We start from the raw sequence: 71,487 nt of genomic DNA on the forward strand, positions 1-71,487 counted from the left end.
ATCCAATACAGCCCATTTTGCACACGCACCCCTACTAGCCATTGAGCACCTCTGCCTATTTTTTATTTTATTTGTGGGGGGACGGGACAGAGGATTACAACCCATTATTCCTATTATATTTTTCTCTCCCTGCCCATCCCTGTGCTGCGTGGAAGCCTCACACAAGCAGAGCAGTACACTCTACTCAACTATGCTTTTTCCTACAAACTGCTGCATGCAGGGCTAATGGGGCTGTACAGCAGTGATTCTCAATCTTGTTAAACTCAAGACACTCCTTGGAAAAATGCCAGCTTAGTTTTCATGTATAGTTTGACTAGAGAAAAATACTAGAGCCATTCTTCTGTTGTAAAGAACCAGAAAGACCACAGCAGAGCAGAACTGTTACAACACTATCAACTCCTATTCGAAAGCCCCAGGTTTATCTTATGACTCATGTTCTCACACTTAGCAGTGCTAATATTGTGTGGCAGGCTGTGTCACCCCTGAAAGGATCTCAAGGCACCCTATGGCATTGCATCACCCTGGCTGAGAATCACTGGTTTAGGATCTGCCTGCAGGAAGCAGTTTCTAGAATCAGAGCCAAGATGGGAGACAGCACTGTCCAGGGCATAGCCCACAGTGCCTGAAGGCTTTTCTTTTCTTTATTTTGTCGCTATCTTGCTGGGTGGCCTCTGCTTTAGATTGTTCTTTTCCTTTCATTATCACTTCTTTGTCTAAATGGGTATTTGTACACACATTATTTGCCCTTTCTTGCGCTGCAACAGCATGACTCTTTGCATGAGCAGGTTTTCCCAATGCTTTAAACACCTTTCTGGTGCATTAAACTAAACCTCCTCAGACGTGGTTTAGTTTGGCTCACTGCAAAATCAAGTGCTGTGTCCATGGATTTGTTGTGTGCAAATATAAAGGCACTCAAAAAGGTGTAGTGAGCCTCTTTGCCCACCAGATGGTGCTGCACTTTTTTGTAGGTCATCACTTAGAATTGCTTCCGTTTTCAAATTGCTTCCACTTTTTTTTTTCTTCTTTGTGCTGTGTGCCAGCTCCCTGTTCCCACAGCTGCAAGTCAGGGCATGGGGTGGGGGGCCCTGGGCCGGGGTGGGGTAGCAGGGAGCATGGAACCGTCCCACTCTCCTGCAATGCCGCCTTGGGACCAGGCTTAATTTGTTCAAAAACCTAGTGCGTGCAAACCCTGATGCAACATTCCAAAATAAACAAGTTTAAATTTCATAAACCTATTTAATTTAAGGAGCATTAAACCCTGTGACATGTACAGGTGCCCCATAGCATCTTGTGGCAGAGACTAACCCATTACATGCTTGTACAGAAGCTAGTGCAATGGGACTCAGATCTCAGCTAGATCTTCTGTACAGTACCACAGCACAAATAATAAAGTGGTATACATGTCTCATACGGATTAACTAGACAGCTTGGGCACTTCTGCACATACTGCAGGGGTCGGGGGGAGGTGGCTCTAAGAGCCACTCTAATTAAAGTGCCACAGCATCTTATGCATCAGTGCCCCTGTGCTTCAAAATGGTGGCAGGGGCACTTGAATTAAAGCTCATTCAACAAGCTTTAGTAGTTCAAGTGCTCCCACTGCCATTTTGAAGCATGGGGACACTGATACACAAAATGTGGGAGGTTGCTGGAATGTGGTAATTGCCACCCTCCACACTCAATTAACCAAGTCTGCTTCAATGTGATAATTACAGCGCATCACAGCAGACTCCTCACTACTGTATAGGCACTCCTTATGTAGAAGTCCCAGAACTACAAACGTGGGATTTCAGATGCCACCTCCCCCCACCATGGTATCTCCTGATCATGGCATTTTAGAGAAGTGTCAAACTGACTAGACTACGGCAACAAAACTCTTTTGAATACTAAGAACCTAGGTGCTATATGTGATAAGAGAAAAAAAAGTGTTCAGTCTGAAAGAGCTTGATTTTTGTTATATATGCAAATTAAATAAGAGTGATTTTATGGAACAATCACAGGAGGGCAGCATAGGGTAAAATAATATATTTTCCCTTTGCTAATTATATTTTTGATATATTTGGTAAAGACTTCCAAGTGGTCAGTGTTTTCATGCTGATACTTCATTTGGCTTGATACAAAAGTCAGAAGACAGAAATATACAAATGCTTGAGTATTTTATAAAAACTAGAGTTCGTATGGTTTTGTAACAGCAGCCAGTCATATTAATGTAAAATAGTCACAATATTTTTTTTTTTTAAGTAAAAAAGTGCAAGGCACTTCAAGAACATGAAGTATCACCTACCACTGTGACAGCAGGAAAGTCACACAACCACTGTAGGTTTTGACATTGTGCATTGTTTGCTTAAATAAAAATTCATAAGGGCCCAGACTGCACATAGCACATGAGCAGTCTCATTGATTTCAGGGGGAAGAGGCTGCAGAGATGCAGCAGTTGGCCCACATTATTACAGGCAGCACAATCAGGCCTAAAAACAGGTATTCTTCCACACCACAAGTGAAGCAGACAGGGACACAGCATTCATTTTTTTTGCTTTGCTTTTTGAAAAAACTCTCTTAGGTCATGATCCTACAATGTGCCATCCATGCTGAACTGAATGAGAGCACAGAGTTTTTTGGCACTGCAAAAGATCAGGTCCTTGTCCATTATGCAATATTATTAAAGTTGTGTCATGCGGTGTATTTCTCCTCGCCTTGTTTTTCAGTTTTGTGGTAGTGAGTATAATCATTATACAGTTCCTTAAAGACTTCCCTTACGCCAGGCTGTAGGGATGCACTTAAGAACTTGATATCACTTTCAATGCAAAGGTCTAGGATGTGATACAATCCCTCTGTTAGATGTTTCTTTACTTCTGGGTGCAAGGTAACCTATGAAAAGAACAAAAAAAAACTATTAATTTTTTCCTACTCTCCATAGTGAGTATACCTCATTATAGTAAAATCCTGACATGACAGAATCCTACTCTATCAGCCCATCCAGAATGGTTCATTAAACACAGCATGAAGTATAAGCCAACAAAAATTCTTTTCTCAGACTGATTTACAACATAGAAGCCATGTGTAATCACACATGTTAAAATGCAGATACATGCTGTTTCACTTGCAGTGAAGTACAGGTAAAGACACACCCGTCAGAAAACTTAGCAACCTAAAAGCTATGATAAGCATACCCTAAGATATTCCCTGGAACATATTTCCCAGAAGAATTTGTACTCATCTTTCATGATCAGGAATCTGTACAACATATATCAGATGCAGGCTGCACAAACTCGGGGACCAGCCCATCTGTTAGATCGTTTCAGCATTTAAAAGGAGGTGGCATGCTTTGCCTTTTCCAGTTTAATAACATGCTAGTTATCCAGGCAGTTTTATCAAAGGATTTTAAGTGTGCTTCATTCCATTCTGAGATTCAACCTAAGGAGCGGCCCACAGAGATTAAATGGCTTGTTCAAGGTCATGTAGCAAATAAAGGCAGAACTGGGAATTCAGCTGAAAGCTCTTGACTCAGTCCCTTGCTCTAGTCACATGCATGCTGTCTTCTCCCAACTGGCATAACCCCTACAGCGAGGAGTGTCAGTGCCGACTTTAGGCAAACCAGAGCACACCCTATGCTCACAACCCACTCACTACAATATAACTGCCTGAGGCAGAGCTAACCTCTTGGATTATTTTTGCCACATGTCCCATCTCTGCTAAACACCAAGATTAGCTCCATGGCCCTGTACCTGTGCCTGCATGCACCAAGTTATGGAAACTGCATTAAAAACCTGTCTTTAAAAATATTCCTGTTCCTGAGGCAACTAATAAACCTGTCACTGGTGAAAAGAACTCCTCAGAGTGACAAGTTGATTTTTCTACCCTAAAGTCACAGGGCACTGGAGGGGAGGGGGCTGATTTCCCCTGCCAGGGATAAGGAGCCAAATGATTGCTGCAGAGGGAGTGGTACAAAACTCCTGTGTTACTACAAACATGGGTAAGATCAGTCTTGCTAAAAGCACATGGATCTGTATTTGACTTAATGGCTTGTACCCTCTCGCATCACATATGAAAATGGGCTCCAGCCCTATATAGCTCCATCCCTGCTCTCTGATGTAGCTTCCCCTTAGCACTTTGGCCCTCTCTACATATTGCAGGAATTTTGCAATTAACTGGCTAATTGTGCAAGTATGTCAAGACCAGCTACACATGCAACGTACTGACCACACAATAAAAAGCTTCAATGAGCTATAAAGTTAGACTTCAGAAATGTGTACTAACTTTATAGCTGGTTGCTACTGAGCTTTAGTTTGCATGTGTAGTAGGGTTTTCCCTGTGGCTGGGGAGGGACACGTGTGCCTTCTATAATGTGGAGCCCATTCCCCTCCCCTTCTGATATGCATCAGTCCTCACCAATTTAATAGTCAAATAGGAACTGATCCTTTTGTAACATTCTGATCTCTCTGTTCCACAGGAGATTAAAGACTTACTTGTCTCATGCTTAGTTATCCTGTCCATATGTTAATCCCCAAACCACCCATTAGTGTAATCAGTAAACTTATTAGACATAGCACCAGGAAGTAAAAGCCTCAAGAGACTGTACACAGTAGTACGCCACCAAACAAGAACCTTTATCATTTAACATTAGTGCCTGTTTTACTTTTTCAGATACCTAATTTCTGAAATATTCAATGGTTTTGTAACAAGTGACCATAATTGCTGAGAGCAGATTTTAAAGAGGCAGGTCTAAAGATGGTTAAAGAGCCCATACCATGGGAGTGGGTGGGGGCTATTCTTTGCTGAATAAAGTTACATTCTATATATGAAAAACTACTTAAAAACACATAATGCAGCCATGCCCACCTAATACACCTATTCTTTCTGTTGCTATTTCAATACTTATCTTTCTGCTTTCCATCTACACCCTCACCTTTGCAAGTGGAAAAGTAGTTGGAGTCTTTTAAATCCCACCTCCCTGGTAGTGGATTGTATTAAGTATACGGTTACACTTAAAATACAACCTAATACAGAGGCAATGTGTAGGGGAGCCACAGCAGGGGCACATACCCCTCCTCCCCCCCAACAAGGCCACTGCCCACACCTGAGAGAGCTTGCTAGCTCCAGCCCTACCACCAATGCCAGTGCCTGCAGGTGCCCGCCCCAGACTTGGGAGGCACCAGTTGCCCATGACCTAATAATACCTTAAGTGGTGTCAAAGATGGCAAGATCCAATGACCAGAATCCTTTTTAATATTTCTATACATGTAAATAAATATTTTACCATTAAGATGATTCCAAAATATTTGGATTCTCTGCACTGTAGTTAGGTTTCTAAAATATAATTCATATAATCCTTTTAAATGTTCAACATATTTACATATCATTGCAGTCATCCTAATAAGATGAAATTCAGTAAGATACTTTATGTCCCTGTCCATCCAGAGATCCCAACGCACTTTATTAACAGGAATTAAGTCTCACTGCTCCCCCAAGAGGTAGGCAAGAAGTACAAAAGAAAAAATATCCCAATCAGTGTCAGTCGAACAGCTATTTAGCAGCAACAATTTCAGAGAACACGAAGTGTCACTTTACTCTTGGACGCAGTAGACATGGTTCCTTATCTGTTGAGGATAATAGAATAAATCATAGAGAAGTGGGGCTAGAAGGGAATTCCAAAGGGCATCTAGTCCAAACCCCTGCCTGAGGCAGGGTCATCCCTATTCAAACTATCCCATGCAAACCATCATCTAAATGATGCATAAGACTACTGTGAGCCCTGATACAACACAGACCTAACACCTGCTACAGGCAAAGAATGGGAACCACAGCAGCGAATGTCCTGCTTCTATGAAATGCTGCCAGTATATGTTCAAGAGATCCCAGGTAGAGGGCCACACCCCTTGCTCCAAAGGAAGGCAAAACCCCCCACAGTCCATATCAACCTGACCATGAAGTCAAATTCCTTCCTGATCCCAAATATGGTAACCAGTCTGACCCTGAGTAGAGGGGCAAGACCTTCTAGCCAGGAAACTGGCTTTGGTCCCAGCAGAAGTATTGGCACACCCCAGTCAAAGTCCCCAGCCTTGGCTGCTGCCAATACCCAGAGTCTCTGGGAAGGCTTGGAAACATCTTAACACATATCAGAATGGGAGGTGGGAACAGGAGCAACCAGCAAAGCCCAGAAGCATGGGAAATACCCATAGTATAACATGGGTATAGCTATGCCTAAATCATCCCCAACCAGTGCCTGTCCAACCTAGTCTTGAGCACCTCCAGGGACAGAGAGTCTACAACTTCCCTAGCCAGTCTATTCCACTGTCTCACTATTCTAGTAGTGAAGAAGTTTTTTTTTTCCAGATATCCAACTTTTGTTGCAACTTCAAGTCTTCTGTCCACATCCTCCTCTCTGCAGTAAAAGAGAAAACATGCTTTCCATCTTATTTATGGCAGCCCTTCAAGTATTTGAAGACTGCTATCATGTCTCCTCTTAAGCATCTTTTCTGCAAGTTGAAGAAGCCTAGCTTCTTCAGTCTTGCCTCATATGACTTCCTTTCCAAGCCCTTAATCATCTTTGTTGCCTGCCTCTGGACCCTCTCTAACTTCTCCACATCCTTTTTAAAATATGGGATGAGGCCTAACCAGTGTTGAATATAAAGGCGGTATCACCTCCCATGTCTTGCATCTAATGCTTCTATTGATGCATTTCTAGCATAAACACGCTCATCAATTTTCTGGTGTGTACAAGATTATATAAGACTGTCTCAGACTGATCCTTATCTAGCACCTGTCCTCCCAAAGCTAGGAGGGCCTATTCTTTCAAAATGAAATGGATTTTGCTGGGGCAAAGAGGAGAATCAGTTTGTACCTTAGGGAAGATCAAGGCATCAGCTGACAGAGACAAAGCTATAAAAAAGGGTCACAGGAAACTGGTTTGGAATGAAGCTTAGAATATGGAGACAGAGCCCTGCCCCAACCCCCAAAAAGGCAGACTATGCATCTAAAAGTTACCTGCTGCAGTGCCAAGCATATAGTTGCCTGAATCTCAGAATAGAATTTAGAGCTCTGAGGCACTGAGGCTCCCTATAAGATGCAGAGTTAAGTGCTGCGCAACGGGGTCTGTGACATCTGGTAGGGGTGTACAAAACGGGCCGTATTTAATTCGGATTTGGCCCGAATCAAGGACAGCAATTCGATTCATTGACTTGGATCACTGTCCTGATTTGATTCAGCCAAACCTGAATCTGAAGATTCAATCTAGATTCAGAGAATCAGCAATTCGGCCATAGACACAGCTTTAAATGTTTTTTCTACATACCTCAAGGTACCAGGCATGGCTCGTGAATGCTGATGGAGCATGCCACAGGAGCGTGGGGGGGACCTCCTGCATGCTCGGCAGCGAACCCGGAAGTGCAGTGGAAGTGGACAACCACCCTGCATCCCCCCAGCTCAGCAGATGGCCACAGGGGTACCCTGGGGGACCCCCCCACACCCAGGAGGCACCAGTCGCTAAGCAGGGGGGAGGGGAGGAGGGTGGTCCCCTGCATGCTCTCCAGTGGACCCAGAAGTGGACTGGAAGTGCTTCTGGTCCACCTTCAGGTCTGCTGCTGAGTGTGCTGGGGACCCTACCACACTCCCATGGGACGCTCCATCTGCCCCACCATCTCAGCATTGGCAAGCTACCTGGTACCTTGAGGTATGTAAAAAAAATTTAAAGTTGTATCTATGTCCGAATCATTGAATATTTCCAAATCTCTCCAAATTGATTCGGAGAGATTAAAGGTTCTCCTGATTCGATTTGGATTCAGCCGCCAAATCGGGCCACATCTTGGCCAGATCGAATCAGCGAACAAAGCTCTGCACAGCCCTAACAGCCAGCACATTAAGCAGGCAGCTGCCTGAAGTCAGTTCAGCCAGTGGGCAGCTGCCTAGTACTGGAGCTATACTTTAATGCACAGACTGCTTCAATTGTAAAACAAATAGCCCTAGATGCCCAGCATCTTTTCCTCCAAAGACCTTGAAGCTCTTCAACAATAACAAAAGCACAGCTGGTAGTTCCTGACTGGGTTTAGCCATAAGCTAGGCACTGAACTGCTCAGTCAGGTCAGGAACAGCTGTAGGAAGGTGCAGCAGTGCATCTCAAGATGCTCAGAGAGCTTCCATTGGAAAACTGAAGTGCTTGTACTGTTCAGGATAAAACAGGATGAGACAGCAGCTGAGCAGGGGTTGTCAGGATTGTACTTTTGGACTCTGGCACCACAATTCCACTTAAGCTCCCTGTTGGATGCCTCAAGCCTTCCTTGGACCTGGACTAAGATCTTCAAAGGGGCTATAGAACCTTGTGCCTACTTGCAACAATCTTGGTCATGGTTACTACTAGACAAGAGGAAGACGCTACTATTATTCACAGGCTGCATCTCCAGTGGGTTTCTCTTCATCTTCGGGCTGACCACCCAGACATACCACTAACATGTGAGCAATGCTTGTTCCAGCCCTGCTTTTCTTTCTTTTGATACAAGTAACAGCCCCTGGCATTTCTGCTGTCAATTAATCCTTCCCTTTTTGTTCTTCCTCATACATAGATCTACCAGGTCTGACTGGAAGGGATAGGAGACAGTAGGAAAAAAATCAGGGGAAAGAGGGGAAGGGGCGAGGAAGGAACATGATTACAAAAAGCAAGGACTCAGCAAGCTATTAAGTCCCAACAAAGATTTGGAAATGGGCAGAGCTGCTGCCAGACAGAAGGCTACTGCAGTTACTGGAGATACAGGCAGGGCAGGCATGCTGCAGAGGTATGCAGGCAGAATTCTGAGTAGCAGCCTGGTCACTGCAATTCAAGTGGCAGCAAGCACTCAGCTTACCCTAGTTAGTCCTACTGGGGGAAAGGATGCACAGGACAGGAGCAGCTGGATTTATCACCCTACTTACAGTCCTTAATGTCACCATCTCCAGTCACTCCAAACCTATCTTTACATCAAGGTTATTGCTGGGAAAGATTCAGGCTGCACACCTCGAGGAAACTATGATGAACATTTTAACATAACTTTTGTGGGGGGTTGACAAAACTACAGTGGGCTGTTCAGTTAACTAAAGGCTTGGCACACTCTGTAGCTGATGCTTAAAACTATCCTAGTGTTAAAAAACACAGCAACACTTTGCAACATGACACTGGTGTTGGGACTTGCTTTAAGTGGCAGGCATATGAAATGGCACCTGCTGAACTGAGCTGGACAGGAAGTGGATTTGGCCATGGAACAACTGTGGAGATCGCTGACCTTCAAGCAGCTGCTCCAGACAGTGGGGTGCCTGCTGCAGAAACAGGAACTGAAATCTCTGAACAGAAACCAAGCCCAACAGGACAAACTTCACCTCCTCTGCCCCAGCCCCTCTTGCTATTTCTAGGCAGGAGAGGAGATCAGAACCATAGAGGAGCATGGAGAGGACAGAAGTAGGCCAAAACTATCTAGCTAAAGGGCTTGAGCTTGGCCTCCTGATTCTGTCCACAGCACAAGAAAAGAATTAGGAACCAGCACAAGACACAAAAACTACTAAGGGCACGTCTCAAACTTGGGCCATGAACACAAGAGTGAATCAGCTTTTATGGCGAGTCAAGCTGCCCCATTTTAAAAAGGGATGAATAAGCAACAAAAACCTTGGGGGGCTGGGACTCCACCACTTTCAAGAGTGACTAATTTGCCCCTGCACAAACTAGGAGCAATTTTCTCATGCTTCCCCATGCCTGTTTCCAAACACCCAGTTTGTTCAGTCCTCACACATATAAGTGCACAGCCTACTCATTTGCACACAGCTGCCATGTGTATTTTATGCTTGGTTTATGCCTCAGTCTTTGCCTCTGCAGTTACAGGCTCACAGCCTCACAACACATCAGTGCAGCTCAGGAACAACCACTATAGCATGCGACTTTGGCCTATAGCATGTGACATATATGTGACTATAACACAAATGTCACTATAGCATGTGACAGCTTCTGTGATAACAGGCTGCTGCAAACCCTCTGGCTTCAGCAGAGTCCTAGTCTTGCCTATGAGTATCTCTCTTTGATTTATAGCAGAGGTATCAAACTCCTCCAGCCCAGCGGCCAGGTGAGTGGGGCAGAGCCAGTTCATGGGCTGGACTGGACCCAGACCAAGCCTACAATTTGGATCCAGAGGCGGCGCTGCATGCGCTTGTGTCCCTGAGCAGTCATGCTGCACAGCCCTGGAACTGCCATTGTGGGCTGTGCTGTACAGCTCTGGTGCCCTAGAGCAGCTGCAGCATGCAATGCGGACACTATGGGGCTGTATTGCATGCGGTGGCTACTCTGGGATGACAGCTGGGACAGTCGTTGCATGTGGGGCCGACTGACACACCCCACATGTGGGTCACTTTGAGACTGGGCACCGAATGATACAGCTCTGTGGGCTGTATCTTTGACATGTGTGATTTATAGAATCACAGGATTGGAAGGAAAGCCCCAGGTCATTTAGTGCAACCGACTGCCCAGATGTAGGATGTGGTGGGTACTCCCATACTGTTTCAGCCAGACACCTATCCAATCTTCTCTCAAAAACTTTGAGTGAAGATGATTTCATGAAGCTTGTTAGACAGTTCTACTGTTCTAACAATCAGAAACATTTATCCTCAGATTTAATCTAAATCTGTTTTGCTGCAGTTTAAACCCACTGTTTCATGTCCTATCTCCTGTGGCAAATGGGAATAGTATTTGAAATACATCCCCCACCAAGTTCCTTTTCTCTCAACTAAACACACGCAGTTTTTTCAACCTTTTTCTGTATGGGCTGCATTCTAATCACTTCCTCATCTCCTCCTCAATATTGTAGCTTGCCTCTGAATCCTCTCCAATTTCTCTGCATCTTTGTAAAAACATGCACAAATTAGCCAGCACCAACTGAAATGCCAGTATCACTTCCAAGTCCTTCATATATTACGTTGGTTAATGCAACCTAAAATTACATTTTGCAACTGCATCCCATTGCTGACTCATGCTGAGCTTGCAATCACCAAAACCTCTAGCCCCTTTTTGGCAGTGCTATTGCCTACACCAACTGTCCCTCACTGTGTATTCGGTTGTGCCTTCCTAGGGGTAGCATCTTGCATTTTTCATTGTCAAATCTGTTGTCTGTATCTCACTACTCTCTAATTTATCCCTACAGCCAAGTTAACAATAAAAAAGTTAAATGGCACCAGACCGAGAACACAGTCCCCTGAGCTCACCACTTAACATTCCCAGCTATTCTGACATCTATCCAAGTGCACTTACTCTTTGTTTGTGGTTATTCAGCCCATTATGTACCCACCTAACAGTAATTCCATCTTTCCCCACATTTATTGGTTATGCCTGAGCCAACATGGAAGAGTGAGTTTTTTCCTCAATAACTTTTTCGGGTTTGCTTTATCAAAGGAACAAAGGCGCTGTGCACTCGCAGAGAGAATCGCTGAGTAAGCAACATCAGTTTGGGAAGATTAGAGCCACAGTTTGGATCCCAAGTGCATGAAAAAGTATATTAGAAGAACAAAGTAATTTTGTAAACATAGGTTGTTTTTCAAGGAGATATTATTTCAAGAACTGTGTTTAAATTACCCCTAATTTAGAGCACTGAGCAGCCCTGTGTGCCCAGGAGGGGCGATACTCTGGATCTGAAAGAACTAGAACTTTACTAAGTCCTCAAAACAGATGAATGTATATTACCTTCTGCAGTTCAGTCACATATTTGGCTACTATGAAGGGAGAAAACACTGTGAACTGCTCTGTTTTTGCAGCAATATAGTCATACATCCTTTCCACCAAGCGTGCACATTTCAACACAACTCCAAATTCATCCATGCTCCCTGAAAAAGAAATCAAATTGTGGTTCAAAGTTTGAGTCAAAAACAAAACAAAACTCATTCAATGAATCTTTTTAAACAAACAAAACTCATTCATTACATGCAACAACACAAGCCAGCCATGGGATCTTATTTGGACTTGCCAATTTTTAGCATATTTTTAAGAGAGAAGAGAAAGATGAACTAGATAAATTAGCCCACAACCAGCTCCCTGCTTCTACCGCTAACACCACTACCAAAAATCTAGCCAGTTTAAAGCTACCTCAGGTATTTCTGCACTATACTTCAGCCACCCTGTAATGCAGGGGAGACATACCTATCATGATGAATGGAAGCACTGCATGAGGCCTAGTTTACACTAGAGACTTTGCGAGCAGAACTAAAGTTGAGTGTATTCATAACCAATGGTTCTCTGCAAAGGCAGAGCCCTTTTTTCTTCTGACAGTTATACTACCTCTGCTGAGCAGAGTAAGGCTTGTGTTGCCACACAGCAGCTAGCATGTACATGTAAACACTGCCATGCCTTCCACCAGCTGCCATGGTTCTCTTTAACTGCTGCTCCACTTTGGACGTGGACAGCTGCCAGAAGTACATGGGCATGTACATGCTCTGGTGGCTTAGAAGCAAGGTCTAGTGGGGCAGGGTAAAGTAAACACAGGAAAAGTTTAGTTCTGTCCTGGGCAATTATAAGCCAGCATAGGAGGGAGTGAGGAGATGCATTGTGTACCCTTTCAAAGGGTCTCAGTTACTCCTAGGAGCACAAGCTATGACATAGCTTGTGCTTACCTCTGCACATGTGGCTAGTGGCTTTGAAGACACATTATGGTACTAGGTCTTTATTTCAATGTCTACAGTTACAGTCTGCCTTGTTTTGCATTTTCTTCTCTGTGTTGCACAGGATCAGAGAAGGATAGGCCCATAAAAACAGTGAAACAGCACCTCGTTCTCCTTTCTGTCGTCCCTCATGCATGACAGAAACCACCAGCCTACTGAAACTGTTCAGGAAAGATGGAGCCGCTTTTAACATCACCTGCAAGAACATCAAATGAAACAGTATCAAGCAAAACTGGATGCAGCAGAGCAAAACAAAAAAGACAGAAAGCATGATTCTGAGGTTTCCATGGTAGTTTATCTGACACCCCACAATTACAGAGAATGTATGCACTGCAAGGGAAGCTGCAGAGATTGCAAGTGCTTTGGGTCTGAGAATAATCTTTTCTGTATTCTGTGTTTCACTAGCTCCACAGCTCAATGGAGTCCTGGCCCATACTGCTACAAATGATTTGTAGTCATCATCATCCTTAAGGAATCACCCTACAGACTCAAAGCAGAGGTTGAAATTCACACTGAATTAATGCTTGCAGGAAGTAATGGATAGTGTCTGTTCTGAAACTACTGCTAGCCCAAGAAATTTACAGTCCAACAATACTTACACATCAGCAGAAGGCAGCTTGTACAAGTAGCTTCCCACTAACTTAAACCTTTAAGTGTAACATTCCCTAAGGTGCCCAATCCCCATTTTCAGAAGTGACTTTCACAGGTAGGAACCTAAATCCTACTGATCTCTACAAAGACTTCTGTTCCAAAATGTCATTTTTTAAAAATGGATCTTGACACTTTAGAAAAGATTACCCTAATCTGATTCCAGAGGTTTGTGACAAATCTACAGTCAAACGATTCTTTAAAGTGTAAGCAGAAAACAAAAGCAAGACAGTGACTGAAGCAAGTGTCTTTTAGGATCTGGTATCTCACAAGCTTCCAGGGCTACAACCCTTCGACGAGACTGGTGCAAATACTTTTAGAACCACAAGTTTTGGGGGGGGTTTTCTTCAAGATATAGCTCAGAATTCAGGGATTTACATCTTATTTTTAAAAACATTTCTGATCACTGGCATACCCATCTTGCTTCCTCCCATCCCCACAGACCTTAGGGTGACACTGCAGGATAGAGAACAGCACTTCGTGCATTCCCAGGAATATGCTGCCATAATCCTCTGTCTTCAGATGATCCAGAGGGACTGTTAGAAGAATGTTAAACACCAGCGACACATGATGTGGGTTTGTGAGAATCTCTTCTCCTTGCCTCAGCAGAGCTGCTACTGCCTCCAGTATAGGCACAACAATGGTGGGAATCAGCAGCTGGTCCTGGCAGGCTTCTCTGCATTGCATCTACATGTGAAATTGAAGAAGAAAAAAAAAATAGGCTGCCCCAACACACCCTTGTACTTGAACCTGAAGGATTAATATTGATATAACTATGTGAATAAAGAGCCCCACTCACACTAGCCATTCTAAGTGCATGAATGATATTGTGTCCACACATGTCATTTCCTGCAAGCACTGCTGAGTCTGTGGACTGCTGCTGCAATCCCACAATTCCCTAGAGCAGTGGTTCTCAACTTTTTTTATACCAGGACCCATTTGTAAACATTGATGGCCAGTTCCAACCCAGTGACCCTCATTCTCGACCAACTGCCCCCTGCCCCAATGCTCCAACCCCACCAAGTGTGTGGGGGCAGTGGGGATGTGTTTGTGTATTTCTCAACTCATGGGTTGCAACCAGAAAGTGGGTCACAAGAACATGAAAGGGCCACAGACAAACTTTAAAAATGGATTCTCCTTTAAAGGAAAAAATTTGGGAAAGGTTGCTTTTCCCTTGCAGGCTGGCAGATTTCCAGCCTGCAAGGGGCTGGAACCTCCCCCTCCCTTGCCCCACACAACCACCCCCTGCCCCACACACTGGGGGACTGGGGCTAGCAGGTTGGGAGTGAAGGGGACAAGTGGGACCTGGTACAAAAAAAGGTTGAGAACCACTGCCCTAGAGAAGATTCACAACGACCATGATAAATGGTTCCTATTTGCACTCACTCATTGTGTCTATATTATTTCAAATATGTGTCCAATGGTTCTGTCCTTCATGAGCATCCACACACGTGCCATTAAGGATGGGAAAGTGGCATCATCAATAACAGCATGAGGGCATGATAGAGCTTTGCTAATCAGGCCCAAACCACTGCCAGACAAACTCAAGACCAGAGGGTCAGTTAACCCCAACGTGAGCACCAGTCTCATTGCATTAGGGTGCTGGGTAAAAAGGGCTAAGAAACTTGAACTCAGTGTGCCCTAGTTGCAAAGAAGGCTAATGGTATCCTGGGCTGTATTGGTGGGCGTGTTGCCAGTAGGTCAAGAGAAGTGATTATTCTCCTCTTCAGCACTGGTGAAGCCACATCTGGAGTACTGTGTTCAGCTGTGGGCTCCCCACTACAGAAAGGATCTGGACAAATCAGGGAGTCCAGTGGATGGCGACAGAAATGGTGAAGGGGCTGGGAGGCGACTTATGAGGAAAGACTGGGGGAACTGGGCTTATTTAGTGTACAGAAGAGGAGACTGAGAGGGGACTTAATAGCAGTCTTCATCTGCCTGAAGGGGGTTTGAAAAAGGATGGAGCTAAACTGTTCTCAGTGGTGGCAGATGATAGAACAAGGAGCAACAGTCTCAAGTTTCAGCAAGGGAAGTTTAGTTAGATATGAGGAAGAATTTTCTCACTAGAAGGGTAGGAAAACACTGGAACAGGTTACCCAGAGAGGTGGTGGAAGCTCCATCCTTGGGGGGTTTCAAAACCTGATTAGATAAAGCTTTGGCTGGGGTGATCTAGTTGGGGCTGGTCCTTCTCTAGTTGGCAGGGGGTTGGATTAGACGCCTCCTGAGGTCCCTTCCAACCCTCACTTTCTATGATTCTATTATTTTCACGCATGCTTCTTAGTAATGTACTTAGCCTTTTTTTTTAAATTTGTTGGCTTTTTGCTTTCATACATGCCAAAACACAACAATTCCCTTCTCCAATGAGTCTGAAAGACAGCTGTCCAGGACATAGAGAAGGGCAGCTCTCCAACCCCTCCATGCAGACTAGCAAGTCCTCCTATGTATTACAGGGAAGCTCCAGGGAATTATCTCTCTTCAAAATGATGATAACAGTAATGTACTTTGTGCTAAGGCAAAAGGATTTATCTGGAGAGATTTGTTCCAAGCAGTGGAAACAAATCATAAACCAACTCCTAAAAAATACATCATTTTTATTTATTTTTTAAAATACATTTTGTGCTTCAGACACAATAGTTGCAGGCTCAGCCAAACAAGGGGGAGATAATGAAGTTACAGCCGTGGGAGCTGCGAGATACTTACAGCCAATGCTGTGATTATCTGGGGACTGGCAAACCAGAAAGCTCTCTCTTTCTCTCCACTTAACGGGCAGCTGAGCAGCAATTTGATTAGGGTAACAGCTGACAGTACTTCCTGCAGGAAGCAAGGAGACAAGCAGTCACTGGCAGAAAATAAATATGTTTTTTTGTAGCATGGCAGAACTCTTATTAAGGAGACATAGTTTGAGGCATCTTCAAAGCCTTTATAAAGCAAAAATCCCCGTATTAGACTACATCTCTGTAAAAGCCTGAAGATTAAAAGCACCAAAAAAGGTTTTAGGAGCTGACTGGTAATCATATCCTGAACAAAGTTTATTTTAAAAGCAATTCAAGACATTAATACATTTAAAAAATAATCACACAGCAAGCCATATAGTGGCCACTGTAGGTAGTGGAAGGAAACAGAACGAATATCTGCACCTTCGGGCAACTTACTTAAGAAGTAAATTGCTTGGGAAGTCATAGAGCGCTTAAAGTGAACCAAACTGAAGGTGTGTTACCAGTGCATTTTAACCTTACAGTTCACACACATGCATTTCAATGCTTATACGCTAAGGTGACAGGCATTATATGAACCAGGTAGGAAGACTTGCATATCTCTTTAACAAAAATGACCTACTGGCTATATCTATGACAGAGATGCCTTTTCAAAATGAGCAGAACCTGGGCCAGCTTTCCCTGAGTTGTATCTGGGTATGACCCACTACTCCCAGAAAGCCCTGGACAGATGCAACATTTGAAACATGGAACAAGAACATGGAAACAAACGTGCAAGCCTGATGATCCCATGTGACACCAGATGAAGCCCTCCATAAATACCTTTTGATAAAACAGTAACTATTTAGAAGCACTTTATTTTGAAGCACTTCTGATTATGTCTGTACCCTCTACGGTGTATGATGGGGAGTTTCTCCATCCCCTAACGTTCCACAGAGGTCTGCCCTCCCCCTCAACCAGTAAAGGGGGGATAGGAGATAGCAGGGTGGTCAGCCCATGAGCACCTTCCTGCGCACTAAGATATCCCTGGGGCTGGAAAGAATGATTCTTTGCACAGCTCTCCACCTCTGGAAAGGGGAAACTGGAGGCCAAGTGCATAGGAAAGCACTCACTGGCCATCTGCCATGCTGTCCTGTTGTGAGAGGAGCAGAGGAGTATAGGATGTTGGAAGACCAAACAAACCCCTATCATGCCCCCCCACCTGGAGAGCAGAATGCTGCAAGCTGTCATGGTGATTTTTAAGTGCTCTGGCTGGGTTCTGTATGTCTGTCCATGCCCTGAAGCACTACAGATTTAGAGCACTTCACAGTATGCCTGTCCATGGCCTAAATCAGCTCATTTTCCAAAGGGTGGACATACCAGGCTTTTTATTTTGGTCAAAATGCTCCCAGTATTATCACTCCCAATTCAGCTCCAATGAGAAAAGAAATCAGTTGCCCTGTTTAATGTACTACTGGGTTGTGCTCAGATATCAGAAAGACAAGCCTGGGATCAGAAACTTCATGGAATGGGACGACAGGACCACTAGTGTAACTGGGACCTCACATAGTGCTGCTGCTTAAAAGTACCATGTCAGCCAACAATGGTCAAAGTAGAGACAACATGATGACTAGAATCAGGGGCCTCCAGTGTTTTGTTTATGCTGCACCTGTAGCAACAGTGGGAAATTTTCATGGAAAAGAGCTCCCAAACAATTGTGTCTGGTCTTAGTATCGGTTTTCCCATAGGCTGATTCACCCTGTTCACAGAAGGCTTGTGATGATCAGGGATCCTGGTTTTCCCTGATAAAAAAAGAAATAAAAATCACAAATTCTCTAATAAAACCCCCAAAATCCGTGATTAAAATGAAAAGTCCCTCATGGCCCTCCTCAATTGCAGTGGCAAGCTGCTTTGTTGTGCAGCCCCACTCTTCTTTGCAGCGCTAGGTCACACCTGCTGAGCTCCAGAGGCCCTGGGGGAGGGTAGCAGGGTGGGAGTCTGAGCCTGAAGTGGGCAGCCCATGCCCATGCCCTGCACACAGATCTGGGGGGCATTTGTCCCCCCTGTCCCCAGGAGTGCATGCAGATGTGGGGAGCCAGCCCCACCCTCCCTGTCCCCTGGATAAGCTGCGCCAAGTGCCTGCTGCCTACCCCCAGCCCTGCCCAACTCCCTTACTCCCTATGGGGGCCTCAATTCCCCCTCATCCCCCCTTACCTGTGGGAGCTGCTCTCCAGGGTGCCTGGCAGCCATGTGCATATACCTGCATATAGCGCCCCCTGCCTGACAACCCTGCTCCTGCTCCTTCCCAGCCCCTTGCAGGCTAGCACCCTGCCAGCCTGCAGAGAGCTCATTACAAAACTGCAAAATCCTCAGGTTTCTCTGGTAAAATGAGAAATCTGTGTTGGCCTCCAGTAAAAGGTAAAATCTGCTCTCTTCTCCTTTTTTTCCCCCCCCATGGGAAATACAAAACTCAGATCCCTGATAATGATTAAAGTGCATGTGCAAAGCACCAGGAAAATGCTTAAGCTAATGCTGAGCAGTACAAAGATTAACAAGAATCCTACACTGCAGGAAAGCGAGGCCAGCTGATCCATGGACTGGAAAGATGAGAGAACTGGCACATTCCAACTAATACAAAAGAGGCTTACACACCCTACACAGTGTGTGACTTAAGCAAGCTAGGCAAGGCATTGATGCATTATTCTAAATCAAAAAATTCACAGAAATTAAAGCAACTTCCTAGTAATCATCTGCATAACTGGGATAAATCACTTTTCAGGGAGCGATCTAAAGATTCTCCTGGATAACACAACAGGAATGAAATAAAAGCTGCTATTGTAGCATTGAAATCAACTCAAGCATGGCTTGCAGGGAGAAATCCATGTGATTCCCAATGCCATCAGTGAGAGTCAGACTGCTAAATCTTACTGAAAGTCTCCTCCATTTCCTTCTCAGTGGATTCTGTCTGTCATCGGCATCTCCAGAGCACTCCTCATTACAGCATCTAAGCACCAGATTTAACACCATTAAAGCAACCCGTCTGTGCAGCATAATGAAAAATGTTTTTAAAGCCAAACTCCTACTTCTTACTCAGCTTATGCTCTCTGGCCTGTCTTTCCTACCACCCACTTTGTCAGACACCATACTAATTCAGTTCTTCAAGGCAGAGAAAGAAAAAAAAAGGAAAAAGGAGACAAAAAATAAGCCAAGCATTCCTTACCTGAGGATTCTGCTTCCACAGGTTGCTAACCTCAATTCCCTGGAGCACCAGCTTCATCATGGCATAAAACTCCTCAGTGGTACACCCCTCCAAGAGCTGAGTACCCAACTCTGTCAGCTGTATTTCTATATTTTGAATCACCTGGACTGTGATCCCAGAACCTGCATATTAAGACGGAAGACAAACACATTTGAATTGTTTATCAACACAGAGAACTGCCATATGTAACAGTTTTTAAATCAGTCCTTAGAATGGGACTGTGGGCCTTTACAATATTTGCCTGCAAAACAGTCTCTTCCTATTCACAACAACATGTCATTCAAAACACAGTAACCCTACTGTTTATGCCACTGTCATCATATTGATGAAATGCCTTCATTCTCATCACACCACGATGAGGCCTGTCCATGAACTATGGGAACAAGCTTATCAGGCTGCAAGATATCTGGGCTTGAGGATGAGAGTCACAAATACCACAGGCATTGAGTTGATATGCAAGATCTCTGTTAGACCATACCTCCAACATATTTAAATAAATGAATACACCTACACGTATATACATACAAGTTATGACCAGATTATATTTTCGTTTACTTAGCAATTTTTTCTCAGCTCCAAACTTGCAAGATTTTGGGTAAGAGAAACAGATATTTTAACTTCTTTAATGCCTTGCTTTTCTCCAACGCTTTCCATGACAGAATCTCATAGCTTTTTAACAAAAAATCCTGTCTCCACACTAAAGCATTATACCAGTTTTGCATACAAGTAAACTGAGACAAGTAGGTGTGGAGGCAGATAGTATAAGAAGTAGCATCAGAAGTTGGTAGACATGACATTGATTCCCATGATTTAATTTCTACATCACACTGGCAACTGCAAGTGAATTCTGCAACTTTGAAGACTTGAGATACACAGCTTGAGAGACAGCTTTTGTATCTGTATATAGCAGCTGTTATACAGTCTCTCCGCATCTCTGCTAGCAAGGGCCTCAGGTAGGTTCACAACCAGATTTGCCAAGATTTTCCCCATGCAGAACTGCACTACAATTGTGCTCCTGGGCAAAGACATGTTAAGAATCAAGCAAGAAGGCAACACCAACATTCAAAAGAACATGCTGTAGAACTAAATTCAGCTAAATCCAACCTGTCCCAAAGAACGTTGCCAGTTCTGTTTAGACTACAATGAGTCTGTACAATGTCAGTGTACATTGTACTTTGAGGGAGGCAACATACCGTTAGACATTAGACCGCTGGCAATCAAAAGGACTGGGCTTCTAATACCAAATTTATCAGACTCACTGGCCATGTTCCTGTGAGGGGGAGCATGCACTTTTCAGTGTCTCAAAAGCTTTTGAGAAACCACAAAAAGCATGAGGTGCATGTGAAAAGGTACCCCACGCTGCATATTTAAAGCACGGAGGCAAAATTAGATACCAGGAGCCCCTGGTATCTAAGAAAAACACAGCAAAAGGGTAGGGTGGCACATGGGGCTACAGTGAGCACTGCCTGAAATGGAAGCCTGGACAGCAAGAGCCACACTCCGGCAGTCGAGCAGGCTTTGCAAGCCCAGATTAACACTGCTGCAGTCCTGGAAGGCCCCCATGATCCCAGGTAAGGATGCTGGGGCCAGCCCAGATGCTGGCTCCAGCCTCCCCTCCCCTACCTGAGACAATCTGCAGTGAGCCAGAGATCATATGCAGGGGAGTGCCTGAGGATAAGTAGCAATGGCACAAATATAAACTGCTGCTATTTGTCCCCAAGGAAACACATGTTCCTACTCATGGGAATGCGTCCACTATGTGCAAGCAAGCAAAGGCATTCACAGCTAGCATCAGCTCTGGAAATACAGGTTTCTGGCATCTCCAAAAGCCAGGCCTTCTGCTTTTTCCATTTCCTCAGCCACAAGTATGGACAATATTTATCCACCTGCATAAGGCCCTACAAGATCTCCAGATGAAAAAGTGCCAAACCATTTACTCTCAGCTCTTTACATTTGCTGTGCTTGCTTGCTTCCCTCCTCAGACTCACTTGTCTAACTTTATTCTAGCCATGCAGGTGGTCCAATAAAAGGCATCACCCCAAAAAAATCCTTGCTTCTCACATAATTGTCTGGACACAAGAACATAAGAACTGCCATTTACTAGGTCGAACCATAAATCCATCTTGCCCAGTGTCATGTGTCACACAGTGGCAGAGTGTAGATGCTGGAAAAGGGAGTGAACAGGGTCTGACCAGTTTTTTTCCACTGGCCCTCTCTCTCACTTGCAGCCTCCACCATTTAAGGTCTAGGAAGTTCTGATTCAGAGGCTATATCCCTACCTCTTGTACTCAGTAGCTAGCGATGCCCCTTTCTTCCAAGAATTTGTCCAACCTTTTTAAAATCTGGCTAAACTGTCACCTTCCACAAATCTGGTGGCAATGAGTTCAATACTTTAATTACACACTGCATGAAGAGTTTACACCACAGCTACAGCATCACTCTAACACCATCAATTTATCAAACAAACACTAGGCACGAGCAAACAAAACCAACAAAACATTTTTAAAGCATCCCTAAAAAGCCCTACAGCAAAACAGTCATTATCAGTGTGTTTTAGATTGCTGTCTCACTGGCTTGCACCACCATTTCTAAAACTTTATTATATCATTTTATAAAAGGCTTAGGGTTACATCTTCAAACCTTGATGTCCAAACTGTTGCCACAAACAATGCAGGAGGCACCAGCAGAAAGTGTCTTACTGCATGCAAAACAGGTCTCTTCCATGAAAATGCAACACACAGGCACATAAATAGCTACTGTTTCAAATAAGAGAAATCTGGGGGATAGCAGGCATGGAGGGAAGAGAGTTTTAAAGAAAAATAACTAGTATTGACACCCAAAAAATGCCTTCCAGATGAGACCACTGTCAAGTTAGATCCAAATGAGTTACCACCACTAGTTTCTCTCTGAAAGCTTCTGACGTGCTCATAAAAAAAAGCAAAAAACAGAATACTTGCAGATTTGCTAACATGACTAGACACTCAAAGAAAATAAGTTAATGTGATTTTTACCCACCCCAGCATCCCTACATTTTCTGAGAAGATAGAGAGGGGATTTTTAAAAATCCATACCAGCAAGGAGTTTTTTTAAAGAGTAAAACACAGTGACAGCAGTCTCTTTTCCAGGATACAGATCTGGTACCGAGCAGAAGACAGTTAAAAACTGCAGAGCAGACCGAAGAAACTGAATATGGCCTCCTGCCAAGGCCAACTCTCTCAGTATCTGAGAGTAAAACTTTTGGTACAGTTCAGCATGGGAACACTCCCAGTGTTTGCCAAGGTCTTTAGGACTCTTTGCCTCGCTGTCCCTTTTCATAAATCTCAAATCTGCTTTCAGAAGAGTGGTGATAGAGGGTATAAATATTAAAGGCAAAGGTTGGTCTTTGGCACAGTTCCAAAGGCAGGACTCAATGGTTGCTCCTGTGTGGAGAACTGCCAACTCCAACAAAGCAGACAGCTCTTCTGTAGGTTGCTGTCCCTTTTCTTGCTGCTGCTCATGGAAGAGAGTCAGAATATGGCACAGAGTGGTCAGTGCTACGAGAAGAAGCTGCCCAGTTGCTGGATTCCAGTTCTTCCTGCTCTTGCCTCTTGCTGCCTCTGCACTTGGTTCGCAGTTTGCTAGGAAAGTTGTGAACTTTTCCAAATTGAGTCTCATGCTCCACCTCCTTTCCACAGTCATCTGAAGGAAATGTTCCAGAAAGCTCTGGATCACCTGGAGAAATTCTGCCCACATAGGAGATGTCCCATCAAAGCACTTGCTAGTTGAGAAGAGAGAAGTCATGACAGCCTCAAGAACGTCACTGGCATGGAAAACCTTAAAACTGGAGTTGGCATTTCTGCCAGTCTGTAGGCACGTTAGTAGGTGGAAGCACGTACTCAGAAATTTCAGCTTACTGCAAGAGGCATTAGCCCTGGTATTGGCTACCAAGGACAGCAACAAGAGAAAACACCGGGTATGGTCTGAGGGAAAGAGACTGTCAAGTTTCAGTGCAGATAGGATCTCTAGTAGAGCTGAAAGCCTCTCTATCGTATCTTCTTCCAAGGTAACAGGGGAGCTGGTCCTTGTCAGCGTTAATATATTTTGAGCAACTTCTTCCATTGTTTTCCAGCATAAGCTGGGTTCATTCTTTAACAGTTTGTTTCCTGATGGTGCTACTAGCAAATCCAAAGTTTTGCAAGAAGAAAGAACTTCTTCATGCCATGGTATGTTATCTGTGGAGAGCAACAGAAGAGGATGATATGCAGGGCCCTTAGCAGCCAAATGTAGCATGCCAGTGCACTGCTGAATAATGCAACTTATAAAAGCACAGTGCAGCACCCGAATTTCTGGAAAAAGAGAACTATGCAGCAAATCTCTGGACACTTTTCCAACTGTGACAGAGGACTCATGATCAGCAGGAACCTCCTGATCTTGCATGGATGATAAAGTCCTCAGGAGCATGTCAGCGAGGTACTCAACATCTCTCGGAGAAAAATACTGAACCAGGATTGTAAGGTTTGAGACTACAAGGTGCCAGTGTGCAGTGGAATAGTTGAAGGCAGTGACGGCACTGGCATTGCCATTCCAGGGCTCAGACATTCCTGTGCTCATGGTTGATCGCCCAGATTCAAGGATGAAGGCTGTCATGTTCTGCAAGGCTTGAAGATCAGCCTCAGTCTTGGAACTGCTCTGTATTAAAATCTTCTTCATTTTCTGAAGAGCAAGCAGTTCTAAGCAATATTTACTAGTTGAGAAGCAGCTGCTTGAGAGCCCCACTACTCTCTTCCAACACTGGGCATCCACAGTGGGAAGAAGTGCTGAGAAATCCCAGCTCTCCACAGCAGAATCACTAACAGCAGGAACAATGTCAGCCAGTGGACAAATGTACTTGCTGCAGTTTATATGAAGCAGAGTGTCAACCTCCACCCACGTGTAGACAAGGAGGAGAGCAGAGTCACTGGTCTTCTCTAGCCAAAGGTCTGGGTTCTCTTTCTTGACAGAGCAATCCTTCAGAAGGTCCAGCAAGGGCTGGATGAGCTCTTTCTGCAGCTCACCCAGCAGACTCTGAGTGCGAAGGACCACAGGCAAAGGTGAGACATTGTCCAGACATTTCATATTGAACATAAAAGCATGCAGCACTGAACTCAAAGACAGCAGTTTCAAGGCCATGTCAGAATCCCCTTCCACATAAGGAATGATGAAAGTCCGGCACTTCTCCAGGATAAGTGACAAGATGTCCAGAATCTGGTTGGGTGGCAGCTCGAGGAGGCACTCACAAAGTTTCACTGTCAGGTCAGCAGACAAGACTGGCAGCCTCAGTTCCTCAGCAGCTGGACGACATATCACAGACAGTACCTCTTCAAAAAGCTTTGGGAACTGTCGCAGCTTGGTGTAAGTCTGAAACATGACATTAATGAGGGCCTCCTGGGGCTTTTTTGTACGGAGCTCAGAGACGTCTGCATCAACCCATGCCGAGGCCACCAGATCATCCAGATCTGGCTCTACTATCAAGTGGTTCAATGAAATCAAAGTCTTGAGGCACCGAAACCAAGCTGGGATGGAAGCCTGAGAGCGATTCACCAAGGTCTCTGCCAGCCTGCGGTAAAAATGGAACTGGATCTCCTTGTGCCGGATGCGGTCAGCAGCAATGTTGTAGATGTCGTTGCTGAGCACTAAGTTCAGGAGTTGTTCTACTGCGAGTAGCTCTGTATTCCAGACTGAAGGAGAGAGTGTCTTCCCCTCCCACCGGTCCTCCTGCAGGTAAGAAAGCCTGAGGCAGCTATAAAGCCTGGTGAACATGTGGAAACAAAGCAGATGGTTTTCTGCCTTACAGTAAGAGTCCAAGAAAAGCTTGTAAAGTAGAGGCACTGAATTTGCTACCACGTTTCCATGGAGAGCAGACTCACAAAAACTGGTATCATTCAGCTTGTTCTGCACTGTACTGACTGGCACAAGGAGAGTTTTAAGAGCCCCTTTCTTCCTTCCTTGTAGTTCCCTTTCTTGCAGCAGCTCTTCTTTATAGGATGACAAGAGCTCAAGCTGAAATATCCCAGTCTGCAGCATGGTCTCTATGTGAGTTCGGATTTCCTTGCCCAAGTGCTGACGTACGTGGCTGTCATCTGACTGCATCCATGTTCTGAAAATCAGCAGATGTCTCAGAAGCAGACATGCTTGAAACAAGTGGCAGGTCACTTGCCCAAACACACGGTTTGGATTGATTTGCTGCCTCTGAAGCAGGAGGTACTGAGCAAAGGCAAGCTGGAGGACATCAAACAGCTGGGAAGTCACAGCAGCTTCTGAGGTCAGCTGCTTACAGGCCAACCAAGACAACTTGCTCAGGAGGTCCACCATCAGCTCATATTTTGCTGTATAAATGATGGTGAGGGGAGGAGTGGAAAGTATGCCTCTGCAGCAGCTCAGCACTGTGCCGATGTTCACAAGGTGCCTTTGTGCACAGGACTCTGATATCCTTTTATTTATGACCTGAAGATTGGGGGGGGGGGAGGTAGAAGGGAGAACAAAAGGATTCAGTATCAATTTTGCACCCAGAAATAAACTTTGCAGGGACTTGGGCAGTGTCATCTTTTCTGTGCTGAACAGCTCTAGGTGGACATAGCAGCAGGCCTTAATATAAACAAGGACAAAAATCTGCCAGTGCTCACTCCCAATCCCCAGGCACAGTCTGATCCCAGCTAAGTCAGCTCATAAACTCTTCAGCACAGAAAATGTGTCTACATGCATGTATAACACCTAGCACAAGAACCCAATACCCCTCACAAGCTTTCAGTAGTAGTATAAGAGACAGTAACTGTAGTACCGCTATTGGCCTTTGGATTTAATAAAGGAATTTTTGGCTCAACTACTATGTGATCAAACAAATTTCAACACTGCACATCTGACTGGGTGTTTTCCTACTAACCAGCATATTTAAGACAGTTCCCTCTCTAAGTGACTGGAGAAAGCAAAGCCTGTATTCATTCTAGCTTGATGTTATATTAGGAAGTTTTGTCTTTCACACTGTTCTCCACAAAAATCCTCTCTCTTGCAGCAAAGTGGATAAAGACAACATATTGTCTTAAAAATTCAAAGTAATTAGGCAGTGTGTGGGGAGGGGAGGGGGGGAATAATTAGCCAGAACGTTATTTAGTGAATTATATTTCATGCATTTTGCAAGCTCTAAAACAGAGTCAGATCCAGCATCTTCCAAATTGTTTGGTTGGAATTACCTGTGCAATTGAAAAACTGAGGCTGATTTTTTTTCCATTCTTCAGGAGGTTTTGTAGTTTTCTACTATGGATAATATTATCCAGGTAGGCCCAAAGTTTTGCAACAACTTCATCCTCCAGGTCAAGTTTCTTGTTGTAAAAAGAAACCAATGTATGGCTCACCCAATCAAGTAACACCTGTAAGGTAAAAACAAAAAAAACCCCTATCATACCGCTATGTATGTGCCTCCCTGTGAAGAAGTAAGAGTAAGCACTTCACAATTAAAACACAATCCTGCATCAAAAATTACTTTAAAACCCAAATACAAAAAGAACTTGCATACTTATTCCAAGTTTCAGTACACAAATGAAGCTATTTGTATAGTTCTGGCTTCATTTTTTTGGAGTTCCAACTGTTTCAATCATTTCCCTACGCATATCACACTCTTGAAGCCTGGCAGATTGTATAAACTACAAAACTAACAAGATCCCTGGGCAAAGAACATTCAGACTGAACATAAAGATCTCATAAGCTCAACAATCACCACTATAAAATTACAAGCTCCAGAGCGCCAGTCTAACCTTTAAAGGCTTATAAAAGTCTCTAAACTTAAATGGTCTTCATATTGTAAACTCTACCCTGATCACTACAGACACAACCTGGCTCTTATAACACTTTCAGACCTACTACTAGGAAAGGAAACAGCATACAGTGTAAACCAGTGAGCCAAACAGTTCACACCTAAGAAAATCTTTGTTTGCCAATAAAGGCAAGAGAGCTCTAAACTTCTGTTAAGGGAAATAATGAAGTTTCTGAAGTTATTAAACCACTGACATGGATCTCAAGTTGCACAGGAAAGCAAAGATAAAGCCTTCAAGTCCTGTTTCCTTTTGGTATATGGATATAAAATACATATAATTCTTATTTTTTCCATCAAGAAAACACTTTTGAAATAAACACTACAAAGAGAATATTTAAACGAAAACCTTTAAAATATAATTAAATTTGATTTAAATTGTTGCTCTCTTAGCAAAATTTTTAAACATGTCTTAATTCAAACAAATTAAGACAATTAAGAAAAAAAAGAACTTGCATAAAGTTTTGTGGGCTAACATTGGTTCAAGAAAAGTGCTGTTTTTCTTACATTAAGTAATGAGCACCAGAATGCACCATCCCATCATAGATTCATAGATGCTAGGGTCAGAAGGGACTTCAAAGGATCACAGAGTCCAACCCTCTGCCAGTGGCAGGAAAAAGTGCTGGGGTCATGTGACCCCAGCCAGGTGCTTGTTCAAGAGACTACACATGTCCAAGGGACTACAAATCAGGTGAGGCAAGACACTACAAATCCCCAAAAATCAATTAATATGCTAGGCAGAGTTAAAGGAGGACTGAGGGTGTAGACTACAGGACTGAAACAGGATTCATACCTGAACATTTCATGTGTGTGTGAAAGGCCACTGCTGCCTCCAAGGAAGAATCCAAGGAGTCAATAGATGCTCTGCCCAGACACTAACAAAACTAGCAGGAAATAAGTCTCAGTCACAAATGGCTCTTCCACTCAGTCCAAAACCCCCCTCCTAGACCATGAGATAGCCATGTCACCCCATGCCAGTAATGGACCAATGAGGTAGTCTGGAAACACGTTGGGACCAGATACAGGATGAAATGAAACATGCTGGTCCAACAGTTTTGGAGACTAACGTCCTGCATTCGTTCATGAAATGGGTACTACAGCCTCTTTCCCATTCTGCCCTAACTGAAATCAAACACCTCTACATATTTTGACCCTGACTGGCCGCAAATGCCTCTAAAAGTGAGAATATGATCAGTAGTTAGTCCATATTATAGTAGGATTTTCTGCTAAAGATACTAAAAAAGGAATCCCAGGACACTAGATATTTAGTGCACATTTTGTGATGGGGATGATACAGTCTATTGGGAAATGAACTGATACTAAATTACATTAACACAGGCCATTGCAAAATCACCCCAAACCAAAATAGTAGTAGTGACCAGTCACTGCTATATTGGCACTAGGTCTAGAAACAAGCAGTGCATTACAGATACTTTGAATCATCAAGTTTTCAGTGACAACTTAAACAGTACCCCTTTTTCTGTATTTGACAATAAAAAAAACAAAGAAAGAAAAACAGAACAGGAACCCACTTGCTCTTTATTAGGAAGGAAGCACTGATGGGAAACCCACGCAAAGTGAGCTAGCTTGAGTTTGTCTTCCCAGGAGGTCCTGGCACTTTTCAGCTTCAAGTGAATTCCAGAATAAATGGCTGCCATGGGGACAACAGGTAGATCTGAAAGCCCAAATATGCAGAGAAATATAAAATACGTGCTTCAATAAACATTAGGCAAAGAATATCTAGGGTTACCCCTGTAGCAGTCTGGGATTGAATAACCACTGGATCTTCGCTATTTCTGGGGGGCCTGCTCAGCATCCGATGAAGCTTGTGTTATATATAGGTAACTAGCTAGATAAGTAGACAGATATATGTACAGGTTTCTCTTGCTTTATGCTGTACATGTGTTCCCAGAAAATGGGATAACCTGTGTTTGCACCCACTTTACAATGTAACAAATAGGGATACGTTCCAAGACCATGACTGTACTAACCCCCCAGACCCATTTCTACCACTTTTACAAGACAATTTTGGTACTCACCAACGGGCGACAGTACACACAAGCACAGGGCACTATCATAATGGGGATGACAACTACAGAAACACGTGTCGCAGATAATGAGCAAGGAGCAAAGATCCACACAGGAGACTATATTTTGGTGCATGTCACTCCCACAATGCACTGCACAGCGCAGTTGACTGTGGGCTTCCTCCACAGGAATCACAGAACAATGAATTTACCTTGCACGTAATGAGTTTTTGGTATAAAAAGTGTCACCACATAAGAGCGAATTCACGCATACAGAGCCTGTGTGAGGTGAGGGAAACCCGTATATCCGAAGACACATGGCTGTGTACACACACATACACACGTACATATCTGTCTACATATGTATGTACACACACACGCACAATCTCTAGATACGTATGTAAAGACCCCTCAGATATACACCCCACCCCACCCTTATAAGTACACACACGCAAGCATCTATAGACAGGTACACACCCCCACCAGATATGTACGTGCACACCCTAGCACGCACCCCACCCCCACTTCCGGTGCAGCTGCTCACCCCTCACCGCGGCCAGGCATACGCTCCCTCCTGCCACGCAGCGCCCAGCGCGCGCGCACACACGTGCTTCCGGCCGCGCAGCGACCTCTGACCCGACCACCAACCCCGCCCCCCGCTTCCTGCCGCCAGGCCCCGCCAACCCACGGCCGCGGGCGGGGCTGGCTGCCCATTGGCCGGCAAGCTCGCGCCTGCGCAGTAAGGGCGCCCCTCCCCCTCCTCCCTGCTCCTCCTCCCTAGGCTCGAGCGCTTGCCTGGGTCAGGCCGTCATGGAGCGGCCGCCTTGCGCCGCGGCGCCGCCTGCGGGCTCGGCATTGCCGGGGGCGGCCTTGGGGGAGGGGCGCCGCGGTAGCGCCTTGCGCCGCGGGCTGCAGTGACACGCGCCCGGCCCGCCTCGCGCCGCGCGGGACCGCCTGCGATGCCCAGTGAGTGCCCTTTCCCCCCCCACCGGGCAGCGCGTGCAGCTGTGGGGCTCAGCGGGGGGTTAGGGGCCCCCAGCTCGGTTTGGAGAGGGGGATTGGAGGAGTTGGGGTTTTTTTGGGGGGGTGGTTGGGTCTGGACGGGTTGGGGTATTTTGGGGGGGATTTCCTGGATTTTTTGGGTTTGTTTTTTGGGGGTTTTGATATATTGGAAGGGACTTTGCAAGATTGTCGGTCCAGCCCCTCTGCAGTAGGCAGGAAAGACAATTGGGGTTGGATAGATTGCCTACAGAAAACTGGTAGATTGCTTACAGGAAAGTAAAGGAGTAATTGGCTGGGGGATTTTGCCATCCCCGCCCCCCGGTCCCCGGAAGTAGGAGAGCGCCCCACTGCAGGCTCCTCTGGGAGAGTTCTGGGCATAGGAAGGTCCAGAGCTGCTGTGGCTGGAGCCAGATCATACGTGCCTCTTGCTTGGTCTCTTGCGTCATCACCTGGGGAGCGAGGTGGTAGGTTGGTAGTAAGGGTTATGGAAGAGGTTGCCAAGCAGAGCGCACTGGCCAGCATCCACTGCCCCCTGAGCGAGCAGAGGGAACCTGTGGATACCGACCAGTGAAACAGACCTGTGGTTCTGCAAAAACTACTTGCCCTGTGGACAACTTTTAAAAGCTCTCGTCGCTCCCATCCCTGTTTTGTCTTTTTGTGCTCCCACAGATTCAGTTGGCACATACTCTGTGTTCCTTCCTGTTAACAGCAGGGAGGCTGACTGTTCATGCTCTGCATGAAGAACACCCACATTGCCAATATGTGTCAAACAAGCCTGCATCACACAGAAGTGGCGACTCTTCCACAGAGCTGTTGCCATGGCCTTGTATCTGGCATGTTTTGCCGACTCCCCTCAATTCCTGCCCCTTTTGCCAACAGAGGGAGATCCTGGCTCTCGCTTGCTTCGAGTGCACCAGGTTGCAACACCTCTTCCATCTCCTCCAGGATCTTCTGCTGAGGTTCTGGCTGCACTGCTCCCCACACCTCTTTTGTTATGCACTCCACATACAGGCCCCCACCAAGTCCCAGGATCTCCTGATCAGCCTTCTGGCCCTAGCCAAGCTAATAGTCTAGCTGACCAGGAAGGAGGCTCTATCTGGGAGGATGCCTGGGGATTGCAAGGCCCCTTTCCTGTCCCTCATCTGTTCACCTATCCAGGCAGAATTTCACTGGGCAGTATCTGTTAGTTCCTTGGGTTCATTCAAGGATCTGTGGGCACTGTCCAGTATACTGTGCTCAGTGGCCCCCTTGGAGTACTTGTTTTGAACCTGTGACTTCACTCCTGTCCCTCTTTAATTGTCCCCCAAAATCAATTGACATATACCCAGTTGCCCCACTAATAATGGGGGGGAAAGAAGGGTAATTGTTGCTTTGTGGGTGTCAAGACCAGGTTAACTTCATACATCAAATAGGCCTGTGTTACATGGAGACAGAGTGGACGCTGGAAAGGAGAGTGTACAGGCTCTGACCAGGTGTCGTGTCGTGTTGTGTTGTTCTTCCCCACCCCCCAAACTATTACTTGTAGCCTCCAGCATTTGAGGTCTAGGATGTTCTGATTCAGAGACTGTGCTCCTAACTCCCCTGCTCAATAGTGACTGCTGCCTCTTTTTCTCCAAGAATGCAGCAAAGGTGGCTAATGGCATACTGTGCTGCATGAGTAGGTGTGTTGCTAGCAGATCAAGGGAAGTGATTATTCCCCTCTATTTGGCACTGGTGAGGCTACATCTAGAGTACTGTGTTCATGCAAAAAAGGATGTGGACAAACTGAAGAGAGTCCAGTGGAGGGCAACAGAAATGGTTAGGGAGCTGGGGTACAGGCCTTCCCACTAGGAGGGTAGTAAAGTGCTGGAACAGGCTACACAGGGAGGTTGTGAAATCTCCTCCTTTAGACAGAGCCTTGGCTGGGATGATCTAGCTGGGTATGGCCCTGCTTTGAGCAGGGGATTGGACTAGATGGCCTCCTGAAGTCCCATCTAGCCCTAATTTTCTATGATTTAATCCTTTTGTGAATCTGGCTAAGCTGTCAGCTTCTGCACATCTGGCAATGAGTTCCACACTTTAGAATAATAGAGACGTGGTGCTGGAAGGGACCTCCAGAGGACATCTAGTCCAACCTCCTTCTATGAGGTAAGGTTGTTCCTATCCAAACCATTCCAGACAAACCATCATCTAAGCTCTAAGTGAGACAGCTGTCAACCCTGACACAACACAGACCTAACATGCTAACCTGCCACAGGTAAAGCAAGGGGAACCACAGCAACAGCATCCTTCTTCTCTGAAATATTGTAGATGTATGCTCAAGAAATTCCAGGTAGGTGGCCATGCCCCAAATACAGAGGAAGGCAAAAACCCATACAGTCTATACCAATCTGACCATGGGGTAAAATTCATAGGTTTCATAGGCATTAGGGCTGGAAGGGACCTCAGAAGATCATTGAGTCCAGCCCCCTGCCTGAGGGGCAGGAAGTTAGTTTGGGTCATAGGATCCCAGCAAGATAAGCATCCAATTTGCTCTTGAAGGTTTTCAATGTAGGTGCTTGAACCACCTTCGATGGCAGGCTGTTCCAGACCTTGGGGGCTCGGACAGTAAAGAAGTTCTTCCTTATGTCCAGCCTGAAATGGTCTTGCAGTAGTTTATAACTGTTCTACCTTGTCATCCCTTGGGTCCTTCCTGAACCCAAGTATGGCAATCGTTCTGACCCTGAGCAGAGAGACAAGACCCTTCAATTATATACCATGTAAAAGAACTTTTATTAGTCTTTAAACTTACTACCTACTAGTTTCATTTTGTGGCCCCTAGTTCTTGTACTGGAAGAGGATGTAAACAATAAATCCCTATTTACTTTCTTTTCATCATTTAGTATTTTATACACTCTTACTATGCCCCCCCACCCAGCAGCTTTCTTTTAAACTGAATAGGCCTAGCTCTTCAGGCTCTTCCTGTGTAGCCCCTTCCATACCAGTAATCATTCTTGTTGCCTTTTTCTGGACCTTCTCTAGTTCTTCTTTATCCTGTTTGAGGTGTGGGGTTTATCTCATGAGTCATGTTTGCAGACCTCACTGCATTAATGACACATAGTGTGGCACCCTTGAAAGGAGCTTGGGGCACCCCAGATTGCTGTAGCACACTCTGATTAAGTATTTCAGGGCTGGCTGAATCAGAGGCATGCACTTCTGTAATGTACCTCATGTACCTCAGCTAGATTGGAGACATGAACTTTTGTGAGCCTAAGCTTATTCCACAGCATCTGACCCAGTGAGCCCAGGCTTACCAAAGCTCACATATCTCTGATTTAGTTGATATAAGGCACATCTCTCCCCTGCCTCCTCCTAGACTTCAGACTAACTTGGGTGCTCACAAGATAAACACAGGTGTCAGCTGGGAATACCTAGTGTCAAAAACATTCTGTACTGTTGAAGTCTTTCAGGGGTCTTTGCAACAGAAGAAGTGCTGTTATCATTTTTCTGCAGTCGGAAAAAATGGGTGAAAATTAAGAGCTGACATTTTTCAAAGGGAACCCTGAGTCTAAAAAGGTCGAGAACTGCAGGCCTGTTACAGGACTGTGCTGCAGGAGCTTCTGGAGACGTTAAAGAAATCTCCAAAGCAGATAAAAAGTAACCCCTCTTCCCTTCCATATTCGAAGGCACCTCCCCTTCCATTCCCTCACTCCTCTGCCCGTTGGTGCTGCTGTTTCTGCTGTCCAGGGGCAAGGGAAGCTTCAAAGTGCTCCTGCCTGCTCCCCAAACCTGGGACAGGAGGGAAAATGGCAGCAAGCAGGGGAGTTGGGAAAGAAGGGATGTGCCTTTGAACATGGAGGGGGATTCTCACTTGCTTTGGCTCCTGTAGCGCAATCTGTCCACAGTGGTAGTTTGAGAAGGAGGCGGCTGGGAGCCAGGACGCAACCACTTCTGCAGCACAGGTTGCTCCTCCTATACCCCCTTTTGCCAGATCCTGGATCTACGCATAGGCAGGTGCAAAGCATGCTATTTGCCATTATTCTTGTAAAGCCCTTCTGGCAGTTGGTAAAGCTTATTCTATGGATAGTGAATCAAATACAGATTGTGTGCAAAGGGATGCAGCTCCCACTGAAGCTGGTGTCCTAACAGCTGTCTTCCCTCTGTTTCCTCATAGCACCAGCGCTCTTGTAAGAACCTTTTCTCTACCACTTGCCCCCTGGAGTACTTTCCCAGTTCTCTTTTTCCTCTTTGAGTCTCCAGCTTGACTTGCCAAATACCTTCTGTCTGTGTATCTGGACCTATTAATTACTGTTACTATATGTGGGGGCAAGGAATTCTTATTTGAGCCAAGTAATTAGGTGTTGTAAAAGTTTGTTTTTTTTTAAACTCTAACACCAGTAACAACAATGCTACAACATTTACATATTTATACTGGGAATAGTAGCATTTAAGTAATTAAGCAGCTTCCTATTCTATTTGTAGCCCAGGCACGAAGTACAGATAAGTGGAAAGAGAAAGCAAACAGAACTGGAGTTGACTTTGATTTTGGTTGTTCAGGCTGAGAGAGATTTCTATGTAAAACATTTTATATAAATCTCCCTCGGCCTGAACAATCAAAGTCAATTCCAGTTCTGTTTGCTTTCTCTTTTCCAGTTTTAAATTCAGTTCGCCGTTTAGTATTTATTTGGGGGGGGGGGTGTAAAATCCCCGTAAATACTAAAGGGCAAATTGAATTTGAAAACTTCAGTTATATGCATTTGAGTATGAGACATAGGTAAAATATTATGACCAATTTCTGTAAAGGTTACTAGAGAATTCCCATTTGCGTAAGAGACAATAGAAAAATGAAGTGTATGGACTTCAGTTTTCTGCCCTTGAGTTACTGGACACGGAGCTCAAGTTGGGGATATAAAGTGGCAATACTCTGCTGAAAACTCAGTATTTGAGAATATCTCCTTGTCAGTGGAGCTTGGATACACATTTCACAACACAGGCAGAGGTTTTGAGTTGCATGTTATGCAAACATTCAAAATCTGTCATTTTTAAAGGGATGTTGGTTCATGTGAAGAAAAATATTTGGAAATGTGAACTGAGTATGCTCCATGCAGTAAAGTCTGTCTAGTCGGCAAACGGGAGCATGAGCCACGATACCAAGAAGGAGCTGTTTGTTCCCATGCTGACCATGTTTGGTTCCCAGACCAAACACGTTCCCTGCTTCTCTTGGGAATGGGAGCATTGACTTGGTGTTGTGGGATTGGCTTCTACCCTGGGGCTCAGATGCCCATGTGGGGTCCATCTGGGGTTTCTCAAAGGAAATCAAAGTGGTGATATCTTTTCCATGCCCCACCTCTTTGTGGTAGAAGATGCCATTCTTTGTGTTCTGCACAGCTCTTCATGTGCTCTTCCTTCCTTTTGTTGCATATTTTGACCATCAGTGGACTAGTTAAAAATAGTAAGGTGTATCATTAGTGTTGGGCATTTAATGCTTATTAAACAAAAGGAGGCACTTCAGAGCCTTTGTTTCAGGCAGACATTACTGTATCTCTTATTCCTTTCAGATGCTGGAGGGTTATTTTACAATCATAAACAGGAGAGACATTTTTTATTGAAGGTGAAGAATCTGGAGAACCATTTGGTAATGTGCGTTAAAATAAGCTAATGTGCATTAAAGCCTATGTGTAGACAAGCCCAAGATAGCCCTAGTGTAACCTTGAGTGAGTCGCTTGAGGGCAGTTATACTAGTTGTAACAGTGTATAAAATACCAAGCAATTCTAAATCTGATTTAAGGTTTTTCTCTTCAAGTGTTAGGTGTTGGTGGGCTCTACATTCACTGTTACTGTGGACTTAACTATAATCCTTCTTTTTTATGGTTCCCTTTTGCAAAAAAAAAGTGTTAAAGATATCAACAGAACTTGTATGGAGTTGTATAGTTTTAATTGCAAATAGGGTTAAAGAGATTAGCTCTTTGAAGTTGAAGAATCTATAGTTGAATTAGAAGACTTCATTTAATAAGTTCCTATTTAGAGATATATTTGGGGGGCATCTGTTTGTGACCTCCATCATTGACTCACTTGTGAACAGAGGGAGAGCTTTAAAAGTTGTCCATAGGGCAAGTATGTTTTTTGCAGAAGCACAGGTCTCTCTTCTATTACAAGTCTGCTATTACTAAAACTTCACCTCGCTTTGGCGCTTCAGGGGGAACTTGTTGTTTTAACAGCTCATAAAGGCAATGAGGTATGTAAGAATAATAACAAAAGCTGTCATTCTTTTTAGAGTTGTCCTTTTTTTTTTTTTTCCCTTTGAAAACCGGAGCCGCCATAAGGGACAGAAAAAGACTTCTTTAAAATGTATCCTGCCCATCTTACCTGGCATATTTCATAAAGTTTAGCTGATCCAAAAAAAAAAAAATCCAACCCTTCTCTCTCCTCCCCTATAAAAGAACTCACAGCATTAAATACATTAAATACATGCAGGTTCTTTGAAATAGTGGGGTATAGGCTAGGTAGCTGTTTTAATGTTGAAGGTGTTTAGCTCACTCTTCCAGTAGAAGAAAACAGTCACCAAATTACGTCTTAAGCTTCCTTCATCTAAAACTTTTTAGCTTACGCATACTTCCAATTCAGAATCCGTGGTCCTTGCTTAAGACTTGTTGGTGCCAAAGATTCATTGAGACTCAAATAACAAGTGACTTATCACATTCATCTGACTAACATTTCCCCTTCTCACAAATAATAGCATTAGGCTTGTTTTTTCAAGGGGCTATTTACAAACGAAGTTTTCAGATAATGTTTCCAAAATTTACCTGTGGGTAACTGTAAAAGATTTTTAATTGACTTGTATTGCAGTTTTATTTATAAAGATGTTCTAAAAGAGTAGAGTATTTGGGGGAAAAGAAGAGGAGGCAGGAAGAAAAGGGGGCCAGGTTGCTAGCTTCAGCTCTCATTTTTTATTTTGTCAATATTGGTCTTCCCTGCTTTTGCTGGAAGCCCCAAGAGAGAATTTTGACTCTTGCCCCTTAATTGAGGAGAATAACTGTACAATCTTAAATGACTCCTTAAATAAAAGTTTTCAGTCTAATTAGAATCTGTTTCTTTTTCTGTTCCTCATCTTTCACTCTCTCAATTCTTCTGATGATGTTTCACTGGTTTTTCTAGTCACCAAAGCCTTAAAAATGTAGACAGGGCATTAGTTTCTAATGTGAAGAAGCAAGGAGGAGAATAACCCCCTTTCAGGCTAAAGAAAAGACACAAGTCAGTTTAAAAAAGAAAGAGTAAACATTGCAGGTCACTTTTAGTAGTTTTGTAGTAGATATGTACAACTAAATGTAAGCATTTTATTTAGCTACTGAGCCAGCCCCTTAATCTTCAAGACCCAGATCTCCAAAGCATTTAGGTGCCTACTTCCCATTGAAGTCAGTGATGTGAGGTAGCTAAATATTTTTAGGGATCTAGACTGAGGTGGCTACTTATGCTGTCAATGATCACGCAACATGCTTCACAAAGTAAAGAATTTCCCTTTAAATGTTAATATAATGGAAGTATTGAGCCATTCATTCTGTATCAGCTTTAATACAGCTGCCATGTTTATAGATGCAGCAGCATAACTCACCTGCAAATTAGCCACATCGTTATGCCATGGCACTTATTTTTCATTTGCTTCTTTTGAAGGTCATGAAACGCGTACGCACAGAACAGATTCAGATGGCAGTGTCCTGCTACCTCAAGCGTCGTCAGTATGTAGACTCGGAAGGTCCCCTAAAACAAGGGCTGAGGCTGTGTCAGACCGCTGAAGAGATGGCAGCTAATCTCACAGGTAAGTCCAACATTTTCTATGTGGTGTGCTAATGGGTAGAAGATCCTAAGGTTCTACAGAGTGATTTCCCCACCCCCTTACGTGTGAAAATTCCTAAGCATGAAGTTGGGAAGAATTATCACTATTGAGGGGAAAAAATTACAGATTTAATTAACAGAAAAATTGACAGAAGGGTAATGTACAAAGATGCACGGAGGAGGGAGGGATGGAAAGTATGCCGATTTAACCGGGGGCAACATATTCAAACCACACATTCTCCCTCCCACGGTGCATGAAACCGGTAAGTAAAGACACCAAAAAAACTTAGCTATGGAAGGATGTATGAGTAGAAAAATGAATGTGACTTTATGCCTCAGAAACATCACTAAGATTAAAAACAACAGGGGCATCTTTTTGTGCGTCATCATTTTGAAAGATCCTTCCAAACCTCAAAAGAGCCCTCCAATGACTGGAGGGGCAAAAGGCATCTATTCTTTCTCTCTCTTTATCTCCTCTCTAGAGCTTTTATGGATCTGTTCTATGCTTTTTTTTTTTTCCTCCCCCAAGCTTTGTCTATGACACTGTTCACTGTAGTATGTGAAAAGGACCGTGACTGTCAACAAATATTGGAAAGATAATAAGCATTGAAGAGATTAATTGCTAGAGATGGAACGTGAATATGTAAAGGTAGAAGGGAAATGTAAGCTAATTGTGAGAGAGGGAGAGAAGGGGAGAAATCTTGTCAGTGAGCTCACTTAGCCTGTAACAGTTGCCTAGCAGAGTGGTAGGAGCCATATTACTTGAGATGCAGCTTATCTGGGCAAAACCCTGTTACTATGCAGTCCTATATAAAGAGGAAAATAGGATTGGGTGATATAACAGGCCTTTTCTAGTGTTTAAAATTGATTTGCCACAATTCCAAGGCAGAAATGAGTGAATGCTGGGTAAATGGCAGGTTCAACTTTTAACTGATATACAAGAGAAGGGGGAGAAAGCCATCATGTAAATGTAATTAGAACTCAGGAGCCAGAGTTTCAATTATCTCAATGGTATGTGGTATGTCAAGCATCTTAGATGGAAGTACATAGTGCTGAAAAGAGATTGTGTATGCAGATCTCACTGTATAAATACTGGTTTTCTATATCCCTCTTGTCAGTTCAAGGATTTTGTTGCTGGTGGTTCAGAAGTTAGTCATGAATTTTAATTAGATCCCAAATGTTGTGCAGCCTGCTGTCATCTTTTCAGATGGTTACTACTTCCTCATTTGAAATATATGCAGTATGGTCTAATGAATAAGTTACAACTTCCCAAATGAGAGAACTGTTGGAATGCCAGCTTTCTTCTTTGTGACTTCATATATGTATGAAGTCACAAAGCTATATATTTTGAATACAGTGATTATACTGTGAGATTTAGCAGAGGTCATTGCGGGACCCCTGGCCTGGCTTTACGAGCACTCGTGGTGCTCTGGTGTGGTGCCAAAGGACTGGAAAAGGCCCAACCTGGTTCCCATTTTCAAAAAAGGGAGGAAGGAGGACCCAGGAAACTATAGGCCAGTTAGTCTTACCCCGATCCTGAGTAAGCTTTTTGAGGGCATCATCCTGGCGCATGTCCACGAGGGGCCAGCAGGGGAGGTTATGCTTAGGGGCGACCAACACAAGTTCATTAGAGGCAGGTCCTGTCAGACCAACCTGGTGGCCTTCTACGACCAGGTCACCAAATCCTTAGGTGCAGGGGTAGCAGTGGACATAGTCTTTCTGGACTTTAGGAAGGCCTTCGACACTGTCTCTCACCCCATTCTCATTTAAAAAAACCCCAAAAAACTAGGGGACTGTGGCATCGACACGACACCTACACAGTCAAATGGGTCACTAGTTGGCTGGAGGGGCGCATCCAGAGAGTGGTGGTGGACGGGTCTTATTCGACCTGGAGGGGTGTAGGCAGTGGGGTTCCCCAGGGCTCAGTCCTTGGGCCCGCACTATTCAACATCTTCATCAGCAACTTGGACAAGGGGGTAAAAAGCACCCTGTTCAAATTCGCAGATGACGCTAAGATGTGGGGGGAAGTGGGCATGCTAGAAGGGAGGAATAGGCTGCAATTGGACCTAGACAAGTTACAGGGGTGGGCAGATGAGAACAGGATGGGTTTCAACACTGACAAGTGCAAGGTGATTCCCCTGTGGGGGAAAAACCAGCAGCATACCTGAAGGCTGGGGAACTCCCTTCTCATCAGTGCAGAGGCAGAAAAGGATCTTGGAGTCATCATTGATGCCAAGTGAACATGGGCCAACTGTGTGGGGACATGTTCAGGAAGGCCAACCGTACCTTGTTGTGCATCCACAGATGCATCTCAAGCAGATCCAAGGAGGTGATCCTCCCCCTCTATGCAACACTGGTCAGGCCACAGCTGGAGTACTGCGTCTAGTTCTGGGCACCGCACTTCAGGAGGGATGTGGACAACATGGAGAGGGTCCAGAGGAGAGGCTATAGGACCTGAACTTGTTCAGCCTCCACAAGAGAAGGCTGAGGAGGGATCTAGTGTCTGTTTACAAACTAGTCAGAGGGGACCAGCAGGCACTGGAGGAGTTCCTGGTCCCCTGAGCACTACCAAGAGTGACAAGAAATCATAGAATCATAGAAGCAGGGTCGGAAGGGACCTTGTAGATCTTCAAGTCCGACCCCCCGCCTGGGCAGGAGAAAAACTGGGCTCAAATGACTCCAGCCAGGTAGGCATCAAGCCTCTTCTTAAAGATCCCCAGGGTAGGAGCCAGCACCACTTCCCTTGGAAGTTGGTTCCAGCTCCTGGCCGCCCTAACTGTGAAGTAGTTCTTGCGGATGTCTAGTCTAAACCTACTCTCCAATAATTTGTGTCCATTATTCCTTGTCATGCCAAGAGGTGCTGGGGAAACAGTGTCTCCCCCAAACCCTTCTGGTCCCCCTTAGTGAGTTTATAGACAGTCACCAGGTCCCCCCTCAGTCTTCTCTTGTAAAGGCTGAACAGGTTTCGGTCCTGCAGTCGTTCATTGTAGGGTGTGTCCTGTTGTCCCCGGACCATGCGGGTGGCCCTCCTCTGGACCCTTTCAATGTTGTCCACATCCCTCCTGAAATGGGGCACACAGAACTGGATGCAGTCCTCCAGCTGTGGCCTGACCAGTGTCACACAGAGGGGGAGGATCACCTCCCTGGCTGTACTTGAGATGCACCTCTGGATGCACGACAAGGTCTGGTTAGCCCTGCCAACTGTGACCACGCCTTGTCGGCCCATGTTCATCTTGGGCTCAGTAATGACTCCAAGATCCCTTTCTGCCTCCGTGCTCTCAAGAAGGGAGTTTCCCATCATATAAGTGTGCTGCTGGTTTCTACTGCGTAAGTGCAGCACCCTGCACTTGTCAGTATTGAAACGCATCCTGTTTTTGTTAGCCTACCCCTGTAACCTACCCAGGTCTTGCTGCAGTCTTTCCCTCCCTACTAGTGTGCTCACCTCACCCAAAATTTTGGTATCCTCAGCGAATTTAAACAGGTTGATTTTTTTTCACCCCATCGTCCAAAACACTGATGAAGAAATTGAACAGTGCGGGCCCAAGGACTGAGCCCTGGGGGACTCCGCTGCCCACTTCCCCCCAGGTTGAATATGACCCGTCCACCACCACCCTCTGAGTACGACCCTTGAGCCAATCTGCAATCCATCTGACTGTGTAGGCATCAATGCCACAGTCGCCCAATTTTTTAATGAGGATGGGGTGAGAGACGGTGTCAAAGGCCTTGCTGAAGTCTAGAAAGACTACGTCCACAGTGACACCTGCATCCATTGCCTTTGTGACCTGATCATAAAAGGCAATCAGGTTGGTCTGACATGACCTGCCCCTAATGAAACCGTGCTGGTTGCCCTTGAGCATCATCCCTGAAGCCGGCCCATCGCAGATGTGCTCCTTGAGGATCTTCTCAAAAGTTTCCCTAGGATTGAGGTAAGACTGACAGGCCTATAGTTGCCCGGGTCCTCTCTCTTCCCTTTTTTGAAGATGGGGACCACGTTAGCCATCTTCCAATCACCTGGCACCTGTCCCAAGCACCACGAGCACTCATGAAGCAGTGCCAAGGGCCCTGCAATAACCCCTGCTAGCTCCCTCAACACTCTGAGGTGGAGAGCATCTGGACCCGCTGATATGAACACATCCAGCCCCTCCAGAAGCTCTCTAACCCAGTCCTCCCCAGCTTGAGGTCTGGAGGCATTTCCCTCAAGTCCGTCTGGCATCACAGCGGGGAAGTCCCGGTCCCTGCACAAGAAAATGGAGGTGAAGAATCGGTTAAAGAGTTCCGCTTTCTCCTCTGGCGCAACCACCAGATTGCCCAGCGTACTTTGCAGGGCCCCCACATTACCCAGTGCCTTCTTCATCCTCCCTATGTATTTGAAAAAGGACTTTTTATTATCCTTGATTTTGGATGCTAGTCCTAGCTCTATGTCCGCCTTAGCTTTCCTGACAGCCCCCCTACAGGCCCGTGCAGAGGAGGTATACTTCTCTTTGAAGATAGCACCCCACTTCCACCAGGCGTACGCCGCCTTTTTAGTAAGCAGGCATTCCCGGACGCCCTTGGTGAGCCAGGGGGCTTACGGGCACTCTTGCCCCCCTTGCTTCTTGTTGGGATGGACTCCCCTTGGGCCCTGAGTATCGTTTCCTTAAGGAATGACTACTCATCCTGGACACGAGTTCCCCTGCCCTCAAGGACCCCAGCGCCTCACCCACTAGTCTCCTCAACTTGTTGAAGTTGGCCCTCCTAAAGTCTAGGGCTACCATCTTGCTGCAGGCCCTTGACACCCTGCGCTGGATGGTGAATTCCAGCAAGCGATGATCGCTATCGCCCAGGTGGTCAGGAACCTGGAGGCCCCTTACCAGGTCATTTCCTGTGGCCAGGACCAGGTCCAACAGGGCGTTTTGTCTGGTGGGACTGTGCACCTCCTGGATTAAGTGGAGGTCCTGTATCTTAGCCAGGAACCTCCTGGAACGGTCCATCCTGGCTGACTGTTCCCAGCAGATGTCCGGGTAATTAAAATCACCGATGACAACTACATCTTGCCTTAAGTGCCTCTGCAAGCTGGCCCAAAAATTCCCAGTCCAGCTCCTCCCCTTGGTTGAGGGGTCTGTAGTAGGCCCCCACCGTCAAATCACTCTCTCCACGGTCCCCTTGAATCTTAACCCAGAGCACTTCAGCCTGTCCTTCCTCTGACCCCATTCTGCTAGCAGAGGATGTGTACTGCTCCTTGACATAGAGCACCACACCCCCACCTTTCCTTCCTTCTCTATCCCACCTTTAAAGCCTATAGCCCCTAGTGAAATAACAGTCCCAAGCTGGCAGAGAGTAAATTCAGATTAGACATCAGGAGGTGCTACTTCACGGTCAGGGCGGCTAGGAACCAACTTCCAAGGGAAGTGGTGCTGGCTTCTACCCTGGGGGTCTTTAAGAGCAGTCTAGATGTACACGTTGCTGGTGGTGTTTGACCCCAGTACTCTTTCCTGCCATGGCAGGGTGGCTGACTTGATGATCTGCTCAGGTACCTTCTGACCCTACCAACTGTGAAACTATGAATATATATAAAGTTAAATGGAAACTGTACTTATGCAGGTAGTGGTCTTTGGGCAGGGTTTCTGCAGCAAGTTTGCCGGAGTCTTGAGGGCTTGGATATAATTTAAAAACTGACTAAAACAATAAAGCCCAGAATGAAATGCTCTTGGAATGACTTCCCATCACTTTTCCTAACATTTTGTACTCGCTCTTCAACAAAGCTTACCTTCATTTTTCCTGTTCAGGTCTCTTGCTGTTTTCCTTGTATCATTTTCTAAGTGGTAATGTTTTAAGCTGTATTTCATATACTTTTCTGTTGGTCTCCTGTAGTACAACTTCTTGTTCTGTCCTTTTTATTTGCATTTAAATTTTACTTGCTGTGCCTTCAATCTGAGCTTGCTTTTTTCATTTTCCTTCAGGATTGCTTCCCCCAGCTCACGTCCATCCCAGTCATTTTTGTGTTTGTCTGTCTGTTTTCTATAACACCTATAAATGTGGGAGCAGAGGTTCTTCCCGTTTGCTTTTTAGTTCTCAGAGGGTCCAGAAGCACTTCGTGAACAGAGGTAGTAAATCAGTAGTAGGCTTCTATAATACCTCTGTGTAGTCTTTTTGTTAACTTGGGATTCCTTTCTGAGCCCAGTCTAGAGTCTTGTATCGGCCAGGAAGAGATGCTGATTGCTGTGAAACGGGCAAAGTTTGAGAGTAACTGTATTGTGTATAGCATCTGAAGAGAACACTTGCTACAAGAGAGCTCATTGCTTCTTTGCAGCAGTGCCTTTTGAATTTATTATCAGGTCACTGTAACTGGCTCTTCTTACAGAAACTGAAGTCAAGGAAACTGTTTCTAATCGATGTTCTTGTGACTGGTGGAGAGCGTGGGAGGGAAACCGTCTATGGTAGAACTGAAAGAATGTGTATGCTGTAGGGCCAAAATTTCATGATTCCCTTCAGAAGGCAGGTATGCCTGATGAGTGCTCTCCATTGGTTTGGTTTGGTTTTTGTGGGGGGCTCAAAAGCAGCTTTTGAAGATTGATGGAATTCTTTGTTTCTCGTAACGGCTTTGGTGTATGAAACATTGGGAAGGGACAGAAGTAACATTCTGACTTTTGTTCTTTGTGTGGCTGAAATGAGTGTCATAGCTATTACTGAGAGAGCAAATCACCACAATAACCTAATCAGCTTTTTCCCCCAAACATAATTGTCCAGAGATTAAATGCTTTTTGAAATCCAAGGTGTGATTTCTTTTTGCTTGGGGGGAAAAAAAACTGGGGCTCAGTTATGAGCAAATTAAATAGGCCAGTGACTGAAGGAATGACCTGTGGAATTAAGGCCAAATGTGTATTAAAGATGTGAGCAGAATGGCTGGCTGACATTTCACCAGACAGTGGGAGCAAAATTGGGACTCATTACATTGGCTACTGTGGGGGCTACTGGAACACCCCAAAGAACAGAGCCACTTGATCTTGTACAGAGAGCTTATTAGGACATCAACATGTTTTGCTAATATGGAGGAATTGCTTAGAAGGTTCCTGGAGTAAGGCATTCTGGTAGTCACACTTCTGAAATGATTTAATGCAGTTGACTGGAAGTCATCGTGAGAGGTTTTGGGTTCACATAAGCAAAGCTTGTAGATAACCTGTTTCCTAATAGGGAATGATTCGACTATAAATTCAAGCAGTGGCAGAGAATGTAAGCTTTATGTATCATGTAATCCTAATTTTTTATGACATGGCAGGCAAAATCTGTTTCTTTATTCTTGCACTAAGATCATATGCCTCACTGTGCCTAATGACTCGAATTTGCCTGCAGTACTTATCACTTCTGAATGTCTAAAGTAGAAAGGTTTGGGATAACATTGTGTATGTCTTGATCTTCTAGCAGAGTTTATATATGGGTATTTAGGAAAATGGGGGAATTAAGTAGCAAGTGCGTCACTCTGTACTCACTGGGCCTATTGGGTTGCCACTACCTTTGTATTCCTGCAGCTGAATTCATCTCAGCCTTTAGAGCCTGTAAAGATGGCCACTGCATTTCCGTAAGGTAGTGATTCTCACTTGGGAGGTTGTAGCACCCTGGGTTAATGTGAGATCCTTTTAAAGGTGACACACAGTTTGCACTGTTAGGTGTACAAACATCTGCATGATTCACAAAATAAATCCAGAGATTTCAAATAGGAATCCATAATGTCAAAAACATTCTGACTGGTTGTGTTCTTTCTGAGTTATTTACAACAGAAGACTTGTTCTATTTTTAAATTTTTTTTATGGCCAAAAATGTGTGATACTCAGTTTTTGAAATGGGGTCCTACTAAATTCAGAAAATGTATGGAACGGTCCTTGAGTCTATAAAGGTTGGGAGCCACTGCCCTAAGTAGGGGTGCAACAGCAGAGATTTTTTGGGCCAATACCGATAGCCAATTTTTAAGGAGGCATATTGGCCCATACAGAACCAATATCCGATATGCAGCTCAGCAGCTTGGAGAGCAGTGTCCGGCTGGTAAGTCTGTTGTGGTGAAAGGGGAGGAGGAAGGGAAGGGCAACGACATGCAGATCAAGGCCCCTGCTGTGAGGGAGTGAGTGGGGCAGGTGCTGCTCAGCCAGGATGGGGCTGCAGCTTGTCTGGAGGGGCTCTCACTACTACGCGCATCCTGGGAGTGCATGGCGGGGTGCCTCAGGCTCTGTGGGGCAGGGTTGGCTGGCATCTAGAGTAGCACTGGGCTGTTTCTGGCGGGGGCTGGGCTGGGCTGGGCTGGGCCGCAGTCAGGGCGGAGAGGGCAGTGGTGCTGGTAAGGAGGCTATAGGGGGATCTGTGGTGAATTTTGGGGTGGCTGCAGCCCCCCCATCCCCTCCCAGCGCCATTTCATGCCCCGAGAGCGCAGCCTGGCCCAGCCCCCCACCAGGAAGAGCCTGGTACAGCACCAGCCCACTGCGGGTGCCCCATGCAGTTCTGGGGGCTCCTGCCCCCCCCCCCCCAATGCCTTCTGCAGCAGACTTACCAGCTGGACGCAGCTGCCAAGCTGTGCTCCTGGCCCCATGCGTGCTGCAGCTGCACACACACGGGGCATTTATTGGCCACTTTATCAGCTGCATCAGGCAAAAAAGCCAATTTCTGATGTAATCAATTTTATTTATAGCCATGCCGATCCAATATCGGACTAATGTATCGGTGCACCTCTAGCCCTAAGAGGGTCATTCCTTATTAGGAAGGGGTAGAGAACAAAGTTGCAGGGCATGTAGCTCTTGGTTCCAGCAGGCTCCTATCTCTTTCCAGTGCAGAGCAACAGAAATAAGTTGGAAACTGGTCTCTCTTCAGCACATATAAATACCAAAATTTGCTTATTGGTGCTCTGGGCTGAGCCCTATGGGTGTGCTATAGAGCCAGAGGCTGGAAAGGACAGAAAAAGAAGGGCAAGGAATAAGAATACAGAGACTGAGGGAGAAGTAATTAGAGAAGGCAATGGTATAAAATGGATTAAAGGAGGGAGAGAAGGAAAAAGTGAATAATAAAATCATAGAAAGAGACTATGTATAATAGTGAGAAAAATGAATGTGAAGAAGAAGAGCAAAAAAGGATCACAATAATAGGTTAATACTTTAAGAACTTACTTTTTTTCACATCAAGTGACTAAAAGAGAGGCAGAAGACAGAGCAAGGTAGCACCTCACAGAAGGTGTCACCATGCCCTGTCTTCTGCCTCACTTTAAACTATAAAGCCTTTCTGAGCCTACTGGATAGGGTGGGATATAAATCAGATAAAGAACACAGCTAAATACCTCTCTGAGTAGAGACAATTAAATTTGTATAGCTAGAGTACCCTGGCTATCTGAGTAAAACTGTATCTACAGACTAAGTGATGGTAGTTTTGGTGGAGAAAGTTTTCTGTTTCTTCACCTGATAGGATCAGTCCCATCTCTGAATATTCTGAAACTGTCTTTACAAGAGTCAATGTTAATCCTGAAAAATAGCTTCACAGGTACCGGTGCAAGACCTTTCACTTCTCCAGTTAGTTGGTATATTTGATGTTGTATAGTTTTGTCCAAAAGTTACCTCCTAGATCAGTGCCAGCTGTGCTGTAACCTGACATCCCCTGTAGCAGGAGGGCATACAGGCATATTTAGATTTAAAACTATTGACTTTCTAACTAATAGGAGCATATATTTGTGGGTCCTGGCTCTTTACTTGGATTTCTGGTACTGCTGTAAAACAAATAAATAGTAGTAACCAGCCTCGAGACTAAAGAAGCATGAGAATCCTCTGATTTAATACCCTAAAATGTGGCACTCGGGGTTCCCTGAGAGCTGGTTGCACATATAATAACCCATTTGTGAAATGCACTGGATGCTTTGCTGGAAACTATAAAGAGCACTGATGACTTATTTTAACACACAGTAGTACTCAGTGCAGGGTTGTTTTGTTGTAATCTAAAGGTGTCTCCAACCGTGGTGGTGTGAGACTCTTGAAAACTTGGTTCTACACTTGAAAGTTGAAACAATGAGCAAATGAAGTGTTTAAAGGGGTTCTTGTCAAGCTGTTAACACTAAAGTCAATTTTTGTCTTCTCTTTCTATTTTAGATTATATCTGTTAAATGCCACATGACATTTTCTAATGCTCTAGAGCCTGTGGACCTCATGCATTCTAAAATGTGGACTGTCATCTTTGTTTGAATCCTATTCAGTTTTGTGATGTGAGTTTTTGACTCTCCCAGCCATGTATGCTTTTAGAGTCTTATTCTTTGCTTTTCCTATCCTAGTCCAATCTGAATCTGGTGGTGCCAATGTAGTGTCTGCAGCCCCCTGCCTGGCAGAACCACAGCAATATGAAGTACAGTTTGGAAGACTACGCAATTTTCTCACAGGTGAGTGGCTGGAGGAAGGTAGTAGCTTATTGACAGATAAGCAGTATGCATTTTTTGCTTCCTTTATAAGTATATATTTTTAGCATGTTTGCTGTTTTTCAGATGGGCAGTTTGCATTGGAGGGCACTTTTACACGTGGCGTGGGCAATGCTTTAACTGGAGCCAGCTCCAAGAGCCCCTCTAATGAAAGTGCCTCCGTGTCTCATGTACCAGCCTCCCTGCACTTAGAGCAGCGAGGGTGCTTGAACTAAAGCTTGTTTGAGCTTTAGTTCAAGCATCTCTGCCACTGTTTTTAAGCATGGGGACGCTGATACACGAGATGCAAGAGGCTGCTGGAGCATGGCAGTTACCACACTCCAGCAGACTCGATTAATCAAGTGTGCTCCAATGCTCTGGAATTCCAGTGCATCAGAGCAGCTTTCCATCTCATGTATAGGCACCCTAAAAGACCTGATTTCTGGATTTCTCTATCTTCATTGAGTAAAAAGACATATTAAAATTAAAATGATGTTTCCAACTTGAAATTTCTTACCTGTTTTTAAAGGTAAAACTCAGGATTACCGCAACTGAAGGATCATTATATTTTTCAATGTGTTTTTGAGCACAGCCATTTAAACAGTTCCCCTTTGCCTAAGTCAGCTTGCCTTCATGTCCGTGTAAATCTTTCACATAACAGCCAGAGAGAGGGAGAGAGATTTTTTAATTGTAATTTTTGTTTTATTGTTTGTTTTTCTTTTAAATGTCATTTCAAAACCACACAAATTGGCAGATAAGTTGGAGGCAGGTGCAGTACTGTTGTTTTGTTTTTTTTTAATTATTCCTTTTGTCTATCCTGTGATAAGTGTTTATTTGAATATACTTTTGACTCTTTTTTTTTTATGGATTGTACAGATTTTTAAGACAAATTTTGCCCCATGAAATTTACCTGAGTTTTTTGTTCCAAGATGTTTGTCATGGGTTATTCCCCTTCATGGCTTGGAGGAAAACCCTCTAACTCTGCCTACTCTAGGATGAATAATTCTGATGAGATTTAATGGAAGGATAGTAGGGAACATTTCCTGTAATAGCTTAACTGGTAGGGACTGTTTTGGTCTATAACCTTATCCTGACCATCAGTGGTACTAATAGTATGAAACTTCTCTATGCCCTATTATGGTTTGGAGGGTTAAGATGCCACCAAGAAGCACAGGTGGTCTTTGCATGATGGCAGTTGAACTTGGCAAGTTAGCAACCTTTTGGGAAGAGTCAAATGTAATTTTCCTAGCACTTCATTGTCTGAGGCCCAGAAGGGCTATTTTAGCCAGCCTTCAAGGCCCTGTCCATTACAGTCCCCCTTTCTGTCCTCTGGCTTCAGTCTTGATTTTACTTGCCTGCATCCCCTCTTCCCTCACTACATGCACAATTCTGTATCTGTGGGATGTAGTATGAAGCCAGCAAGCCTCAAGAAGCTATTTTATGCTGCCTGTGGCCCTGAACAATTGCTATTGCACCTTTCCCAGCAATCCATCCCTGAGGAGTTCAGCAGTTTGTCCTTTGCATCATAGCCAACCTCCAGCCTCTTTTTTTTCAGACAGTCATTGCACTTTGAGGCATGGGAATGGAACCAGCACACTTGCACATGGCTTGATCTCTCAGTGGGTGTTGTAGAAGTACTAAGCAGTTGCCTGTGTCCTGGATAAGGAGAGAGGATAAGGCTTGAGAATGTTATGAGGGAGAGACAGATGGAGAGGCAAAGTGCAGGGTGGAGCAGGAAAAGTGCTGTAAGACCACTTAATAAAGGAAGAAGGAAGTAACCCAGTGGAAGGGGAAAAAAAAATAGATGGGGTATGGGGAAGTAAGACAAGGGAATCGTGAAGTAAAAAAAGAGGGGTGACAAGAAAGATGTAGGTATAACTCTGATTAATACATGCGTGCCGTTTCATTAATTGGAACGTTTTGGGCTGTGAACCACCCCTGGCTGCCTCTCTTTCCTGCCAGGGTTTGTATAGCCCTGCTTTCTGCATGTTAAGGCTAATGAGAGGAAAGCAGCTCCAAGAAGATGGTGAAAGGGGGTGGAGCTGTGAGGCAGATTAGTCTTTTCAAGGTACAGTGTATCCTAAACAGTTCATTAGACAGTACTAGGAATTACTGTTGGGATTTGCTTTGGCCAAGAGAGAGAGCAGGCACAGGAATAAATCTGAAGCACAACATGTTACAGCTACATTTCAAAAGCCAACTGTTAGTAAGTTTGTTCTCTGCCACGGAAAATCCATTCCAGGCAGTTAAAAGCAGCAAATACAGTTTGTGCTGTAGTTGAAGAAAAACTCAGCCAGAGGTCCAAATAAAAGCATTTGCCAGTTTGACTTATGCACCAGGCTTTTGCAATGTTTAAATGCATTTGTAAACAAATGCCGTTCTTACAGGGGCAGTTGTTTCAGTAAACAGAGCTTTTAAAATAATTTTTTTTCTTTTAATCAAAAAGAACATTTCAGCTGACACATGGCTTATGAGGTGTGCTCTACAGTATGGGCCTTAATTGAATATGGTGGTACTAGCAGAAGTAGGGGCTTCCTAGATGAGTTGCGTGTTGAGAGTCCCTGCCACAGAGCTGAATTTTTTATTTATTTTTTTTAAAATCAGAGGCGAGAGATTCTTTACATTTCCTTCAGTGATGCTAACAAAAGGCCAGACACTCGTGTGTCGTGGCACTGAAGACCATTTGAATGAATTTCCCTTGTGTTTTCCTGCCTTATGTTTCCTGCAGATAATTGTTGGGGAGAAATCATAATGCATGTTGTTACCTGTTTCAATTCAGATTCAGATTCCCAGCACAGCCATGAAGTGATGCCTCTTCTGTATCCCCTCTTTGTCTACCTCCATCTTAACATGGTCCAGCACGGCCTAAAGAGCACAGTGGACAGTTTCTACAGCCGCTTCCATGGCATGTTCTTGCAGAATGCCAGTCAGAAAGATATCATTGAGCAGTTGCAGACTACAATGACTATTCAAGATATCCTGTCCAACTTCAAGCTCCGGGCTTTTCTAGACAACAAATATGTCATCCGTCTTCAAGAGGACAGCTACAACTACCTTCTTCGCTACCTCCAAAGCGACAACAACAATGCTCTTTGCAAAGTTCTTACCTTGCACATTCACCTGGATGTGCAACCTGCCAAAAGGACAGACTACCAGCTCTATGCCAGCGGCAGCTCCTCACGCAATGAAAGCAATGGCCTGGAACCTGCTGACATGCCTACTTCCATCCTGCAGAACGAGGCAGCACTGGACTTGCTGCAGGACAGCATTAAGAGGGTCAGAGATGGCCCCCCTTCCTTAACCACCATCTGTTTCTATGCCTTCTATAACACAGAGCAGTTGCTGAACACAGCCGAGATCTCACCAGACAGTAAGCTGCTTGCCGCTGGATTTGATAATTCTTGTGTAAAGTTGTGGAGCCTGCGATCCAGGAAGTTAAAATCTGAGCCGCATCTTGTAGACGTGTCCCGAATCCGCCTGGCTTGTGATGTTCTGGATGAGGAGGTCTGAGCATCTTTTTTTTTTTTTTTTTTTTTTTCCTATCAATCCATTTTGGAATGTGTGTAGAATATCTAGTAGCATTTACATAAAAACGATTTCAGTTTAATGTTTCCTCACTGTGGGAAATAGAAGTGGAAATGCCTAAAACGGAGAGAAAGCAATGTGACTGTAGAAAGCTGGGTGACTTTGGATGTCTTATGAGCTATTGCTATCCCTCTTTCCTCCTGTAGCAGGCAGTCACAAAGTCAGATGTGAGAGCTTTTATGTGGACAAGCCCAAAGCAGCCTGATGGTCTTAATCCCCTGCCTCCATTTCTGCTGTTCTTGGCACAGTTGTTTGTAGAAAGGGAGCCTGGCACCAGTGAAAGTCCACGAAGGAACACTTCAAGAGTACAAAATAAGGAATAAGACAGCAAACAGGAAAATGAATAGGAAAGAAGTCATGAAGGGAGAGAGGAGTGGAACAGATACAAGGGCAGGGTGTGGTATAAAGAGTTGGGTGGAGGCATGTCCTTGGACCTGAATGTCTCCAGGGAAGCTCCAGAAAGGCTAAGAATCTCTGGGCTCAGTAAGCAGTACTTAAATGTTTAATGCAGCGAAATCATTCAAGGCAGTTCACATTAATGATATTGTCTATTCTCACTACTGTGTGAGAGAATGGGGAGGGGAATCTGTGTGCCTTCATGTGCCTGGTTAAAAGGTATCCTCTTTACACCACTTTCCTCCTGCTGCAGCTCCAGTCAGCTCCATTTCTGCTTGCATATCACAGCGCCATATGTATCAGATCAGGACTTGCAACTCTTCCTCTGTTTAATCACCCTTCCAAGCAAGGCCTCCCTTGCTCTTGTGCTCTTCAGCTTTGCTGCAGGAACAGCCCATGTTTTCCCACTTTCTTTTGACAAAAATCTCAAACCATTGACTCTTTGGAGATCTGTTTACTCCAAAAGAGTAAAAGGAGTCTGTAGCCTGATAATTTATGGGCAAAGATTGCTTTGTTAGTCACCTTGGGAACCAGAGGCAGACTTCCAGGTTTGATAGCAGCGTAGCTGTATGCTCAGCTGGCCCAGAGTTAACATTCTGGTGAGCAAAAGGATTGGTAGCTCAGGCCTATCCCAGGACCGGACTTGCGTTCCAAAATGCCTTCATAATAAGGCTTGGAAGTCAAAAGATCTTGCATCTCCTGAAGCATCTGCTGAAGTAGAGAAATGTAAGCAATTTGTGGTCGAGAGGAATTTGTGGCAAATGTACAGGTTCCCTTAGATTGTCTGTTGGCCTCGTGCTGTGTAGAGTCACTGATTTACATCTGACTTTTTAGAAATAAAAATCTTGCCCGTTGGGAATGTGTATTGCTTCTTGCTGGCAAGTGTCTAAACAGCCATCTCATGTAAAGGATAGGAATCCGGGTACCAATTGCTCTTACCACTTATTTGTGTCCATTGCAATATCTCTGTGCATGTTTAAAACAAACTTGCCTAGCCCAGATCAGAACCATCCATCTTCTTCACCCACTGACCAAATAAATGCCACCCTGACTACAAGAATGAATTTACAGGAAAACTGGGATGCACCCACACTCCTTATGACTTGTATGCTAAAACTTCCAAACTCCAGTTAGAAAGGGAAGCAGTTCCACTGCTGAGGGCCTTCCAATGAGGATACGCCACCACAGATGCCAAGGAATTCAAACCTGAGACCAGACATTTAGATATTATTGGGATGGAGTATTATATTATATCATATTATTATGTGGATATTGAGGCTATGTAGAGTATGTGGGCAGGCTGCAGGTGCCATTGTGTGAGGAGAGGCTGTATTTCATGGAGCTGTAAAGGAATGATGCTTTCGCTGCTCACTGGCTGCACACAGTGAGTGCCTTAAATGAAAAGCATTAGCAATGGGTAATACAATGCCTCACTTTGGTGGTTTTCTCTTTTATATTGTATCTAGTCCAGTTAGGGCTTTTTGTGTTTTGTTGGGGTTTTTTTGTAAAAGGGAGATGTAATCGTTACATTTCTGTAGTACCTAAAGTAATTTTGTCTTCAACTTTTCTAGCTTGTAGCAAACAAAATGTCTGCATTCAGTTTCTTCAGGCACGAAATGTTAGAATTGCTCTAGTGTTGAATAGATCATTTTCTGGAAATATGGCAGCGTTACCCTACATCAGGTTTTTTTGTACCTTTATTGTATAGATGAGAAGTGACTGAGAGATTCGAAATAATTCCACAAGCATGAATGGTACAGAAGTTCAGTTGTTTCAAGTTGGCATTGTATATCCTAAAACTAAGAGTCAAAAGGTTTCTAGCAGGTGGGAGGAGAATTTCTTAGTGAATGTGATACCATACCATGCACTTCAGCAGTGATGTCTCATCTCAAGAATACTGAGCCTGCCCATTGTGCTAAACAAGTCCATTGTCATTAGAACCATATGGTCCTTGGGCTTTGTATTCTCATTTAACTATATGCTCAATGTCCAATAGAATAAGTGATTCTGCAGCTGTGCAAATGACCTCCTAATTTGTCTCTGCAATGTTGCCATGCAAGTCCCTGGTGCTGCATAAATCAACCACAGAAACATGCTGGAAAGCTTCCTACTTACTGACTAGGCTTTTGATATTCTTATGCTACTACGGTGGTGACTGGCAAGTTCTTTTAATGCTTTCTAAAAAATAAATCTGTTTTAAATATTTGCTCTTTTCAAACCATATGCTACAAATAATAAAATGCAGTTGTCAGTACAAGTAGCTGGTTGTCTTGAAAAGGGTAAATATTATGATTTAACTTCTTTACTTACTGAAATATAAAGGAAACGTACATTGTTCACCCTAACCAGTAGTAGCAACCGCTTTAAAAGGGATTACTGGTAGCCTCAGTAATGTTAAATGGTATGAAAATACACACACACTTACTGTGTATAATATATTTTAATGTCTGGTGCAGGTATTCTGAAAAAGGAGAAGAGATGCCTTGCCCTCCATGCCTACTGTAACACAGACCTCATTCTGTTATTGTTCTAATCATTACAGGTGCTCACCTCAAGTGTAATAGAGCAGAAACATGGAGTGAAGAACATTTTTGTGCATAGCATTTCTTCTTGAATGATGGAAATGAAGAAATGGAGCTCAGTTCAGTGTAACAGCAACTTTAATGACGCTTTATGTAGGCACCAGGTTTAATCTGGATAGTTGACTGTCCTGGATGAGACAGAAAGGGGAAACTTCAGCTGTTCAGGAGCATTGTATGTGCACAGTTGTCAGTGAACTCCCAACAGTGGTACATGGCTATAATGTTGAGGGTGTCAAATACAAGCATAAGAGGAAAGATTTGCAGTAGGTGAATACCTGTCTACTGGAGTAAAGGGCTGCTTTAGAGTAAGGGAAGATGGACACATGCTTGTAGATGGTCTATGAAACGAACAGTTCTGCTGGCGTAAAGTAAAAAAATGAGATTTACACAGGTCACAGGACTGTCCTGTATTACAAAGGACATTAGTACATTCCTATTAGCAATTTGTAAGACATCTTGCAGTTATCTCTACACCTTAGAGACTGTAGTTCTTCATTAATGTGTTAATAGGGCTGGCAGACAGTAAAGGTCCCAGCAAATTGTGTGCCAACTGTGTAAAGGTGGCAGCCTTTTGAATAAGAATGGGAAGGCACATGTTAAAGCTTGTAGTCTTTATGCCACACCCCTGTTGCAGAGACAGAATTGACATTGGAAAGCTCCCATTGGTGCTGACAACAATGCAGGAAAGTGATTTGAGAATTAACATTACTAGCTAAAAAGTCTCACCGCCTACTGCTGAGCAAGGAGCAAAACCCAGAAAGCCAACAAGCTACCAAATTTAAGTTCAATGTTGGGTCATCTTTGTAAAAAGCCCTGGGAGTTCTGGCTGAAGAACGCTTGAAGATGCGTGTTGGCAACACTGGGCCCTCAGAGCTCTCTGTTCTACCTGCAGCAGGGGCTACTGTGGCCTTTTTGGCAGCAGGAGGTTTTGCCACGGTAGTGGCAGCATGGCAGGGTGGGAGTGGTGATTTGCAGGTTCATTAGTGCAGGCTCATCAGTGTTGCCAGTCCATGCTCTACGAGTTAAGTAAACGCTAAACCAAGGTTGTCCTTATGGGCCTTGATGTTGAGCCATTTACTGAACCTCATTCTTCTATTCTGTCAAAAAAAAGTCACCAGGAAGTCCTGGAAAACTGAGTTTCCTCTGGGGACAGGAAATGTTGTTTCCGCAGGAAACTTGAACCAGGTTTGAGATGATTAAAAATGAAGAGGGCTGGTCATAAACGAGGGCCTTTCGTACTTACAGGATTTAACTAAGCTAAGTTTTGCCTAGTTTTAGAGGTCAGTATTGGCAGAAAGCACCTGACAGCCTTGGAGAAAGAAACTCCTATATCCAGTGAACAGCTACAGGCCAGGCATGGTGAGGATCTCTTGCTGCTGTGAGTGAGCCTCAAACCAGACAGAGAGGATGTCCTTCCAGGGGGAAGAGCAGTTCAGCTTTAAGATTTATTCAGTCTTTGAGGTCTCGGCTTTGACGGTTCAGAGGGTGCCACTTGTGGGTTTCTTGCATGTTTATACTGTCCAGTAAAATATACTCTTGCTTTCCCTTCGGTCCAGGAGGAAGAGGATGACAATGTAGGCACAGAAATGAAGATCCTGAGAGGACACTGTGGACCAGTGTATAGCACAAGGTTCCTGTCAGACAGTTCAGGACTCTTATCTTGTTCTGAAGATATGTCTATCAGATACTGGGACCTTGGAAGCTTTACAAACACTGTGTTGTACCAAGGGCATGCCTACCCTGTCTGGGATTTGGACATCAGTCCTTGCAGCCTGTACTTTGCCAGCGGTTCCCATGATCGCACAGCGAGACTCTGGTCGTTTGATCGGACGTACCCACTGCGCATATATGCAGGCCACTTAGCAGATGTGGACTGTGTCAAGTTCCACCCCAATTCCAACTACTTTGCAACAGGCTCCACAGACAAAACTGTGAGGCTCTGGAGTACTCAGCAAGGGAGCTCTGTGCGCCTCTTCACAGGTCACCGCGGCCCTGTGCTAGCACTCGCATTTTCTCCCAATGGTAAGTACCTGGCTTCAGCGGGTGAAGACCAGCGGTTAAAGCTGTGGGACTTGGCCTCTGGCACGCTTTACAAAGAACTGAGAGGGCACACGGACAACATAACCAGCCTTACCTTTAGCCCCGACAGTAGTTTGATTGCCTCTGCATCCATGGATAATTCTGTTCGGGTATGGGACATCCGGAACACTTACTGCAACACCCCAGCAGATGGTTCTTCGAGTGAACTGGTTGGTGTATATAGTGGACAAATGAATAATGTACTGAGTGTACAGTTTATGGCCTGTAACCTTCTTCTAGTGACTGGAATTGCACAAGAAAATCAGGAACATTAATTTTTTTTATGGAGGCAGGTGGGCATATTGAATGCCAGAGTCCATTACGAATTGAGAAGAAATTACTGACTGTGAAACGCTTTTCTTTCCCTCTTCCATTGGCAGGCAGGTTCGGGATGGTGCAAATACTTTAGAATGCTTTGCCAACAGAATAACGTATGCTATTGAATAGTGAGGAAAGGAGGAATTGCAGAACATTGTATTTTAGTTGTTAATTGACTGAGTGATGTGTGTGTGTGTGAGAGAGAGGGCAGGGGGAACCCTATCGTTAAGTAATTTGGGAAAACCAAAAATCTGGCCCAGAAAAATAAAATTGCCAAGTGGGTAAGCTGCTGTGATCTGCGCTTAAATATCTTGGCACTGGCCCAACTGCTAGCTAAGGTTTTGCATGTGTGTAGAAGTACTGGCCTGGTTCTGTTGTTTTGTTCTGTTTTCTGTTCTATTTTCCTTCTTCCCCCTCTCTGGAATTTAAGAGCCTTATGTTAAAATAAAATGATTACTTTTACAATAATGGTCCCAAACATAACAGCTGTCAGTAGCACTGCTGCAGTGTTTAGGGCTGATAAAGTAGAAGGTGTAGGTAGAAGGTGTAGCCTTTTTTTTATTTTTTTTATTTTAGGGAATAGAAATCTGACCTCAGTTGTGGCCTAACTTTGCATAGTCTTTTGTGTCTGATTCCTGGCATTTGTTGTAATATTTGTATTTCTGGTCCAGGGATTTTGGATTTTCCAAATCTAGTTGCACTGTGGTTGTAGGATGAGGACAATGGGGAAGGATGAGTGTAGCTTCCCTTGGCTGATGGAGAAGATGAGTGGAGAAGATGGAGCGGCCTAAATTTGGACTCCTAATAGGAATGGAGCCTGGCAGCCCAGCACTGCACCTCACTGAAAATCCTTCCAAAAATGGAAGCTTGCAGTCTGAGGGGTGGGAGTGAAATGGCTAATAGTATTACTAAATTATTGCGCGTGCACAATGGCAGCTTTGCCAATGTTGGATTTTTCTCAGAATGTTGCAATATCAGTTACATGAACATTTTTGCAGAACAAATCGTAAACATCTAAAACCAGGAGATGAGAGAGAAAATTCTAATTTGTCATTTCAGGAGAAGATTAAATATTTCTGCTTTCTGGAAAGAGTTATTTTGTATTTTGTTTTTCTATTAAAAGCATTTAGTTTAACCAAAGTGTTGGTCCCTTTGTGGGGAATTTAGGGTTGCCTTGGCTTGTGTGGGAAAGTGGGAGAAGCTTTGCCTGTTCAGCTACGACCTAACGCACTTTGTGATATGGAGACTTGTTGAGCTTTGCTGATGTGGGGCTTGGGAATTCATTCTCGGCCACATTTCTTGGTGTTATCCAGGTGCCCGTACATGCAAAACTAACCTGGATGGCAGATAATACAGTTATAAGGATCTGTGGCTGAAGGAAGTCAGGTTGCAGATTTCCCACACTGGACGCTACCACTTTGTCCCAACAGTTCTGGTACTACACATAGTATCACTTTCAGTTCAAATTGCCTGAAATTTTAATTTGTTTTAATGTATCATAATCTTTTTGTTGTTGTTGTTTTAGAGGAGAGCAAGAACAGAGCATAGCATTTCATATTAACAGTATTTTCTCTAATGTTCTCAGACTTCTCCCATAAATTTTGGTCCTTTGATGAGGACACCCCTGGGAACCCTTAATCAGTCTTTAGAACTGAATAAATTACTTACATGGCTGGTAACAGAATTTTCTTTCTCTTTCTAAATAGAGGTGTATGAAGTGTGTATACACGCACACTATATATAAGTACACATAAAGTAGATGCTCATGCACACAACACACACTCCATATATAAATATCTTATTCAGTTAGTCTATAAGGTGTGTATCTATGCTGCCTTCTGCCAACAGAAAAATACAGCCTTCTTTGTCACCACTTCAGGCTGGTGGGAACCAAAAGTTGTTACAATCTAGAAGATATTTAGTGATCTGTGTGAAATTAGTTGTTAGGTTTGAGTGCTGTACCTAAGAGCTGGAGTTGTACCATCCTCTGCACTGGGAGCTAGCAATCCTGTAGCTGGCATGCACCAAATTCTGAACTGACAAGGAGGCTAGCTGAACTCTGACCCTAGAGGTAATCTCTTCAAGTTGTGGTAGAGGAACACTAAAGCCAGTATTGGGGAAGGCTGTGATGTTACTATCTGTGTTACATTTGTAGTCTGGAAAGGTCCCCTAAGTCTGGGGTCTGATGCTGTTCACCAGCTACACATCCTCTTGTGTTCTTGTCTCTGGGTGTCAGAGCAGTGGCTCTTAACTGTTGGGTCATGGAGATGCCATCAGGAGGGGATCAAAGAATTAACACTTAGTTTTCACTCATGTTTTGACTACAGAAAATAATAGAACAATCTTTCTGTTGCAAAGAACTTGGGAAGAATGCTTTCAATGCTGTGGATTCCTGTTTGAAATCTCTGGGTTTATCTTGTGAATGGTGTTTGCACACCTAACAGTGCTAACATTGTGTGGCAGCCCATGGCATCCTTGACAGGATCTTAAGGCAACCCAGGGTGCCTCATCACCATAGTTGAGAATCACTGAGATGCACATGAAACTCCATGCCAGATTATGCAGCCCAAGTCTCTACCAACCCTTTAATCTCAGATCACTATACAAGTATGGTGGGCTGCAATGTCAGAGATTGAGACACTGCTGTAGAACATAATTCTTGGATCAATAATGTTACACTGCAACTAGCAAGTGCTGTTATAACAACACCAAGCAAATGACACAAAAGATGGGCTCAGCAGCTGTGTACTTGCCTAGTATGGTATATAGCATTACCCTGCCTAACATGGTATAACCTGCAGCTGGTATTCTTCGGAAAAGCTAGTTCAAAATGTTCACATATCATTCCTGGGTCCACAGTCACGTGAGCAGAGCAGAAGTGGAAAGTCGGAATCAAACACTGCAAGATGGGCCAGGAAGTTTTCTTTAAATATCATTTCCTACAACAGAATTCTGCTTTAATGGTTTAACCTCTTCTGCAGTGTTGCATTTGTAAAGGAAATGGAGGCAAACTGGTTATGTATGGAGGCTAAATACATATAGTATGCGATTAGATTTCTGAAGAAAATATTGTTACCACTAACAAGCCACTTGCAATATACGATCTTCAGTGTGTACAATGCAAGTAATGTTTTTATTATAAGGCTTATGGGATACAAATGTTTGTCTCCTGGCCCCCTGCCTTCAATTTGGACTGTAATAAATGCTTAAGACTGTGAAGACGGCCTAAATTTCAGTGGAGCACCTGGAGAGTCTGAGAATAAAAGGAATAAATATCAAAAACAACCTAATAAATTTCAGATTTAGTGTCTCTAAAAATCAGTCTTTCAGAAAACTGTTTGCACTGGCATGGGCTGATGCCTGTTCTCTTTCAGAATCCCATACCACAAGACCTTACAGGCATTGAATTTACATAGTAGAGTAGTCAAATGTCTATCCTCAAAGTGGAAGCTGGTTGCACAACCTTAATTGCCTCTTGTGAACATGCATTATAGCAGTTATTCATAATATGACCATGTACTATCTTTGCATGCAGGACTTTTGACTATTTCATGAACAGACAATATTAAGTCTGTTCTTATTAGGATGTGTTACGCTGGGCTGAGTTTCCCCATCCCAATCATGGGGCTGGGGTTGAGAATTCAGCCCAGCTGGGCTGAGTTCCTTTCCCCAGCCCAATGGTTGGGCAAAACAACATCAAAACAGCCTCACTGCTTCAACTAAGCAAAACACCAAAGCTGTTTCGACTCTAAATGAAATTCGATACAAAACACTGTTCCATCCAGACCTCGAAACTGAAGTCAGAACAGAACAGTGCCATTTCACACAGCCCTAGTAGACAATACTGTCTCGGAGCTTACAGGCTAAACAGACAAGTCAGACATAGGATGCAATACACAAGCAGGGTAAAAAGTGATTTTAAACTGATGTTACCAAATAAGCTTAACAAAGATTTCAGCAAATCAAATACAAATGGGTTGTAAGGGAAATTCAACTAACACATCATGGATAGTCAAATTGTTTTGATAGTTAACAGAATTATTGAATATTTTAAATAGTATCTTTTGGATGTAACCATTTTCCCTCTTCACAAATTGACCATTTCTTTAAGGAATGTGCCTATCATTCAGAATTGTTTGATGGATGTTCTGTGTGAACAAAAATGACTGCCTGTTGTCATCACATATTGCACATCTGCTGTTTAAGCTACATGACTGTGATCATGTTGCAGCAGTAGAATTAGGTCTGGGTAAGCAGGGCCCCAACCCTGGGAACCAGTTTAGAGGGGTTGCCAGAGTTCAGTTTTTGTAATTTAATCTAAACAGCAGAGATTAAACTGAGAAACAACTAGACAAATTATCACTTTTGATTCAGGAAATGCAGCCACATGCCTGCAGTGGCTCAGGCCAGAAGAGAAGGGGTACTAGAGCACAACTCTGGCACATAGCCAGCATGGGATGTGTGTTCACTTCCTCTTCCTGCTGCCCCCGTTGTTGCTGCAGTTTGCAATGCAAAATCACAGCAACAAGGCTCTGCAGGGTTGCTTGTTATTTCCTTGTCCTGCTTTCAGGTGCCTCTGAGATTTGTAGTCCACAGTCATAGCCAGCAGTAAGTTTTTAGCAGGGCAGGGTAGCTGTGTACTTGGGGAAGGGAAGTTTCGCCTCCCTCCCTGGCCCTAGCTGGGGCTTGTCGTGGGGGAGACCCTGCCTCCCCTGCCCAAACCTTCTCTGCTGGAACAGACAGCACAGCCCAGGCCAGGGTTGGAAAGCTTGCTGCGGGGCTGTGATTCAACTTGAACCAGGAAGGGGTCTGGAACAGAAGTTTCATAAATTGGTTTGATGTAGATGAGTTGAGTTTGATGCTACATTCAACCAGGTTTATCTTAAACCAGTTTCAGCCATTTTAAACTGGTTTATGTGCACAGAACTTTTTTTCTGTGATAGGTTTAAACCAGTTTCTGATGACTTAAAACAGGTTTGTGTAACTTCTGTCCCTATCCATAGGGAGCAGGATCAGACTTTACATGAATAACACTTTCTCAGCGCAGCTCAGCATAGTGTGATAAATGCTCAAAAATGCCTTGCCTATGTGAGAATAAAAAGTGTAAAGAAAGGCAAGTGGACATGAAACTGTCCCTAGATAACAGAAATCATATAGAAATGATAAACCAATGGGTCTTTTGAATTATATGACTATGGCCTCCCCCTCTACTCCTGATATGGGGGACAATTTTGGCTTCCAGTCAAAATCTAGGCCTGTGTGACAGAAGCCTTGGTAATATAAATGAGGCCTAAGGACTCATAATCTCTTCCACCATTCTGCATACAACCCTTGTACAAATTGAGTTAGTTCTGCTTTAGGTTTGTTCCAAAGAATCATCTCACTAACTTTTCCTAAAATCTTTAAGGACACCGTAGTGCAGTAACTGACACACTGTTTGTGAAAGGAAATAGTAACACACATATATATAATTTTCAAGTGCCTACCCAAATTGGCTCTGACCCCCATCTTTGCTGGTAGGAGTAAGATAGACAACTCCAGATAAGCTGGCCCTAACTGCATGTCAAGGGCAGTCATTACCCTAGTATACAGAATAACATGGCTACAGTCATGTAAATGTGATAATTGTTTTTAGTTTCTCCTTTAGGATTATCACTTTTTGTGAATATTGAAATCTCAAGCACTCCATGAAGTTAAGGCAACTCTGCTGTGCAAAAATTAATATTTTTCTGGTTGAATGGTTTGGCAGAAGATTCTTCTGCTGGGGCAATGTAAATAAACCTTGTGTAACCTTTGCTGCTGTTGCTTTTACCATTTTTGCTCAAGCCAACAGCCTTGAGCTTTGTGCATATTGCAAATAAATAAAGGAGGAAAAATGTCCAGGATTGTTAGTCCCCTGCCCCCTTTTCTCCTGACAAGGAATTAAATTACTGTCCTAGAGCAAAACCTTCCAGAAAACTTGAGATCTGGGAAGAGTGTGTATATATAAGTATAGTCCCCAGAAGGTTGAGTAAGGTTTATTCTGCTTCTGGGTTTCAAAACCAAACCTGAAGTAGAATAAAATATGGAGCACTGTTTCAGATGAAATCCATGTTCCTCTTGCTAGCTTTGTACTCTCTTCAGATATAAATGCCATTATTCCTCTTCAACATTCACCTTTTAGATAGAGAATGCAGCCTCCAGTTCTCCAGCAGACACAATATTGCAGCAGATGCTGGGTATATGAAGAAGAAGGACCCATACTTACTTGAAACCATTTGTGTTTATGGTGATTGTTATATTGGTATTAATAATCAAATTAGATAGTTAAGAAAGCCAGTGAGATCTTTGCCTAATAAAGTTCTAGCATTGGTAATCCCTCTGCAGCAAGTGCTTGTCCTGGGGTGGGCATGATACCCCCTGGTAGCTGATCAGCCCTTGCCAACTGGTGACATGACTTGGGCAATCTTCCCTTCACTTGCTCATCACACCTTGCTGTTAAACTTTAAAAAAAAGGGAGGCTGTCCCATGGTTTCAGAGCTGGGTCTCACTCTCTGGCTCCCATAGCTAATTATGTGTGCTCCATCCTTCCCAATACCCACTCCCATGCCTTGCAGATGGTATTCTTTCCCGATGCCACACATCCCTCCAGGCTCCCAGCCCTAGTCCTCACCTCTTCTGGGCTATGTGTTCTTTGGCCTCCTTGGTCTCCCTAGACCCTAGCCCTATATCTAGGCCAGTTGAGACTCTTTGGGTTCCTAGGCCCTGCTAGCAACTGCTCCTCCTGGGCTATGGGCTTCTTGGCCCCTTGGTCTCCAGCCATGACCCCTGGTCTTCAACCCCTCCCCTAGGCTGTGGCCTCACCCTTAAGCCAGTTAAGATCTCCAGGCTCCCAGGCCCTGGCAGTCTCCTACAGTGGTCCCTGACCTTCAGCCTCTCTCTGGGCCCTGGCCCCATTCCTGGGCCAGCAAGACCTTTGGGCTCCCTTAGCCCTGCTGACACTTGCCCCTCCTGAGCTCCAGGCCTCTAGGCTCTCTGCCCCTGCTGACACATGCCCCTCTATGGGCCTGGGCCCTGCTCTCAGACCTTGCTCACACTCAGCCTCCCTCTGTTCCCAGGCCTATTTATTCCAAGGCGTGCTTTTGCTGTTTACCCAGCTCCAATGTTAATCCAGGAGCCCTGCTGCCAGGAGCATTTCTCCCTGTGGCACTCCAGCTAGACTGCCTGGCTAACTCAGGCCCTGGGCTTTTATGTCTCCAGCCCAGCCCCCTTCTAGTCAGATGACTTCTAAATCAGTTCCTGCCATACCTGTGGGCTGCTTTTCAGGTCACCTTTTCTCCTAAAGTGACAGGCACACCAAGTGCCCTGTCATACCCTCACAGCTGAGGATGATTGTCTTCCATGACTGTCTTATTTGTGGATCTGAAGATGATTGACAAAGCCTATCTGGGATCGACAGACAGTTTCCATGTGGGATGAGTGACTCTGGATTCTTCTTCCAGTCCGTGACACACTGCTTCTGCCACTCCCACTTTTCTGTCTCCATTGGTTTCAAAGTACTGAGATCCTTGCAGCAGACTCTTCCTCCATTTGGGGCAGTCCTGGGCGATGATCTCCTACAAGTTGATGTTGATGTTGCATTTTTTCAAGGTGGTCTTGAGGATGTCCTTGAAGCATTTTCCTTGCCCTCCTCTTAAGCATATGCCTTGATTGAGCTGGGAGAATAAAACTTACTTCAGGAGTCTGGGATGATGTGGCTAGCTCAGTGAAGTTGATGTTGGATGATCATTGCCTCAATGCTTGTGGTATTTGCTTGTGAGAGGACGTTAATGTTGGTGCATCTGTCTTCCCACGGGATTTGAAAGATCTTCTGGAGGCAGCATTAAAGGTACTTCTTCAATGACTTAAGGTGTCTCCTGTACATGGTCCATGTCTCCACTCTGTACAGTAAGGTGAGGATCATGATTGATAAACCATGAGCTTCGTTTCAAATTGGATGTCACCATCTTTGAACACCTGTTTCCTCAGGCCTCCAAAAGCTGCTCTTGCACATTTGAGGCAATGTTGATTTCTTCATCAATGTCAGCCTTCTCTGAGAGAGAGCTTCCGAGGTACCAGAAATGCTCAACGTTCTCCTTATTGTCACCATAAATTGAAATCCAGGGACTGCTCATTAAGAGCTTGTTGATGGAGGACTTCAGTCTTCTGAATGTTAAGCTTCTTGTATGCCTTGGTAAAAACATCAAATTGCACAATTTTCAAAGGAAGTTACATGCATCAGTGGCTGAGCTGTGTGAAAAATATTTCTTCTACATGCTTCAATGATTAAGCTACATGAATTTTTTTAGTTATTATATGGACACTATGCACCTTGCAGTGAAAGCTGCATGCTTTAGTCACAATTAATTTGTTCTTGTTACTAAGCTGTTTGCACCAAATTCAGATTACCCCATATGGTATCATTCATCTGTGGTATTTAGATGCTCTCTTTTGCTTTTATATTGCTTATGTTACTATCTGTAAATTACTGAGGGGAGGGGGGAGTTTCATGCAGTGCCTCATTCCTGCCTGTTTTACCTAGAAGATGCAATATAAGCTGCTAAACTGTTTACAAGTGATCATCAGGGATCCAGGTTTTCCATTTCCCATGGACAAATGGGGAAAAATGCAGATTTTCCTTTTTACCAGGAAAAAACATGGGTTTTTTTATTTTAACAGAGAAAAACAGGGATTTTGCTCTTTTGCAAAGAGCTCTCTGCAGGCTGGCAGAGTTCCAGTATGCAAGGGGCTGGGGGGAGTGGGAGCAGGGTGGTCAGACAAGGGGCGCCATGTGCATTTATATGCATATGGCCACCAGGCAGCCTGGAGAACAGCTCCTGCAGGTAAGTTTTGGTGGGGAGGGGGTTTGAGCAGGGCAGGGCAAGGCTAGTGCTGGGGCTGCTGCCCAGCTGGGTGGTGCATGGTGCTTGGGGCACAGGGCTGCAATGCATGGCCACAGGGCCCCAGTGGGGAGTGGGACAGGGCCACAGGCAGCTTGTCCAGGGGGTGGGGGTGGAGACTGGCTCCCTGCTGCTATGCATGCTCCTGGAGGTGTAGGTGTGGCACATGCTCCCTAGATCTGCGCACAGGGCAGGGGTGGGCTGCCCACCTTGGGCTCAGGCTCCGCGCCCTGCTGCCCCGCTGCCCTCCTCTGGGGCCTCTGCAGCCCTGTGGGCACAGCAGGGCAGAGCGGAGCCAGGCAAGGAAGCTTGTTGTGCCACTATGAGCCCTGCACTACCCTGGTGACTCACCCATCTGCCCACCTCTGAGCAGCAGGGGTTGTAGTGCAGGGTTGTGCCCCTTACTGCTTCGAAGTGGGCAGGGGGTGTTTCACCAGGGCAGTGCAGGGCTTGCCGTGGCTGCAACAAGCTTCCTCATCTGGCCCCGCTCTGCCCTGCCTTGCCTGCCAAGTTGTGGAGGCTCCAGGTGAGGACAGCAGGGCAGGGAGCCCAAGTCTGCAGCAAGTAGCCCACACCTGTCCCTGCACACAAATCTTGGGGGCACATATCCTCCCAGGAGCGCACACAGCAGCAGGGAGCAGGTTGCCCCCACCCGAGCCTGCAGCTAGCAGCCTACACATGCCCTGCTCCCCCTAGCCCATGAGCTATGCTCCAGCTGTGCTGCCCATGGGGGAGGAGAACCAGGCTCTGTGCTCTCCTGCAGCAGCTGCTGCCTCCCAGGTCCCTGGCCTTGTAGCCCTGGTAGCTGGGGGCCGCTCTAGCAGAGCTGAGGGGCAGGGGGCTGTAGGTGAGGAGCAAGGAGCACCAGCAGGGCTGTGGCAGGGGCTGTGGGTGGGGAGTGAGGGTTCTGGACCTGCATTTTGGTGAGCTAAGGGGGCAGGGCAAGTGCTGACTTTCCATGATAAAAACACAAAATCAAATACCAACATTTATAGGTATTTAGAATGTATTTTATTATAGTGATTGAGGCACTGGTAGGCTTCCAAACTGCTTGAAAATTGTAAATACATCAATAAAACATTGTGTTCAGTTGATACCTATATATTTAATGGTGTTTCATTTTAATTGTGGATTTGGGGGTTTTGAATCGGAATATTTGCAGTTTTTTATCACGTAAAACCAGGATCCCTGGTGACCTTCATGGTTCCTTTTTGTTTATTTGGAATTTTACAACTTCATAAAAGAGCTTCTCTCCCATGTCTGAAGCACTTTTGACAGTTTAGACACATATATATCAAATACAAACTCATCAGTTTATCTTGGTCAAACCAAAATAACTCAGCAATCGGATAAACAGAAGAGTTTTATAGCATTTGAAATCCTTTGTGACTAAAGGAATGCATCTATTTAAAGGTATCTGTGGGTAAGCTGTTGCCTCAGTAATTGCAAGTACTCTTGCTTCCACACACCTCTGATCTTTTCTATATTAGCAGCTTGCTTATATCCTTTCCAGAGAGCTGTATACCCTTGCGGAAGAGGTTTCACCAGATTGTTTCTTGTTTGTTATAAGCAAACTTAGCCCTGTGCAGTGTTATTTATAGTTTCTAATTATGGCTAAAAACATCCCTTTTGTCACTCCTCTATGATCAAAATATGACTCTGTTGGGGGGGGTGAGAGAAGACAGGATGTTAATAAATAAATGATAGATGTAGAGGGCTTTCTGAAAAGCAGTCATGGACAAGCGCCATTCTTTATCTGACTTTTTTGCACTATATATCCTAATCATGTCTTTAAGGTCTATAGGTTTCTATCTAGCCCTTATCTAGATTTTCATCAGGTTTTCCTAAGGCTTTTTGACATGTGCCTTTTAGTTGAAACTCTTTTATGGTTATCCTGAGATTTTTAGCATTTCTTAAAGTAAACGTACAAGGCCTGGACAGCTCATGCAATTAGTTAAAAGGCTACAAAACCTTTCACCTCTAGGTCACTGATTCAAAAGACCCACAGATTGGTCATTACTGAAAGCTGTTTGCTTAATGTCCTGTGTAAATTAGTCCAAACTAGTAGAAAATAACCAAACTTACTATTAAAACTGACACCCCTGCCAGCCAACTGAGCAGGGGGAAAAAAGAAAACAACCACCTAGGAGTAGGTTAGGAGAGAAAGTGAGCCAGGTCCTTCCTCCTACCACTGCTTTCCTAAAGTGAAAGCTTGGAGCACAGCAGCTGATCATGGTAGAAATACTTGCACTGTGGTTGCCTGTTTTGCCCTTGCCTTCAAAATTAAGGACTTCTCTCCACAGAGTTGTTGGGTGGGCATCTTTCACTTGAAGAATCGACAATTTAACAGCATGCTTGTTTTATTTTACTTTGAGAGGTTTATTAGTACAGAAATATTGCTAATTGAGTTCTCATAACCATGGAGTATTTCATTAAATGTTCCTAATAGAGCAGAAGCCAACCTAGTTCTGTGTATGTTTACCTTCTTACCAATGTCCCTCTATATTGATATTGACAGCATCTGATGAAGTGAACTTTAGTTTAGGAAAGCTTGTGCTCTATATAGATTTTATTTAGTTAATTTATAAATGCGCATATCTACCCTACCTCCTGTATATCAATGTAAACAAGAATATAACTTTCAGACTAGACTCCTTTGTAGTCTCTGTTCTCATGCATACCTTTAATCCTCTTCGTCCTCATTCCATTTCCGCAGAACTCTCCTGAACTGTCTCCCAATTCTTCTCTTAAAAATAGCCTACATGCTTGGGCCTTCTTCCTTTGCCAAGTACTGTTTTTGATCTAATCTTTTTACCCAGCAAAGTCTGGGGAAGATGCATTTCTTTAGCTTTTCTGACCATAATTTCTCTAAGTGCCATCAGGCTGACTTTTAATTATGTTCATAGATTTCATAGACATTTGGGGTGGAAGGGACCCCAGAGGATCATCGAGTCCAGCCCCAGGGGCAGGAAGTCAGCAGGGACCATAGGATCCCAGCAAGATAAGCATCCAAATGTGTCTTGAAGGTATTCGATGTAAGTGCATGAACCACCTTCGATGGCAGGCTGTTCCAGACCTTCGGGGCTTGGACAGTGAAGAAGTTCTTTCTTGCATCCTGCCTGAATCAGTTGCAGTGGTGTTTGTGACTGTTCAATCCTGTCATCTCTTGGGGCGCTCTGGTGAACAGACGTTCTCCCAGATCCTGATGAGCCCCCCGATAAACTTATAGGTGGCCACCAGATCACCCCTGAGCCTGCGCTTTTCCAGGCTGAAGAGTCTCATGGCTCTCAGCCTCTTCTCATAAGGTCTGTTTTCCTGACCTCTGATCATGCGCGTGGCTCTCCTCTGTACCCTCTCAAATTTCTCCACATCCTTTTTGAATTGTGGAGCCCAAAACTGGACGCAGTACTCCAGCTGCGGCCTCACCAAGGCCGAGTACAAGGGGAGAATGACGTCCCTGGATTTGCTTGAGAAGCATCTATGGATGCAAGCCAGCATTTTGCTTGCTTTACTAGCCACAGCATCACACTGAAGGCTCATGTTCATCTTGTGGTCAATCATGACCCCCAAGTCCCTTTCGTCTGTAGTGCTGACCAGTGTAGCACTGACAAGCCTATAAGGATGCTGCAGGTTTTTCCTCCCAAGGTGGATACTTTGCATTTTTCGGTGTTGAACACCATCAGGTTCTCATCCACACATTTCATGAGTCTGTCCAGATCCGCCTGGATCACCCTTCTGCCCTCAGGTGTGGATGCTTTACCCCAGAGTTTGGTGTCATCGGCAAACTTGGCCAGTCCGCTTCTGACACCAATGTCCACATCATTGATGAAAATATTAAATAATATAGGCCCTAGGACAGAGCCTGAGGGACCCCACTGGTGACTGCGCACCAAGACGATTGGCTCTCATTGACCACAACCCTCTGGGTCCTATCATGGAGCCAATTCCCCAGCCAGCGGATTGTGGTGAGGTCAAGGCACTTAGTTCACTGTTGCCCTTAGAAAGCAGGTTTTTAAACCTAGCACCCCAAGAGGCAGAGCCAATTGCACCTTGTCGTGCATCTGTAGGTGCTTCATAAACAGGTCCAGGGAAGTGATTCTCTCCCTCTATGCAGCACTGGTCAGCCCAGAGCTGGAGTACTGCATCCAGTTCTGGATGCCACAGTTCAAGTGGGATGCAGACAACTTGGAGAGGGTCCAAAGAAGGGCCACTCACCTGATTAGAGGCCTCCAGGGAAGGCCCTGTGAGGAAGGCTAAGGGACCTTAACCTCTTCAGCCTCTCCAAGAGAAGGCTAAGAGGGGACCTTGGGTGGCATACATATTCATAAAAGGAGAGCAACATGAAGTAGGTGATGATCTGTTCATCAGGGCACCCCCTGGAATGACAAGGAACAAAGGCCATAAGTTACTAGAGAGAACGTTTAGGCTGGACATTAGGAGAAAGTTCTTCACAGTCAGGGTTGCCAGGATCTGGAATGGGCTCCTAAGGGAGGTGGTGCTCACCCCATCCTTGGGGGTCTTCAAGAGGAGACTGGACAGGCACCTGGCTGGGATCACATGACCCCAGGGTTGGTGACTCTTTTCTTGCCTGCCAGGGGTGGGGGGGGGCAGACTAGATGGCCCACTGAGGTCTCCTCTGACTATGAATCTAAGAATTGACACAATACCCAGTTGATCAATAGCAGAAAGCTTTTAATAACAATAACTACCAACAAGCTACAAAACTAAAGAGAAAAAGACCCTTTCCCAATCTAAAATGATCTATTGGTCCTAGTACTGTCTTAGCTGCAAAGAGATCTTTACCCAATGCAAGCAGGAAGCAGTTCTTGTACAGCCTCAAAGTGTGGATCCTGCACTTGTTGGCTGGCTGGCAGGATGGCTTCTCAGTCTTCCTTGGACGGCACACACCTTGCTGGCAAATCTCTTTAGCTCTTACACAGTTTAATTGTATAGATTCAAAGCATTTTTCCTTGATGGTTGGCTGATTAGAGTCTGAACAAAACAAGGAGGAAAAGGATGACCATCATAGCACAACTGTTAAATTGCCTGGTTCCTGTTTTTGGATTTGTCTAGGTGTGAAGACTTGTGTTTCTCACAGCCACTGCAATTAAATGTGATGCGCCTTGAGTGATCAAACAGGATGCCTAGAGGCACTGGTTATGGGACCTGTTTTGAGGTATTTGTTTATCAATGGGGCAAATTTGCTTGTACTGGTGATGGTCTGTTTACCAAACTCCAGACATACATTGAATGGTTGAAACACTGGTTGCCAGTTTTGAGAAATCTGAACATGTTACATACAGGGCATCCTTCCTGTACCTTTTACAGG

The 71,487-nt window shown here is 44.6% G+C and overlaps 2 protein-coding genes across 3 annotated transcripts; one reads left to right on the forward strand and one right to left on the reverse strand.

Moving 5' to 3' along the window:
* Window positions 1-1,089: 1,089 nt before the first annotated feature.
* URB2 (URB2 ribosome biogenesis homolog) lies at window positions 1,090-29,775 on the reverse strand. 2 transcript variants are annotated; one of them, XM_090043847.1, is made up of 10 exons: window positions 29,645-29,775; window positions 28,606-28,748; window positions 26,457-26,633; window positions 22,323-25,713; window positions 19,213-19,373; window positions 16,000-16,110; window positions 13,744-13,986; window positions 12,757-12,847; window positions 11,681-11,820; window positions 1,090-2,865 (listed from the first exon to the last, which is right to left on the reverse strand). In XM_090043847.1, the coding sequence occupies exons 2-10, from the start codon at window positions 28,729-28,731 to the stop codon at window positions 2,668-2,670; spliced, it is 4,638 nt and encodes a 1,545-aa protein (XP_089899973.1). In that variant the 5' UTR covers window positions 28,732-28,748; window positions 29,645-29,775; the 3' UTR covers window positions 1,090-2,667. The 2 variants fall into 2 exon arrangements, with proteins under 2 accessions (XP_089899973.1, XP_089899965.1); XM_090043839.1 differs by having other exon boundaries at window positions 29,652-29,725.
* Window positions 29,776-29,853: 78 nt separating this feature from the next.
* TAF5L (TATA-box binding protein associated factor 5 like) lies at window positions 29,854-60,482 on the forward strand. Its single transcript, XM_090043860.1, has 5 exons — window positions 29,854-30,066; window positions 37,729-37,873; window positions 48,161-48,265; window positions 51,060-51,784; window positions 56,400-60,482. The coding sequence occupies exons 2-5, from the start codon at window positions 37,732-37,734 to the stop codon at window positions 57,195-57,197; spliced, it is 1,770 nt and encodes a 589-aa protein (XP_089899986.1). The 5' UTR covers window positions 29,854-30,066; window positions 37,729-37,731; the 3' UTR covers window positions 57,198-60,482.
* The last annotated feature ends 11,005 nt before the right edge of the window (window positions 60,483-71,487 follow it).

This window comes from Crocodylus siamensis, chromosome 1 (genome assembly GCF_052110815.1).
Source record: "Crocodylus siamensis isolate JL-2025a chromosome 1, ASM5211081v1, whole genome shotgun sequence".
NCBI classification, from domain to species: Eukaryota; Metazoa; Chordata; order Crocodylia; family Crocodylidae; genus Crocodylus; species Crocodylus siamensis.

What these genes read in the sequence shown, in the direction of transcription:
- URB2 (XM_090043839.1), bottom strand. An exon ending in TTTAAAAAAACTCCTTGCTG is followed by an intron (nt 19,374 to 22,322) that starts GTATGGATTTTT and finishes CTTAATATGCAG; the next exon opens with GTTCTGGGATCACAGTCCAG. An exon ending in ATGTGACTGAACTGCAGAAG is followed by an intron (nt 2,866 to 11,680) that starts GTAATATACATT and finishes TTCTTTTCATAG; the next exon opens with GTTACCTTGCACCCAGAAGT.
- TAF5L (XM_090043860.1), top strand. Translation starts at nt 37,732, where the DNA reads ATGAAACGCGTACGCACAGAACAGATTCAGATGGCAGTGTCCTGCTAC. An exon ending in ACTACGCAATTTTCTCACAG is followed by an intron (nt 48,266 to 51,059) that starts GTGAGTGGCTGG and finishes GTTTCAATTCAG; the next exon opens with ATTCAGATTCCCAGCACAGC. An exon ending in GTGATGTTCTGGATGAGGAG is followed by an intron (nt 51,785 to 56,399) that starts GTCTGAGCATCT and finishes CCTTCGGTCCAG; the next exon opens with GAGGAAGAGGATGACAATGT.